Consider the following 72,089-nt stretch of genomic DNA (forward strand, 5'->3'; position numbering starts at 1 on the left):
ACAAGTTGTGAAACTTCAGACTTATGACTTCAGTTTCACAGACGTGCCGTGAATTGTCTATCGGGATTTTTTCAAAATAGTCACGTATTGTATGTACTACTGGCCCCGTTTTCGCGTTCGGTGTGAATTTTAATATTCAGTGTTGGAAATGTTTGATAGCTCTGGTTTGAAAATGTCAGCGTTGGATGTCATGGTCTATGAAAATTCTTTTTATCTATTTACTATTGTTTCTCTATACCAATATATAATAACCCCATTTTAAAACTATTCAGTCTTCCCCCCTTTTGAGAATGAATGTCCAAATCAATATCTGATATCTCTGAGTGACGGCAATTTGTAATTCAAAGTTTTCAGTGGTACTGTATTGCTTCTATTTATGGGTGGACTTGGCTTATACCATCTGTTGCTCATTCGCGATTTTGTTATAAAAAATCTATTCATCCATATCTACTTTGTCACGTTAAATAACCCGAATATATTACCGTCGTCTCGACCACTATTTATTTAACAAAGACTACAGTAGCGGCAGACTTCTTAAACTTCTGTCATTACTAAAGGAATTCGCGGAAAATTTGCTAAATTATTTACAATGCAAAGAGAAACTAGCTTGAGATAAAACTTGCGGTGTAGATCGACATAAAGTTCTTAAAGGAATTTGTAACAATGAATTTTGATTTAAATGTCTTTGAATTAACTTATCTTGAAGTTTGGTAGTTTGCCGAAAGTGTTATTACAATATTTTTTTAATGTAAATGGAATTCCTCCTACATTAGAATGTATGCCTACGTCATGTCTTCATGGTATACTTATATATATATAGTACTTCGCGAACCAGAGGTGCTCGTGAGCTGCTCCTAGAATACCCTAAACCAATTCCATCACCAGAAGGCAAATATGACTTTAAATCTGCGTAAATCTTTGACAGGTTCATCAGGTTATTAGTTATTTTTTGACAAAAATTAATTAATATAGTGAATACTATTTTATTTTTTATAATTTGTACCCGCTTATTTCGTTTTCTGTTTTAATATACCTACACTTCTTAGCAGTCGCTTAGTGTAAGTATCCCTTAGTGCTAAAGGATTTCATGATCTTACAGCCATTTACATTCGATCGATGATTACATATAATGATTTCAACAATGGACCGTCTCAAGATGTCGTTAGCTTAAATGTAAAACTGATCTCAAGACATAAACAGTTTAAGAGGCCACCATTAAGACCATTTCGACGATCAATGGACTCAGAATAGATAATACAGGGCAATAACATTTAACTATTGATCATTATGATACCGTTCAAAGTTGTAAGCACTAGGATTACCGTATCAAAATTATGTAAATTCCATCAGAACCATTGGAGCCTTCCATGAAATAGAATTTCACGTTTAATAAAATGTTTATCGAGTTTAATAATGAAATGTTTTAATCAATAGATGATTGTTTTACTTGTATAGGAAGTAACGTTTTAATTTAACTTTGTAATAAGTTTAGTGACAGTTGATATAATTATATTTACAACGGGCATGAACAATATATGTCAACCAGGTTAAAGTTCCACAGAGAGTAATAATTATTATATTAAACTCCAAATATGTATATAATAATATAGATATAACTTTATTTTTTTAAGTTGATTAATGAATACGCTAACAGGAACCATTTTACAGATAGGTATATTTTTTTATACAAAGAGGGCGGTTTGGGCCTTTTAATATTTTTTATAATATGCAATATATCGATTTTGATGAGTTTTTGTTATATATAGCCTATTTATTCAATCATGATCTATACTTTATAGCATACTAGCTTTTGCTCGCGGCTTTGCCCATGTGAAGGACTTTTCCACTATAAAAACCCCGCTGAGTATTTTTCTGGGATAGAAATTAGCCTATATCCTTTCCAGAGTCTTAAACTATCTCCATACCAAATTTCCTTAAAACCCGTTCTGTAGATTTTGAGAAATTTGATAACTTACAAACAAGCAGAAAAAGGGACTTTGTTTCATAATATGTATACATTTTATACAATGCATAACAAAATGTAAATGTCACAGTAAAATGGTTCACAACATAAATCAGAGGCATTCACTCGACGCCAAACTTGATGTAAATCAAGACAACGGTACACCCCTCGATCAGTTTTATTATTATAAATTGCATAATTTTTAAATTTCGTGTTACAGTCGCCGCTCCCCTATTTAGCTTCTTGAGTGATAGCCACTGAAATCTCCCTTTAATATCCATGAATAATGACATCGTCCACGCGACCATTACAGCGCGTTTTACAACAAAAAAAAGGAATTGCGTGATATAAATGCGGCTAATGACCCACCCATTTATTCTTAAACATAGACAAGGCATCGCCACAAATAAAACAAGATATTTAACAAATTTTATTTTAAAAAAATATCAAAAAATTTACATTTAATGTGTACTTTTTTCGTTGTAATAAATCTAGTGAAGCGTATGTATAATACAAATAATTAATAAATATAATAGAACAATAGTGTATGCATTAAATCACAGATGATATCATGAATGCAAGGTGCGGAATATCTACGATATGCAAATGTAATAGGTTCACATATATTGTGCAGACGTCATTTGTGGTGACAAACATTAAATAGATTACTAAAGATAATATTATCAAATGATTTATTAATGAAATTAATGTAAAGATCCCGAGTATTTTATACACGTTTCTACTTTTCACATCACGAATCAGTTTTACAACAATTCTTATTATCTGTCTGAGCTTCACAAGTCGAATTTGTTTCGTGTGTTTATGTAACGCATTAAAAACAGTATGTTCTAGTAGCGTCATTGTCTCCTTGTTGTCAGCCATAGTAAAAATTTGAATTTGAATATGATGCTAAACTCTTTGGACTCATCATCATGTCAGTCGATTGTTCTTCTTTACTTCTACTTCTCGTAAATCTTGTTGGAATGTCTCTGGTCTGTGATGGCACATAGTCTACGTTTCCGTACATACTAGCTCCGGCGATTGGATAAATCGTTGACAATGGTTTCATAGCACGAAGAGTGCCTCTGCTGCCCGGCACATCTTTGAAGAGAATCATGTCTGGATGTACTGGATCGTAGAAAGTTCCAGAAATGTGACTGACGTCTACATCATTGTCTATGTCAGATACCGCATCGTTGAAAACGTTTGGTGCTTCTGTAGTGAACATGTCGCCATTCTTAGAATCGCTCTTGGCTTTCTGATCCAGGTAGCAACGAATTCCAATGAATATTGCGGTAAGAATGACAAATACTACTACAGCGATGCCGATGAATATGTATAGCTTGTAAGTTGACGACAACTCTGGGGAAATTAAAAAATTTACAATAAATATGATCTCGAAATGATGTATTTATTAGCATGATTTCATTTCCCTTAGCCTTGAATGAAACAAGGAAGATATTAACAAATATAATAAAAATAAAAACTAATTATTCGAAAAATTTATTTGAAAAGACACGACGATTTTGGTACAACAATGAGATAATTTGAATATGTTTTTCACAAAAAAAACTAATCATAACATATTAAGCCAAAGAAAAATTTTAAAGTAAAATACAATGAATAAATATAACTTTTGTTTGCACCTTTAGTCTTCTCAACATTAGCGTTAGTGTTTGGCGGTGGAGTCACATCTTTGGTCCGCGGTTGTAGTGCTGGATCAGCTAAAGAAGTGAAAATAGTGGTTTCTTCGGTCCTCAGTGGTGGTAAATGCTTTACTGGTGGTTGCCAAACCGAACCAATAGTGGTTGTTCCTGCTTTTATGTCACCCCATTTGTCACCAGCTCTGTCTAACAAAAGTAAACGGAGTTTCAAATTTAGTAGTTCGACTGTATAAACGAAGGCAAAACTAAAATTACCAATATAATTTATCGAAACTTGTGCGGAGATTTCAATATTTAATAGCATTATAGAAACTACTTTTAAGCCATAACTTAAGTTGTATTTAATAATAACGTAAAATGATTTACGTTCTATGCTACCACACTATACTTTTCTACTTAAATATGTAGCTTACTGCCCACCCTCTTGGAAATGGGGGATGTCATATTCTCCAGCTTTACGATCTAGTCCTCGCCTGTGAGACCTGTAGCTCGTGTTCCTAATCAAATTCCCTATACCAGCTCACTCGGGGTGGCTTTTATCAGTATATGCAGTGATTTCGCGTACCCCTTGTTGGCATTTCCAGTTTGTACTCCATCAGCTTTGGTATTTAGAGATCCTCCTCTCTAATGAGTGACTTGAGATTGTCCCGTTTAATGTACACCACTAACTCACTTCTTGATATAAATATTAGTTGTTTCAATTTCGTTATTCTTACCTTCTTTGTCTAAACGATTGTCATTAGATATCTTCAATGTGCTGTCTATTTCTTCCACTTCGGCTGGAGTCTCATAGCGTTCACTTATGATGCCTAGTGGAACTGTGAATAATTGCCAAATATTATTATTATTGCTTACATTCTAGCAAATTTTCATAATACATTGGATTAATCAATCATTTAAAATTCTATAACTTTCAGAAATAATATAGCTTAAGATAAAAATCAAAATGAGAACAGTGGTTCCATCGATTAACTTGTACAAAAATAGATCAATAGAGGTAAATAACACACGTCCCATATACAAGACAATATTAAAATAGAAATCAAATAATAATGATTACTCCCCATTCGAGATAGACATTAACCACTCGACTTATAAAGTATTATCAACCGCTTACTTAATATCATTACATTATGAACCATTATCACCCGCTCACTTAATATCATTACATTATGTACGCTCTAAACGACTAAACGCCACAACCCCCCACAAATCCCGATTGCAGATTTTCCCCCTGGTGATGACTGTGGGGTCTGATCTAATTCTTTCTAAAGACCAACGTGGTTGCTAAGCCGGGGGATCGCTTGTACACCGTTAGCATGGTACGCCTGGTAATAACAATGGCGGTTCAAAAAAAAATGGCTAAACGCGTTTATGGTTAAATAAGGTTAACAGTTATTTGTTTTTATGCCAAATTTTTTGCGATTAACTTATTATAACAGCGAATTCATTTCAATTTATCCTTTCATGACTAAAATCTACATCAGCTTTAGTAAACTTACGCCTCGCAATTTCTTGATTATTAACAATTTTTAATCATAGTTTTTGCAGTATTTGATTAAAATTTAAAAGTATCTAGTAACAGTCAGAAATTACATACTTTTTTATTAATGAAGAAAAATTGGAATGGGAGCTGTAGGTTTAGAGATTATCGCTTTAAAGCGAACTCACATCTTATTATCCCTTGATGATAAGATTGATGTAAATATAATATTAATTAATTAATTTAGCATGCGTCGTCCACTGCTGTACGTAATGAGTACCAAACATAACAACAAAATCTAAAAAGTATAAATACTATAAATATACTACATTTATATCTATACTTATAATAAATCTGTAGAGAGGTCAATTCTGTACATGAAATATATTTCCAAAATAACTATCAGGGGGTGATTAGGGATCGATACTGATGCCAAAAATGCAATTAGTAAAATTTTTGTCTGTCTGTCTGTCTGTATAACCGTTATAGAAACAAAAACTACTCGACGGATTTTAACGAAACTTGGTACAATTATTTGTCATACTCCTGTGCTGGTTATAGTATACTTTTCATCACGCTACAATTAATAGGAGCAGAGCAGTGAAGGGAAATGTTGGGAAAACGGGAGAAGTTACTCCATTTTTAAGCTTCCGTCGCGTGTGCACCCTTAATGGTTAAAGCTACGCAGAAATCATGTATGACGGAATTATTCTCCTTAAAATTATGTAAAAAATATCCCACGACAGCATGTGTCTATCTTTTATGGTTGACTCAGAATAACACGTGTAACTCCCGATAGCTTAACAGTTCGAAGCTTTCTCATTATATTTGTCTACTCTTACGTTTATAACACTCTCAGTCATCCCTAATTTAAATAGTTAACATTATTAAATATTCCATAAAAAAGAATCATAGAAATCGGTATAGAAACACCAAAGTTATACATGAAATAGGTACGCTAATAATAAGTCATCACGCGTGAATACTGAATCATGCTATAAGCTTCCTTCGATTTCACCAGGATCCCATCATCAGACCCTGACCGGACAATCGGACCACCTGCATACCACCATACATTAAAAAACATCCCGACAAATTGAGCACCTCCTCCATTTTTGAAGTCCGAAATCCACGCGGGCGAAGCTGCGAGCGGAAGCTAGTCATACATATAAATATAAAATCAATCTACCTCCTCAGTTCGCAAAGTTTATATTTAAGGCGATACCTCAAGGTCCATTTTCATACATTTTGTTTCACCTTTAATCTGGGTAACTAAACAAGTATTGGCAAGTAAAGAATTTAAATTCACGTCTAGTTAGTGATTAGTTCTCGCAGTTGAAAGAAAAACGTAAAAATAATTAATAATCATGGATATTTCGGCCTTTAAAATTTAATATGACGAAATTCTAAGGGCCGAAATATCTATGATTATTAATTATTTTTACGTTTTTCTTTCAACTGCGAGAACTAATCACTAACTAGACGTGAATTTAAATTCTTTACTTGCCAATACTTGTTTAGTTACCCAGATTAAAGGTGAAACAAAATGTATGAAAATGGACCTTGAGGTATCGCCTTAAGTGAAAACTAAAATCTCTAGGTTCGTGAGAGTCATTTTGGTTTGAGGAAATCCGACTTGGTCACTTTGGAACGGTCTATGGCAGCCAAATATTATTGTTCTAACACGTCTACATTTATTGAATTAACAATACGATAGTTTAGAACCTCTCATCAAATTTTATGTATTACCCAAATGGTGCTCGCGGTCTCACCCGCTTCAAAGACATTTCCTCAGTTTAAAGTCCCCCTTAAAACTGTTTTCGGATAAAAAGTAACCTATATCAAGGATATGGTTTATAAATGTGCCAAATCTATTCATTACTTCGCATGTTTACTTCTAACAAACGTGGAAATATCTTCACAAACTTTCGTATCTATAATATTTTATAGTAAGAGAAGACATATTATAGAACGGTTTTGTAATGGTTGTACATCGTTCTTGATTGTTATAAAGTCTTCACAATTCCCCTTTTGCCCATAAGCTATTACTGGATACTGAGATTTCCTAGAATAACTACAGGGGCCTTATTCTATATCCCGCACGTTATTTTAACAGTGCGTAACAAGCACGTAACACAACGCATCATGTTTAGGACTATAGAAATTTGGCTTACAGAATACCATTCCACGCACATTTCTCGAAGATAACATGACACGGCCGCGTTACGCGTTTACACTATCATACAGAATAAGGGCCCAGTACATTATCTATTAACGATTTAACGTGACATGGAATCTGCGACCTAGAAGGACTTCCTTAAGTAGGGATTCAAGATTGTACAACCTATGTAATAGTTTCCTATCGACTTCAAATTTAAATTATATTTATTATGGTACACAGGTAGGATTAAGGTGTTATACATTTATATTTCAATACAGCTTTGACCCGCTATAATAGCATACAACAATTTAACATTCTAAAGAAGACAGAACACATTCTATACATTAACATCATCAAGATAATCATTCAAACAGTAATAAAATTTGTCATGCAAATTTTTTAATTATTTACTTTGTAGTCACTAATGTCTTTAAAATCTCTTATTGGTTTTGGCAATTTATTATATATGTCAGAAATTAAGTGGAATACACTGTTTTGGAATTATGCAGTTTTGTGTATAAATATCATTTTGTTATAGCGTCTGACACGATTGTTAAATTTAAAAAGGTGGTTATTAATTTTGGCATAACTTACCACAAGCATAGACGATTTTAAGATAGGGTCGTATTTGAGGGCCACAGAAGGACTCGAATGTTCTGCCGCTTGCTAAGACAAGGCACCGACGCTTACCGTGGCACACCTGCATCACCTTCTCCACGGTGTAGGGTGTGGAACATGCTGAAAATATGCTATCAATATTTACCCGTGAAGCATCTCAATGTTTGCCGGCAAACATGACAGCTACATTGACATTTACGTGTGACACGGGAATATAACCTTATATACTACATAATAAGGTTATGTTTTCCGTGACACGCGTAATGTCATGATGTCTTATTTCACCAGCTTTTCGAGCTCAATTGCTCGAGACTTTTGACCTTCTAGATACCCCTTTGATACCTCTTAGACTACCCTGCTCTTAGAGTGTCAAGTCTAAGACCTGTTGCCGAGTGACGGCATGGAACTGGACCCCCCGAATTGTAAGCATGCTATATACTATGACGGAGATTACCTACAATTATTATTATTTAAAATGTTATTCGGTCCATTTATACCCAAAGAGGACAATAATGCTATTTGGATACCTAGTTTTATAACTCATTGCATGAAGTAATACGATTGCGAGTCTATCGCCATTTCGTCAATAAATTCTAAAACCAAGAACCTTAGATGACTTTTTTTCGAAAAAAGAACTCCCTCCGAATCAGGTTGAACCTGTTTTGAATGTAATCTTAAACCTCATACTATTGATAACCCTGGTCTACTACTAAAATATGGCAAATGCAATCACTATTACTCTTTCACCAATAACCCCTGGCCTGACAGTGGAAACCCGGCTTTAATAAAAATAAAAAAGCCTGAGCAGTACGTTCTTTATTAATTCGAATTAAGAAAATATTAAATTTTTTACTATTCCCTACATTATGAAATTCTTTTTTGCTAATGAAAATCTTCTTAATGTCGTTAAATTTAAAATGAGAGCTCGCTAAAAGCCCCAGGAGGTCAGGGTAATTACGCAAAACGAAACTAAAGTAACAAGACACATTAAAACTATCCTGCGCAGTCGTCTGTCTGTTTGGAAGAATGACACGTCCTTTTCACCCGTTCATATTAACATTTTACGTGAGACGTCTCGGCTTATTGCATTTTTGTGTACCCACGGATCACGTATGCTTTGCTAATAAATATTTTTTTTTCATGACACGAGTAACATTTTCACGTCATGGGACGTGATTTGGGGCGTGCAAACTCATTGTGTAATACTTGCTAGGTCAGATTTGTTTCTTTTTTTATAAGAAATTTTGAATTGTATTAAAGTTGTTTTTTTTAATTCCCCTAATGTATGTAGAATGAATTTTATTCGTTACAAAAAAACAAAAAATCTACTCACAATGCGTGAAAGTATACCTTATTGTTTACTACATAATAAGGTTATTTTTCCGTGACACGCGTAATGTCATGTAACTGTCATGTAGCTGTCATGTTTGCCGGCAAACATTCCGATCATAAATGGGTTAATTTACATATTATGGCAGGTTTTTAGTGGGAAGTTTTTCAATTCCATGTTTTTCAAAACTAAACAAATCAAAAGCACAAGACGCCTTTATCCCCAAAGAGGTAAACATAGGTGCAACCCAGGCTCCCGCTTTTCTCCTTGGTTGTTCGGTCCCACGAAGTGATAGGGAGCGAGCCCATCACCATACCGGGCATAATCATCAAAATCCGAGCAGATTCTAAGCAGAGAAACCCAACATCACTTTGTCCAATCCGAGAATCAAACTCGAGACCTTTGGGCGGTAGTCATACCGCGCACGGAATACAACTACGTCACCGAGCAGAATAATCTATAGAAAACATCGAAGACTTTACAGCTGTTAAATATGTAATTATTTAATGCAAACTCGTTGACAGTCAATAACGCACTGACGTCTTTATTGTGACAGGTCTAAACCTGCCAGACACATATATAACATTTCTCCCCCATAACATAAGAATTATTAAGGTACAACTAAACGTGACCATGGATAACAACAGCCTTCATGGTCACGGGGGGGACTGAAGGCTGCAAAGTCTTCGAAACGTCGGGAGAAAAATAAAATACTAATCGCGATAAAATCCGAAAATTAGTTTAATTTCAATGTCTAACATTCGCGTAAACATAAGAAATCATTATCATAGAAAATATATTATAATCTGGTATCCTTTGCAAAAGTCGCTTAGTATGAAATATATATAACTTACATTCAGTAACACCGTGTGCTGGACAAGCGATTTCGTACGCTGTGCGACCGTACTGAGCGTCGAATATTGCGATTCTTGAGTGAGGATTGCAGCTCAGTTCCATCAGTTCATCCTCGCAGACCGTCTCACTTATAAAGTCATCTGTTGAACAGAAAATATCATTACATACTTTAGTATAAATTACTTGCAAATTCATCAGGATAGAAAACATTATACACTTTTATGGGATAAACGCCTAGGTCATCAAGGACTTGATTTTTGTGTGCATCAAAATGTATTTCTGGAAGTGGTTCTTTCGATTTCTTCTTATACTTCTTAATATCTGGAAATTCACATCAAACATCTTCACAAACGCTCACATAAACAACGCCATCAACAGGATTTATTTATATCAAACACAATGGTAAGCTCTTGTTCTACCGTAAGATCAAAGCGGAGTGGGTGGGTGAAGTGACCTTTGTGTACCTTGTGATTTACCCCTGACTGTTCTCAGGCACTATTTACATAGTATACTGTCAACAATTTTGTCTTGACTCACATAATTTAAATATCCCCAATTCATATGTACTTATCACGTTTTTTTCAGCGATAGAGGAGCAGTCACCTACAACCGTCCAGCTTGGAGATGTATACTAATATGTAAAACTGAACAGTTCGTTTGTTTAAACGCGCTTATCTCAGGAACTACTTTGATTTTTTTCACTTATATGAAGCTATATTACTCCTGAGTTCCATAGGTTGTTGTTTTTTATCCAGAGGACTTAGAGAACGGGACTTATTCCATACAGACTTTAGGCGTGCGGATCCGCAGCAAGGGCTAGTATCATATAAAAGATGGTGAAGCAATTGCTATCAGGGCACAATTCCAGGCTTTGGTCTTCCACACCTGATATAGGCATTAGGTACTGCCAGGTACATTTTTTTTACAGGCGACATAATAATATGATGTATTATTTCTTCATGTTTGAATGGAATTTGGAATTTAAATACAGTAAAGACAATTTCTCTTATCAATAAATGTAGGTGTATGTGTCTACTCTTTAAACAGTAAAAGACCAGGTGAATCATTTCTTCGCTTGTTTATATTGTTATAAATTATAACAAATTCCTTATGCAATAAGTAAATAAAGGTGAATGTAGACAACTGCGCACATAGACTAACGGCCCGTCGCGTCGGTTGGTTTTTCCACTAGTATAAATAACTATAATCATGACATAAGTTATATAACAAATATAGGCATCTAGTAAATTAAAGGAAGCCAGCACGAGCACATTTGATTGCCTGATAACGAAGGTTAGATTTAATACGCTAACAAGATTTGGATATAGAGAGTCAGAGGTTCGAAAACTTTTTTTCTCATAGACCACTTTCAAAATTTTTCTTGTTTCGGTGGACCTATTTTTTTTATTTCGCGGAAAAAATGCATCACTACTACCACCCAGTTTTCGTAGACGACTGGACAGTTATGTTTGGGTCACCGTGCCTTACGAGCTCTATCAATATTTTCTGCCTACATTGATAGGTGAAGTCAAGCTAACATTTTAGTTCTTTACTATCAAACCAGATAAATTTTCGTGGACCCCGCTTACAAATTGTGAACCCCTATTTCTTGAACCCACCAACATAGTCCCCCGTCAAGTTTGTCAAGTCTCCCGTGGCCCTTGGGGGTTCTGGACTACTTTGGGAATCAATATACCTAATAATATTTGCCATTAATCTTTCCCTCTGGTTTGAATTGAACGGTCTCGTCTCACTGTCGCCTCTAATTTTATATAAGATCATATTAGATTGTAATTGAGTGATTTCTCGAAGTTTTCGTGCGACTTGCCAGGCTGAGTGACTAAAGATGTTTCTGGTGAGTTGTACAACCGTATTAAATTCTTACATTGTTTTATTGGAGCTCGTCAAAGTGTCCTTCCATAATTTTAGTTAGTTTCGTAAGATTATACTGGTATGTTATAAAAAAATGTCTAGAACACGTAGAAAAAAAAATATTTAGAATCGAAAATTTCAGGTCATTTAACTTTTCTGCAAATTTCATAAAAATATGTATTCTGGAGATATAAACCTGTAATTATCTCCCAGTTCAATCGTTTCGTTATCTATTAATTTTAAATTCGGTATCTGATTTTAGATTTGAGGAAGAAATTCGAATATAAACAATGAATATATTTTCTCTGAAACAAAATGTTCAACATTTCAATAGGGATATTGATAATGAGCAGATAAATACATCAAACATTTTAATGGAAAATAATAATTTTACTGTAGGCTTTTCCAATTGTCAGGTATTCATAAAATAAAATATATACATGCAGTTGTATCAATAAAATCTATATATATAAAAGAAAGTGGTGTTAGTTACACTATTTATAACTCAAGAACGGATGATTTGGCTGAAAATTGGGGGATAGGTAGCTTAAAACCAGGAGACGGACATAGGATACTTTTATCCCGTTCCCACGGGAAAGGGGCGTGAAATAAGACGTGGTATAAGAAAGCAAAATTTGGTATGGAGATAGTGTAAGACCATGAGAAGGATATAGGCTACTATCTCGGGAAAATATATATTGGGACTCGTATCCCGGAAAACTCCTTCACGCGGGCGAAGCCGCGAGCAAAAGCTAATAGTTTATATAGTCAAGTTATAATTTACTAGCGTTTGCTCGCGGTTGCGCCGGCGTCATATAATATTTCCGGGATAAAAGTCCCGCTATATATTTTCCAAGTATAAAACAGGAGTTATATAGCTTCCTTAAGTGAACCTTTCAAAATCAGTTTGATAATTTCTCAGATTAGCGCGTTCCAACTCTTCAGCTTTATAATACTAGTATAGATTTGCTGAATAACTTATCTAACAATCTAAACCCTGTACCATATCACTATTTGACATAGCTTCTTCCGAAAGGGTACAAGATTAAATCTGATTAAGTTCGGTCACATAAATGTCAATGATTGGCGAATTGATCGAATCAGCGGTCAATTACGAGTCCACAGTCAACAGCAACCTTAATTAGGATCGGGAAGGTAAAAAGGTTTCATTCGAATGATTGCAATTCTAGGTATTTGGGATGGCTGATTAGTATTTAGACATTACAATTGTTAGATAGATAATTCTTTATTGAAAACGACATAAGTAAAAGAAAAAAACACATATACAAATTAAGTATAGCTAGTGCAACAATAGGCGGTCTTATCGCTAAGAGCGATCTCTTGCAGACAACCGTACCATTGTTGTTAATGCTTTTATTTAGGAATTCGAATGGTGACCACCGTATTGTGTTTCTACTAGTAAATAGCAGTGTGCCACGGCTAGATGGTAAATTAGTCAATTTAAACGTTAGTCTAGTCAAAATTTCCCATTACTTCGTTGAGGTCATGCAATAGTTTATCGCACATATTTCTTCCAACATAATTTGTTTATTTTGTACGAAAACGCCACCTTCAGACATCAATCCAAAGTTTTACCAGACATAGAAATCTAACCCAAGACCTCTCAGTCCACAGTCCAAATAGTCTGCCACCAAACAGGAAGACGAGTTTAATCGTACGTCACACACTAGTGTATTCGTAACACAAACACCAACTCAACATAGTAACCCCAATCTCATTCCCGCAATATTGGATTCTCTAAATACTACACGCAAAAGGAACTGAATAAATCCAGGTGATTAATTAGTCACATATAAATACAAACGAAAGGCGCGACCATCCCTCGAACACAATGGAATGTAAACACGTTAACCCTTTCGCATCCATTAGTATGTAATCCAAAACCGGCAGTACGATAAAAGCGTAGGCTTGAGTTCGTTTATCAATTAGAAGTCCGAGTGTTTTATACTTAGCGTGAGGGTATCGGCTGGCTTTAGTAATATTAATGGCGCATTGTAGATCGGCGTGGAGGGTTGCCTTTTTGAATTTCGAACGTTTTCTTTTTCTTAGCAATGACGCGGCATGACATGAGGTTTTATGTGTCTTTTACTACTGGTCATTTGTCCGATATAAACTGAGCTCGGACCCTTTTTGGTTTTTCTACGCGGCGAATGACGATTTTAAGTAGTTATTTTTTTTAATCTTATTTTTTCTAAATTATTTTATGATTTTATTGATAAATTTGTTTAGTGTGATTATTGTGCAATACCTTACCATTTTTTTCTTAATCATTATATATATTTTCCTAAATACGTTATGATGCCAAATAGTTAACATTTCAACACTTTATGTATAGCGCTACAATCGAACAATCGAGAAGAACAATATAATAGTCCGATCAACTCTATTTAAAATACATTGGGTTTTGTTTCAAATTTGTTTTATACAAATACAACTGTTGTAAATCCACAAACATGGCACTCAATCAGGAACACCGAAAAACGGTCAAACTCTACTAGCAGAATTATTTACAACATATTTTTACCATTAAAGTTGAACCAATAAAATTATTTGGAATTTCATTTCCCTTTGACACTGTTCATTTACCAAAATTACAATAAAATAGTAGCATTTAGTCTGTATATTTCAAGAAAAGTAATATATAAGAAAAGGTATGACTAAAGAAGAAAAATAGGACACGTTATCTTTTAAAATTATGTTCTGTCTGATTTTCTCATTATTTGTTAGCGCTCATTTCCGAAACTACTAAACAAATTTTCACGAAATTTTCATAAGTGTACAGAGTGTTGTTCGAGAATTTAGCTTTGTTATATTCAAACCGGATCATATTAAAAGTAGATTTAATCAAACCTAACGCAAAAACAAACCAAAACAATTTCAAGAAAGCATAATTCACAATTTCGTTTACTTGGACGACTCACTTATTCCTATTATATATTCAATAAAATATTCTATGGGAACTATCTGGAACTATATTCTATCAAATAAAAAATGAATTTTCCAAATAGATTAATAAATGACTGAGTTCTAAGGTAACATTTCGAATTAACAACCTCCTCCTTTTATGAATTGATTTAAATATTTGATTTTACAAAACCCTTTCTCTGCCATGCATTTTCTTCACTAAATCATAACGTATATGAATGCATACATATAGATGCATTTTCTATTCAAATTAAACTCGATCGAAAACTTAATACCAAGTGAGGTATATACCGCAGTGTGGCATCGTACTCGTCCGATAATGAGTGCGGGCCGCACCTCGGGCACTCCTGTACTACCACGCCCGGCAGGGCAGCGACCTTTATTTATTAACTGGACGTAAATCACAATACACGGGCCCTCATAAAAACCATTGCGTCACGCGATTTCCTAGTCCTTTAGTAGCCCTTGTTTTGTTGTGTCTTGTAAAATAAGATTTAGAGGGAACTGTTACTTTAATCGTGTTTTATTAATTATACTTTCGACAAAGATTTTAATTCTTTGTTAACTATCGTCAATTCTATAAAAATAGTCGAAATGAAGATAGATAAACATTTTATCATAGGAAGGGTACGACACTGCTAGAAGCATAATTAAACCCTGCCTTTTCTATATTTACAAATATCTCTTTCCGAAGGTGGAATTAAAAATTCTTCTGGCAGTTTACGTCGGCGTTACCTTAATTTGCTTACTTACCAGTCTAAATTCTACAAATACATTTACGTTGTTACACCACAATAGAACAGTGAAAGGATCCACGCTCAGATTATTTCCAAATCTGTGAATGCACATAAACGCGAATATTACGATGGACACAATGCATAAGTCAAATGATGTTTCATTGAAACGCGGTCGATGGGGAGCTGCGAACCAATAAATAATATTACTATGAATATTGGACACGACACAAGGGTTGAGTATCGTGTAACACAAAGGAAAAAGACGGTTACTAAAGAAATATGGAAGGGTAGAAACACTATTTTGTAACACCATAATTATTTGCGAGTAGGTATACTTGTTACTCGACTGGATACGAACATTTTATACCTACATGACTTAAGACGCAGTTGCTGGAAAACCTAATAAATAAATAAGCTGATCACTTATTTAAGCCGGTCACGCTCTATAGTCAACTTGTATAATACAACTATCATAAACACTAGCATAATACTAACAACCGACGAGCGATGTAACATCTCTTGTTGTAACGATTTCTTATGTTTTCGCGAATGTTAGCTAACAATGACTATAGTCATTGAAATAGAACTATTTCGCGGATTTTATCGCGGTTTTAAGAGTTCACACTTTATTGCACCACGTGACCACAAAGGCTGCAATCTGAAACGTCGGAACAAAATGTTATAATAAACTAATAGTAATAAACATTTACAATTCCTGGGTTATATCACAGAGCACGAATCAAGCATAATAATATGTCATTTGGTTGCGTCCATACATTACGCATGGCCATAATGTAATTACCAAAGGCTAATAAGCAGACAACATGCCTGACTGTCGATGTAAATAGGCTATGTGCATTATGTATATAAGTAAGTGGAATTACAGTAAATGCTTAGCTGAACATTGGCATGAGTCATTGAATTATTTGTATAGTATAAGATTTGATAAATAAAATAAAAAAGATGTAATGTACGTTTGATGACAAAAAAGTAAGCCAGGAGTATTTTTCTGCCTTCCTTCTTTAGGCAGTCCTCTGTTAGGTAGCTAGTGAAAGGCTGATAAGTTATGGCCTACAGTCCCCATCGATAATTATTTAAATTATACAATATTGGTTGGAAACTTACACAAGCCTGGGGCCTTATTCAACATTACTCAAATCGGAACTCAATAATCGACGGCCAGACTTTGAAGCCACTGTCGTAAAAAAAATATAATTGCAAAATGTAAATAAATATTGTAACTTAGACTTTTCCGACGACCAACATCTCACTCCGCCCCGTCACCATGTCGGCTTCAAAGTTCTCGAAACGTCGGGAAAAAACCATAATATAAAAAACCTTGATGACATCCGAAAAAACGTTTTATTTCAATGACTAACATTCGCATAAACATAAGAAATTATTATATCTTATACTCTTGCCGAGCGTAAAAAGAAATATAGCACTCCAAAACATTTCCAGCTAATGTTTGTATCCCATGGGTTTTCATACTTTCCTGCCCTAACACCCACCACTAAAACTCCTGTACTCCAGGATTAGCAGTGGCACGCATTTTATGATACCGAGCGATGGAAGTTAACGAGTCTCGAGGAACACTAATTTGTAATCCCACGGGTATATTGTCATTTACAAGGTACGATTTTAACCTCTGAACTTATACTGAGCAGAAGAACATATCGCAATCCGACCTGGGAATTGAACCCGGTATTTCAGCGGAACAGTCACGCACGCAATACAACTTCCTCCGAATCAACAAATCTACAAATACGTTATTTTTTTTTATAAAGGCAATGTGGCCCCGCTGTTACCAAATGGTAAGGGGAATAGGACCCAAAGATCGTCTTGACTGACGAGAGTTGATTACCCCACGCCAGTTGACACAATTATGCCGGCCGTTTCTAAACCGGATTAACACAAACTGATCCCGGAACGCACATTACGTATGCCATTGGCGAGTTTTATTCTATCCCTTTATTAAAGAGCATAATTATATAATGGCTCCATTTAACCGTAATTTAATTAGGAAAGTCCGACACTGATTGCAAGAGAACGGAGTTAATATGCTATAGACATCGCATGGCGCATTGAACCGTCCAAGGCCTGGAGCGTCAGTGTAAAACCTCTTTTTACCCGGCTCTTGGAGTACATGTTGCTCTTTTAGTCTTTTCTATTCATCGTGTAGAAATAAAACAAGAAAAGAGTTTAATGAAAGCGATGCTATGGATATTTTGTGAGGAAAATTGTGTTGCAGTGTCAGATTATTAATTTAAGTTGGTATGTTCTGGTTTTCTTCTGGTAATTGGGGTAAAATATTATAACATTTTGTGCCATCAGTTGTAAATAATATATATTGTGAGATCATTTATCGATGTAAGTATCACTTGATCTCAAGTTACCGATTTTCTCGTTCTTCAACCTCTGTATACTTTAAAAAGAATACAATATAAATTTCCAAAAAACGAATAACTTCTTTATCATTAGACGGTCTGTTCTTTTACGTAATGAATAGTCAGTTTATAAACAAGAATACCTTGTAAAATTAATGTAATAATAATTTCTATTATCAGTAATAAAATTAACAAATTGTTGACAAAATAGTTTCCAAGTTAATACTAGAAATTATAATTAATTTGATAGGAATTTTGTCGTCGAATTAGGTTTTTCTAAGGTCTCATTGGAAAAAAAATCACATTGCTAATTTCTACATACCGCTACCACGTACCTAAAAAACGGAACATAACTGTACTGGGAAAAATCCACATTGCTAATTTCTCCATACCGCTACCCTATACTAAGAGAACAGAACTTACCTGTTCAACAAAATATACCTATAGCAAAAAAATCCTATCTCTCTTCAGTCGACATTCTATTTACATCCCACTCCACTCAGGTGCAATGAACAGTAATCAATTCAAATTAAAAAAAATCGTCAATATCCTAAACATTCACGTATTAAATACTAGTTTTTGCTCGCGGCTTCGCCTGCGTATTGAGCCTTTCCCAGTACAAAGTCCTTAAAACACTGTAGTAATTCATAGCGCCAATTTTACGACACCAGCGCCATCTATTCGAAAAACTATATAAAAAATCCATTATTTTCCATTGGAGAAGATTACCGGGATAAAAATTAGCCTATAACTTAATCCAGGTTATGGTCTACATGTGTGGTAAGTTTCACCCAAATCTGTTCAACTGTTTCTGTGTTTACATTTAACAAACAGCCAAACATTTGCTCAATCTTTCACATTTATATCATTTACAAGGTCATTTTGACATAGCGTTATTAAATGAAACCACATACTTATCTACTTGGAAATAACACTTTATAATAAGTTACTTGAGCCATAGATATAAAATAAAAAGTGTAAGTTTCGAACAAAATAAATATTAATAAAAAAGTCATTTTAATTTTATACGCTCTAAAGACACTGCTACTACTCTAAGAGAATTCGTTGCAGTGGCAACATCATACTTTCAGTCAGAAATACATCCACGCACTATTCGCATTAAACTAGAAAAAGAACAAAAAATCGGAAAACTAAAGCCAGGATTTTCCGCGAAAATATTAGTTATTAATGGATAACTTGGCACAATGTCAGCAAAAGTAAGACGAGTATGTGGTTTCATTTAATAACACAATGTCAAAATGACCCTGTATATCAGATAATATTAACGCAAATTCAAAGCATATAACCTAAAACAAAATACAACAAGATTAATACTTAACGCGCGAAAAAGAAAAGCCAGCAGATAAGTAAAACAAGGGAAACCAATAACTTGCCCTTAATGGCCACAACGACTAAAGCTATACGAATAAAAGAAAAATATCATCGCAGTTATTCAATGTAATGTTTTTCTTTGGTGTGTTACAGCGGTATCGACAATTGAAATAGATTATTACACTTGTAAACGAACGTTAAGCGTATGCTGCTTTCACACGTATTTGTTGATAGAATGATTTTGTTATGAAAATGTTCTTTCGTATTTCTAGATACGGCTGTAGATTTTTTGTAACTTTTGTGCCGTTTATTTGCGCTTTAAGTTTTACATTGCTTAGTACCTCTTTAAAATATAACATGCCATTTAAATTATGAAATCATCAGTCTAGTCAAGGAGGATTCGTGGGCCGATCGACAAATTTCGAACTGTATAACACAATCTCCGTATAATGAATGCTACATCTCTAAAGTAATACTTTGACTAAGGATTTGACCACTGTAAAAATTTGCGAAAAGAGCGGACCCGCCTATGTTTCGTCACATACACACTCACGCCTTTTATCCCCGAAGGAGTAGGGTGAGGTGCAACTGGTGCACCCCCTTTCTGCCATGTGTATTCCGTCCCATGAGGTGATACGAGGCGAACTATATCGGGCACAAATTCTACACTCCGGGCTGATAGATTAGAAAAACCCAATATCCCTTTGCCCGACCAGGGAATCGAACCCGAAACCTCCGCACTACAGTCGTACCCTAATATAACTACGGCACCGAGACAGTCGTGTTTCGACAAATTTAAAGATTTTTTTTGCCATTTTTGTATAAAGCATGAATGAGCCTCGAAAGGATGGTAACACTAACAGGAAACCAACATAAGCTGAAAAAAGAAGAATACAACTCTTGTTGGTGAAAATTTTTCTTGGACTCTACTTCATACCTCAAGTCAGTCAACACTCTATTTGATCGCCAATCCAGATACTACTAGATGCAGTAGGGCCATTTTTCCGGTGCCCGTACAAAAAATTACATCAGTTGCAATGACTTTTTGACTACAATTGAGCGTGCTAAAATAACAAAAAATATACTCACGAGGTCTACATTTGTATGAAACTTCGATGTATTTCCTAGTGAAAGGGCAGGGGTCTACAATGCCAGGTCTCGGAGTGGTGCTAAAGGTGCATTGTTGCTTCTTCTGACACGCTTCCACCACGGTCTGCAGCAGGTCATACTGGAAGAAAAGCCAGGTTTTAAAACGTTTGCTATGTCGCCTCTGTTTCTGGATTTTTAAGTGACGTTCTTGGCTCGCTATTACAAGGTTCTAGGATATATTTTTTTACACAAATTTAATTTTAATGTCTCATAAATCTAAATATTTTTCAGTAAACAAATCCAAAAATCTCGAAGGATATATCAAAGGGTAACCATACAATCTTGTCTTTTCAAATTTTACTGACATGAAAGATCAAAATTATTTTTTTCCAAGATACGTAAAATTTAACATGGAACCTTCTAATTGTGAGCCAAAGACATAACGTATATTAAAGGCAATAATTTTAAATATTTCACTAAATTTCTTGACTAAGCACTTGTAAATGTGTTTTGTACGATGTCACATTTAAGCATCAAAAGCATTTATTTTTCGTTATTTACAGAAGTCCTATATATTATCCTGAAATGAAGGTAGCCTGTTCTCCGCAAAGTCTCAAATCACAATACTAAATTACATTGAAATCCGTTCAATAGTTTTGAGTTTATCGCCATCAGACATAAGCGGTGAGGACTTTATTTTATAATCAGGGGCCTTATTCTCTATGCCACACGTTATTTTGACAGTTCGTAACAAACACGTAACGCACCGCGTCGCGTTTAATTCAATAGTAATTGACATATAGAATATCATTTCACGCAAATTTCACGAAGATAACATAACACGACTGCGTTACGAGTTTACATTGTCATAGAGAATAAAGGCCTAGTAGTGAGTAAATACGTGTACAAGTATATTTCCCTATCAACTTGTCTAATGGCAGGGCCCGGCAACTACAATCCCAAGGGCGGTCGCGGGCAAGCAAGTGCCGGTCATAAAAACAATAAATCAAACCTCACTCAATGGAAATATTGCAGGAAAGAAAAAAGGCTAGTATCAAAATAACTATGATATAATATGTAGCAAGAACCTACTCAACGTAAAGGTGAATATTATTCGCCAGTTATTAGACAGCTAATGTAAATAGTAGATATTTGATTATCACGAAGTTTTTTTTTTCAAATTAGTCAATGCAAGTTATATGTGGAACCTGCTACTGACTGAAGCTCAATGTTTATTTAAAAACAAATCAATGTTTGCTTTATTTAAAGGCAAATTCAAATAATAACCACTGCTTTATCCGTAGATTTCTTCTCATCTTACCTGCATCGCATTTGGTCTCTTACAATTCTCTCTTTCTTGTTCGTCTGAACTGCCAGAAGAAACATGGGCACATGCAGAGTTCTCAAGACTTGCTTTTCCGTACTGTGCGACCAGGATACTGATGGCGGTTCCTTTTGGACACTCTATGAATACCATTTCATCGTCACACACCGCTCTTTGCGTTGTCTTCAATGTATTGAGAAGAAGAGCTGTAAGAAAAAATATAATATTTAGTACTAGCGACCCGCCCCGGCTTCGCACGGGTGCAATATTTCTCCACTATTTAAAGGATGTTATTATACATATAAACCTTCCTCTTGAATCACTCTATCTATTAAAAAAAAACGCATCAAAATCCGTTGCGTAGTTTTAAAGATTTAAGCACACATAGGGACAGAGAAAGCGACTTTGTTTTATACTATGTAGTGATAACATACTTTTATAAAATTTTAAATAATCTGTGGACTTCATTATGACGGACTTCTATCGGAAAATAAGGTCATTTTGCAACACAACTTCTTACATAATGCAACCGTTAGATTGCCGCAGGACCCAATCAATGTTTAATCGGGTTTGCTAAAACCTTGAACGAACCCCACAAGACATTATTAACCTCATTCATAATTCAAATGGGACTGCAATAAAACCATGGCGTGGAATCGGCATGGTACAACCTAATTTTATCTCTTTTGGTCACATGTGTTTATATTTCAGAAAATGGAACATCAGTAATAAAACTTATGGCAATTTAAAAACAGAACGTTTTCCAGAGATATCAACTAATAAGACCAAATTAAAGTAGTGAACAGGATGCCACTAAAAATGTTATGAGGCCGGGTATTATACGCTCATTCTAGCATTGTCTGAGTATTCCATAACATTATTGTGAATTGGAAAAAGTTGATTGAGTCAATCTAAGTCCAATAGAGTTGGTAGACTGTACGTCCAGAACAGTAGACCAGAATTCAATAAAATTTCATTTTAATTGCATTCTATCAACTTTAATATCGTCTCGTCCATCGCAAGACGACTGCAATTACATAAGATTATTCTAGATTGGATAATCGTGCAGTGGCTCGCCCAAAATGGCAAAAAAACAACATAATAAATACCACATAAACTAACAACCCATTGAACAAAATATGAACTTTAAAACTCAAATCTCCGTGTAGAAAAAACGTCGGTTTAATCAAATGAAATTCACATTTCGCTTGAAGTTAAAACTATGACGTCAGAAGTTATGTTACAACCGCATTTGCGTATTTGCTGCAATGCATTAGATTCGTTTTTGAGCGTCAGAGGGAACTTTCAGCATTAAACACTCTCGTAATCTGCGCCGTAGTTGGAAGATGGATTTACGGAGACACTGCGACGCATTAGGGACAGCGCAGCGTCAGATTATTTCACTGGATTTTAGCAACATTTTCTGGAAATTTCGTTTCTTTTCCAAGAATCACTAAGCGCGTTCAGTGGTTGAACACTATGTACAATAGGACGAGTATTAAAGACTATTTTGATGGATAAAAATCATAAACCTATTTAATTTAAAAGCAAATTAATCGTTAATAATCGATATCGTAAAATTGAAAAATCATTTGTGTATCACCGTAGATGAATACTAAATACACTACAATACATAACGAATTAAATACTACACTTCCACTATCTTACACCTTATAAAAAACAGATGAAGTGACTTCACTTCTAAATTAATGGCAGTCAAGAACATTTTAATGTCCCCAAAAATTCCATGACATTCCATTTTATCAGCTGTCTTTCCATAATCTCCTTCTAAATGTTTTCTAGCTGTTTTTTTTTTTTATTTATGGCATAAAACTGAACACAATCAAACATATTTTTAAAAGATTTTCAAATGTTCTGATTTAGATTCTCTTTCTTAATTATATGCCCTAAATAATTTTACTGCGGACAGTTATAAAGAAGGAAATTAAACTATACATAACTAGTGTACAACTTGGTTATAAATAAATATGCTATCCACACATCGTATGCGTTTCGCCAAAAACAATATGTGGGTAGATACGGTTACTTTGACTTTTCGGATGACCAACAACTCATACCTAGTGACCATGAAGGTTGTAAAGTTTTCGAAACACGGGGAGGAAATTATAATATAAAAAACCGTGATAAAATTCGTTAAATATATTTCATTAAAAAAATACTAAACGTTAACTAATTATAATCCACTTAACAGTTAATACATAATCTCCTTTACTTTAATTCTCCACAAGAAAGGTCTCGACTTGAAATTAATTGTAACAACGAAAATTTTTAGTGTCAATTTGTTGTTAACGAACTACCACGGCGAGTCTTCATTCCATTGCCTTTGTACGAACGGTCAAAGCCCGTATCATTTATTGAACTCACACTCCGCAAATCTAATTGACTTTTTGTATAACAAAGCGCGTACGTAGAACGGGGTAACAAAGACAAGGCATGGTATTGAATATGTCCTCGTGAGGGAAATCGGGTGAAACAATACTCCTTCGAACAATGCGAATGAAAGGTGTTTTTAGGTAACCATGGAGGGACGATAAAGGGATTCGTGTGCCATTGTTGTAGTAACTTATCCCCTCGGCGAATGATTGGTTTCTTGTTACTAATACGTTGCTTTGACGAGTAAGTGTGTACGAAATAATACGTCATTTTGCTCTTTTAAATGGCTTATACCTTGTTTGGTAGAAGGTATCCATCAATAACTCGAAATAATGACAGTTTACAAATAACATACATACTCACGATTTTATTCCCAAAGGGGTAGGCAGAGGCGCAAATTGTCCACCAATTTTCTGGCGTGCGTATTCCATTCTTTGATGAAATAGGGGGGGAGCCTATCGCCGTAACTTGCAAAAATGCCAGACTACGGGCTGATTCTGAGTAGAGAGACCCAATAGCACTTTGCCCGACCCGGGGATCGAATCCGAGACCTCAGTACAGGAGTCGTACCGCTCAACTACGCTCTCGAGGTAGGTTACCAATTCATTAGAAAAATATTAAATTGTTCGATTAATTTATCAATATTTCACTAAAGTCTTAAAATTCTAGAAGGTAAGGTCTAGAATTATATTATTAAGAATATCTGATGTTATTTATACAATTTGAAAATTCAATTATGAACTTTAATTATGAGTACATGATTATTATCACTAGCAGTTATCATCTACGTGAAATTTCCGAAGTAAAAGTGATTAAATCGGAATCAATATTATTACATTATTTTTTAGAATCTGTTGAATAATTCCAGAATCTAACTAACAAACATGCAACTATCCATCTCCATAAAAACAATGAACATGTTACCTCATAAATAGTTGGTATTTACACAAAACGAAAAACATTATACCAAAAATATTTAGTAGGTGCTATTCCATTTCAATAATATAACAATGAATCTCGCAGACTGCGTTTCATCCGTTAGACGTTTTAATAATCTCTTTGTCCGAATAATAGGTAGAAATATGAGGAGTATTTTCATTTGAATGGGAGCTTTAAAACTCAATTCCATTCCGACGATACAAGGCCGACAATATTTTGGCATTATTAATTCATAAAACAAACGTTATGTTTACCGATGTCGGGGTTGTGCTTTATCCGGACCCTTGGAGATCTTAGGACGATGTTCATAACTCTTTAATGTTTCGCTTTGATACATGGCCGAGTGTTTCGAAATTATTCATTAGTATTGTTCTGTTAAACAGCTTTGTTGGGCAATTTTAAATTTTATTACTATAGGTTTAAACTCCGTTGTCGTTCGTAAGCTATTTTTTAATAAAAATAATTTGTGTTTGATACTCGTCTACATTATTTTTCTATTACATTATTTGTATCAATTACAAAAAATAGAAAACAATAACTTACCGCTTTGTTTACAATAAAAAAAATATGATCCCTTTCAAATATATTTAGAATACTTTTATATTGCTATTTTCACTTACGAGACGATATTCTATTTTTGATCTACAAAACTCACTCATTCTCAAAACTTTAATTGATAAATTGTGAGACAACTAATTTGATTGGCCTCAAACGGTTTCATTCAGTTGAATGAAATTTTAAAACTATTGTGTGAAAATGCAACGGAAGGCTAGTTTGTTTAAGAACTTCGTATTGTTCAATACGTTAAGTCCATGTTGTTTCAACCGTGGTTGAGTAAAGTTAACAGTCTTATTATACTGGACGGACGCATAGTGACTACGCCTCGCTATGAACTCGCTAGTGAGATAAAAGCCTTAAGGCCTACGCACACCAGGATAAAATGGCAGAGGATTTAAATTTTTACCAGAGTACATTCAAGCTATCTAGTAGGAATACGACATAAATTCTAATGTTTGAAATTGATTCAGTGGCATCGAAAGGGATTTCTGGCCACGGCATTGGAGTGCGCGCTAAGGGATACCGCAGCACACTGCGGTATGCAAAGGGAAGCCGAAAGCCGAGAGGGTAAATCCTCACCATATTGGCGCCCGCGCCGACTAACGCAAAAACTACCAAGATCTACCGAGCCACTGCACGTCGCGGAATATCTTGGTAGGCCGCCGGAATGCTGTGGTAAGTATATAAGCGGCTAGTGTGCGCTGCTGGTGACAAAATCCTCGGCCATTTCGTCCCCGAGTGCGTAGGCCTTTAAATGCACCTGATCACAGATGAAACAACACAGCTTTACTCCCTTGATTGTCATATAATAGGATTCCTTGATTATAGTCTTTAAAGTCTGAAATTGGATTAAGAAATTATCTTTTTTTTTCAAAATATGAAAGAAGTCCGCGAAGTAAAGCTGATGAACAATTAATTTAAAGATTTATAAATACTTCTGTTGTATTAATTGGGGTGTATTTTTCAGGGATGTTGCCTGTTTAAGAAATAAACGATTTCCGCTGGAGATATTCTACTTTAAACACGTATAAAGCACAAACGAAACGCTTTTCCGACTCCAAAGGGTTATTTAAAGTGCATATAAACATAATACCACAAATGGCAGAGCAGATTCCACTGCTCATGTTTTAATAACGTCTAATTATCATGTATACTACAAAGTTATATGATTGTAGTGATTTTTTAAGTCGGTTTGTTTTTTGTTAGAAACTTCGATATTGTTGCTATTTTCTTATTAAACATTAAATTAAATAAACCCAAATAACACAATTAAAAAAAACATTAAAATAATATTTGATCTTAGAGAGTCGTCTACTGCATCTTCAAAGTGTACTAAAATGAAAATGGCGCTGTTCCGAAGAAATACGAAGTTCAACGCAAAACGTACCATTTGAATCGGCCAAGGGGGCTTAAATATTATTTATAGACGTAATATATTTTTTTGTATTAAGAAATGATTAATATCCTTTCGAAGTCGTTTAAAAAGCATGGTGCCACGGCACATACTGCCAGCGCGACTATGGATAGTAAATAAATACTTGCTTTTGGCACACGGGTAGATGATCACCTAGGCCACTTTTTATCCAGGTAATTTGCGCCCATGGAAAATAATGTAAATTTTAATCATTCTTTTGAAATAGGTGGCGCTGGTGACGTTCATTGTCTTATTGACTTTTGTAGTGGAAAAGCCCTTTCACGCAGTCGAAGCCGCGAGCGACAGCTAGCAGTGGCGGAAGGTCCACATAACCCGATTACTACCGGCTTCCCTTTCGTAATTTATGCAAAATCTAATTACAATTAGGACAATTTACAGATCGCATTTATGCATTTCAGTAAGTACTTACCTATGAGTTATGTCGGGTTACCTTTCAGATAATTTTACTCTTTGCCACTATATATTTATAGTGTATATATATATAACTATATAGTGTGTGTCATCCTGCGCTTATCTATTGCTAGTTTGTACGATGAGCGCAGGATGTCATGATAATTTTATTCATGTCATATTATTTAGTATTGGTTATCAACGTTGTACTTACTTTTTTTTAGGTTAACATAAACTGTGTTTTTTGCAGACATTTAATCCATTAACATACTAAAATCACTTGTTACACAGTTGTTACATTACTTACCTTACATCTTATTATTGAATATAGCTTTTACCCACAGCTTCAACCACGTTGACATCCATTCCCCGGACATAAAGTAGGCTATAGCATTTAAAAACAAAATCCGATCAGTAATTTCATCGATAACCCCTATATACAAACAATCTCTTCAATATTAGTATAGACAAGTTGCGAAACAGGCTCTGGGGATCGTATATCCACGGGACATAAGTTCTAAGGCCTGTTGTACATTGATGCAAGTTATAATCCCAGATTTAGAGCTACAACGCTCGTCCAATATCCAGAGTAGCTCTTTACCAACGAGGACACGTCCATTATGCACTCCAATATGGACAAATATATAGAAACTAACTGATATTGACACAGATTAAATAATACTGTACGTTTGTACATAGGTAATACTGATAGTGTAACCTAGAGATTTTAGAATATAGATCTACGATCTTTTGTGAACTTAATGGTATAGCGTAGGTTTTGCAGCCTGAACCCAAAATTTGCTACTAGGCGTGAGAGCAAAAACGGAAATGACCCGCCTCCCACTGGCTACTGATACATGCGACAAAATACGAAAATACAAAGTTTCAGTTTTTAAAAGCTTTTAATTTGAACACTGACGTACTCCAAAAAGTGAGGCCGCTATCGCCCCCTTACGCTTCGCGACTGAATACGCTATGATTACTTTAAATTAGCTTACTTTCATTATATTTTAATAACGAAATGAACAGCACAAGATTTTTTTAAGGCAGAGCAAAGTGAGCCCTAATGCACCCGACGGTGAGCGGACTGGGGCCCCAGATAGAATATCAGCTGACGAGAGATCCCTTGCGAGCCAACATAGTATGCCAGCCTACTTGTAACCGGATGTACAGAGGCTGATCTTGAAACGCGATACACTTACGTAGACACCTATATGCTTGTATATAAATGTCCAACCACAAACAATTTATTAAATTATTGATATTAGTCTAAGTACTGAAGTAGAAAAATTATTGGTCAAAGAACTGTACTAGAACTCAGTTTCTCGTTTAGCTGCTCTTTTATGCTGTATTTATTACTATAAACGGACATAAAACAATATACTTATTTGAGGATTCTAAATTGTGTATTTTAAACCGATTAAATATTGACCACAGCACTAAAACTCTATTATGTGGTGGGACTGATACTCAACATGCTACTTATGAACGTATTATGAATTAATTTTGAACAATTATAATTTAATAATGGCTTTACTTTCATTAATTATACCTATTTAATTGACACCTATCTACTCGAACTTTTAATTATATATTCTCTACATATCTTGTTGATCCATATTAATATGTACTTGGGTATGTATGTTTGTCTTAGGAAATGAATATTTCCTTGTCTATTGCTCTCTTTATCTTTCTTTTTATCTTGTTTTCCTTTTGTCTCATAAATATTGCTCTTAGTTCCTGATTAGAGTTTCGTCAAATAACCTAACAAAGTTTGAATGATCTAGTGTAACTCATATTTGTGATATGTCTGTCCTTGAGTTATTTTTAACGTGTTTAATTGACTAGACGTCTCAATACGTCCTTAATTATTCGCGCGAGAGCAACATTCTAAAGCAATTCTATTGCTGGAAATACGCATTTAGTTTCGAATAATATTAGAGTAATAATCATTTCAGAGCACTTATTTCCAATATTGGCAGTCAGTTTGCTGCTGCCTAAGTCTAGTGGGAATATATGCTGGATTCTAATTTGGGTTCTTTTTTTGGGTTAATTTAACATGATGTTCCCAAAACCATTTTCCCCGGTGGGAGTTGATTTGCAAAGCGGTTGTAAAATCTAAGCCTAAATCGTATTTATAACATGTTATGAACAGTTTCTTCTGTCAACCCCTCATGTTCCCCCAGAGGCAATTCTCGTGCGCTCGGTCTTCACACCGAATGTATGCCCATACACGGGGGGACATTTATCGCGGCCCTAGGCACATAGTTAAATGTGTATACCTAATGGTTACCAATTCACATTCCGGCCTATAAGGGCTCACGAACATTTTCTAGCCTTCTCCCCTCCTCCGATCCTAAGTGGTTTCCTTCTCCTTCCTCAACACTTCCTTCCTAGCTATTCCCTCCCAACTTTCCTCCGCGGCCCTGCAGTCGCTAAGCAGATGGTTCCAGTATCACGGTCGCAGGTTTTCCCTGGTGACATCTGAAGGATCCGATACACAAAAAAAACCGCACATGTTGAAGAACCATTCAGGTTTCTATAACCCGTGGTACAGTCAGAAGATCCCCGTTTTCTATTACATCAAAATATGCTTCCACGAAAATTACATTGTTCGTGGAATGGTCGACGGAGCTATTTATTTGATGAACGAGCCGGCGACGGATTAGTCATTTGTTACTCAAAAAAAAGGAAAGTATAAGCTATCGTTTTCGTTTTTAAATTATTATAGGTACTTTACTTTGACGACCTCGGTGGCTTAGTTGTATGGCGTGCGTGATACAACACCGCTCTGAGATCCTGGGTTCGAATCCCAAGTAGGGCAGTGATATTGGGTTTTAATGATATCAGCATGGAGACTGGAATTTGTGACCATTATGGCGATAAACTCGCCCCTATCACATGATCGGACGGAATACACTAAAAAAACTGTGGATAACGTCGTGGGCTATACACTTATGATAATATTGATACAGTATCAACCGTTTGTAAATTTCGGAGTGCAGCTGTTTGTTATCCTAAAAAAAATACACAATCGAAAAGTGGGTACTCTGGTTACACCTGTGCCTATCCCTTCGGGAATAAAGACGTGCTGTGTGTGTATGAGTGTGTATAAGCACTTTATTATCAAAGGAAAATAAGCTCTCAAGGACACAGAAGAAACGAAAATTGTAAATCATATTGCGTGACTTCGCATAGCATCTAATTAAGTGACAACTCGCTGGCTCACTATTACAAGGTTCTATCTTATATTTTATATGCAAATTGAATTATATATATATATATATATATATATTACATCATTCTATGTATTGCTCAGTGAAAATGTCCAATAATCCCGAAATATATTAAGGGGGAATCATCAGTTATTCTCTTTTAATATCTACTAACATGAAAAAATCTAATCTCATTTTTATAGGAGCCTACAGTGGCGTATGATGAAATTTTCCAAAAGGGAACCCGACACAACATATATGTAAGTACTAATCAGCACATGTACGGTCAGCAAATCTTTCTAATTATTATATTATGAAAAGCGATTAGCTGGTAGGAACATATATATATGGAACCTTCGGCACTAGAACCTTGTAATAGTAGGCAAGCTAACTATAACTGTATAATACATCACCTTTTATATTCTGCTACACGTAGTTACAGCGTGATTAGAAGACTACAGATGTTAAAAATATGTATCCATAAATATTATTTAAATTTCGAAACACAATATTGTAATTAGGGTCATTATACGAATGTCAATAATGCGAATGGGCGATAATACTAAAATCAAATAAATAACATGCTAAAGTTGTTTGATAATATTTTTTATATGAAAAGTAATTATCCAGATAATAACACGTGGCAAATAACTTCACTACATTTGGGTAGTCTCACGTCGTAGGCGGACAATTTATTGTGTTGTGTTTTTTGTGACGATTAATTTACTTTCTCCTCACGTTAAGTATTTAGGTAACATTATTCTTTTCCTATTTCCAGTAATAAATGTGATAAATACGCGCAAATGACTTATTCGCAGATAGTACCGCACAAAGGTTATCTCTTGTGTTTTTACTGGATTATTGCTATTAATTAGATGGTAATTACTTTGTCCGTTTGATTTACAAACATGTTTACTGGTGGTAGGTCTTATATGTGAGAGTCCGCCGGATTAGGTACCACCGCAATGTATACTTCTGCTGCCAAGCAACAGTGTGTAGTCACTGTTGTGTTCCGGTTTGGTGGCGACCGCAGTGGAATACCAAACAATACTTTATAATTCAAGGTGTTGGCTGGTGTTTCTACTGTTTATGAGCGGTTGTATCGCTTACCATCGGGCGAACGGCAAGCTCGTCTCATCATTCAAAGTACTAAAAAAAATTATTTATCTTAAATGTTTATCTAATAAGATATATTTTAATATAATATTCTACGCATTCAATTATTAGTATTTCTAAAAATTTAAATTTCTCTCTTACTAATATCGAGCTTTGAATAAATTTCTAACTAAAAAATACTGACCACGCCGAACCAACACGCCACAGATTTTTTTACAATTTTTTTGAAATATTTATATTTTTCATTTACTGCAACGATCACAGTAGATAATATTAAGTGGCATAGATTTTACACGCTATAGATTAATTCATTCGTGCCATGTTAACTTAAATATCATTGAACGATCATCACATCACAAGAGAGGCTCCGAAACGCAGCGGGCGATAAATAAAGAAATATAGCAGTCCCCAATTTTGGACCGGGGTAAATATACGAGCGATATGACAGCTATTGTTTTCAAAGACTAAAGAGTGACAGAGGGCGTAGAGGTAACGTAACTCAGCGCACCAAAAATATTGAGGTTTACCTGTATGTATTTTCTATATTACAATTCACTGCTATTAAATGAAAACCATAGAAAACTACCATCAACAAGGTACATTGTAACCCTTGCTTGATACAATGATGTCAACCTAATTGTTGCGTCGCATGCCTTTAAGGACCTTAAGGCTTAAAGGGCATTATATAAAGAATGTACTCTGCCCAAGTCGCAAAAGACAATTTATATTAAAATCAATATGTTCACTAATAAGCATGACGTGGTAAATCCAAGCAGCCGCCCGCTACTTGGCTCTAACGTCACGTATAACAAGATTGCCGTAGATTCGCTCATTCTGTATGCAATCAAACCTCAGGTACGCATCCTCGGCATTGCAATTTCACAGAGTTCACGTGTTAATGCTGTCACGTAGTTTGAAAGTGCACGGTAAATAAATTAAATTGCTAACTCGTCGATTTGTTACGAATGGGAAACATTTTGTTATGTTTACTCACAAGTATCGCTTCAAGTGTTCTGGAAATTATTTTCTGTTACATATTTGATACAGGGTTTTGCTTTATCTTATTTTTTTGAGGATAAGGCCTAAATATCAATCTAGGATTCGGTCTATCTGTATAGTCGATGCCTTCAAAATTTATTCAGTGGTTAATACGCTTGCTGCTAACATTCATACATGTTACATACACATGTTTCCACGAACTTTCACATGAATTGTAAAATTTTATCCAATACCGATCATTCTATTAAAATTGTCTTAAAAGAATTAAGTTCTTCATCACTATTTAATTGGCTTTGTGACAGCATAGTACACAATGATGAAGGGTCATATAACCGGATTCCTTCCCTTTTGTAATTTATGTAATATCTTATTATTAGAATGTTTTGCGGCCCGCATTGGTGCAATACCTATATGTTGTGTCTGGTTACCTTTCGGAAAATTTCACCCTGCGCTGCTGATAGTAGATCGACTGATTCACATAACAAAAAAGATATTGAACGGTGAACCATGGATGCAGATTAGTTGACCTCTGCCTCTCCTCATGTACTATATATTATAAGTGAACGATATGGCAGTATGTGGTCATTTCACAGAATACCGGCTAAGGTCAGAGGCCATGCTGCCAAATAGTAATTTAAAAGAGATCTAAAGTAATATTAAACCCTTTAAATTTTACACGTAATATCGAAAAGTCAAAATTATTTCATATACAAGAGCAATAACATAACAATGTAAATCGTGTTAGTGCTCAAACTATTTCTAATACACAAAATTTTACTTACAGCAAATCGTCTAGCGACACCTTTTGAAGTATTATAAGTGTCCAATGAAAGCATTTTGCAATATTTATAGATGATGCGTGAAAAGGCCGCAATTAACACGTTTATAGCACCCTACAGCTGGGTAATGGAGCGTGTGTAATAACTAGGTCACCTTAATAACACTCACCTGCCGCACGTTGTTACTGTACAGACGTATGTAACATGATATAATGTCGTACAAACATCGATTGTCATTAATTAAAACCTCAATGGTGGTGTACGGGTATGTTGTCAAACTATTGGTGAGCGCCATATTGAATTTTATTTTTTTTAAATTTAGAACAGTATTTCGGCCTGTGATATCTAGTTTACAAAGTTTATATAGCATGCATTTTTAAATATTGTAGTAATATAGAGCTATCTTCTTTAGTGTCTGCACCATCTATAGGTTCAATGATAGAAAATACCTTCGGCATTAAGTCTGCCTTTAGACTTTTTATACATAAATAAACAATAATTCGTCTTATGCCAGCATGTTGGACAAATAGCCTAATCTCTAGCCTAACCCCAATATTGACACCGGCTTTACAAAATACTGTTTAAAAGGGTTTTTAAAACTTCTTATTGGCAACATTTTAGATAACTTCAATATAAAACCGATAATTTTAGTTGTGAACATCTGGGCCTGATAAATCTATCATCGTAAAGAGAGAAGATTTTCCACCTGCCGGAACCCAAGATTGGACTGAAAAGGGGTGAAACCCATAAATTCGGCCCATGAAATATTTCTCCCGAGAAGGTAAAATATAACTTAGTTTTTATTAACGTTAAAGCTTGTAAATCTTGAACGGGGTAATAAAAATTTCTTGAACTAATTATATTATTGTACGCGAGCTTCGCATCTGTAAATTTCGAGGCAACTAATTGAAATTTAAACACATTTTATTTTACGATCTACTCTGATATTAATAGTGCAACATTTTATTGTTCTTCAATGTAAAAATATTATTATCTGTAACTGTATATTTGTATAATAAATAATATTGAATACAATAAAGTATTTTAGCAGTAATCATGACAAAAAAGAAAAAAGCGGCGATAGTCTAGTTGGTTGTAGAATGGACTACTGAGACAAATGTCCGCAAGTTCGAATCCCAAGGGCACACACCTCTGACTTTTCTAAAATTATGTATACATTCTTTGTGAATTATTACTCGCTTTGACGGTGAAGGAACCAGAAAATATTGTGAGAAAACCTGCATACCTGAGAAATTCTCTATATAAATTTTGAGAGTGTGTGAAGTCTACCAATCTGCACTAAGCCAGCGTGGTGGACTAAGGCGTAATCCCTCTCAGTAATAGAGGAGACCCGTGCTCAATAGTGAATGCAGGGCTGACATTATTATTGTTATAATCATGAAAAACCATTTTATAACCTAAGTGAAGCCAAATTACTCTTCCTAATTAAATTAATAACTTGTTAGACCATAATGAGGTGAAAATTTAAAGACGTAATTATTATGTTTTTGAATATTCCACGGTATCTTTTTATGGTTGAAAGCTTTACAACCACATAATTGGTTTCGTCTGAGTATATTGTTTTAGATTATCCGCCTTTATTTTTTATGTGAAGGGTTTCGCAATTTTGGTGAAGATTTATTGCAGTTTGTGACAATGTCACATATGCACTAATTTTACAGTCAGCCACAATTATAGCTGAACAAATTAAAAATTTCCAATCGCCTTTAAACTTTTGTGTCCATATCAAATATCGCTTATTCTTCACTAAAATAAATTTTACAGTGTTAACTATATTTTAGATGAAGAAAAAAAAATTTGTTCTTTTTATTGCTTTGAATGACGTGACGAGCTTGCCGTTCGCCTGATGGTAAGCGATACGAGCGCCCATAATCAGTAGAAACACCATCCTACACCTTGAATTATGAAGTATTCTTTTGGTATTCCACTGCGCTCGCCATCCTGAGACATGAGATGTTAAGTCTCATTATATCCAGTAGTTACACTGGCTACAATGTTCTTCAAACCGGAACACAACTGTAACTACACACATCTGCATGGCGTACCTACCCAGGCGGGCTCTCACATATGAGAGACCTACCACCACATCTTTCATGAGCCGTAAAGTAGAAGTTACACTTATTATAAGCCTTAAAAATCACCACCACACAAACTTCATAATTAAGATAAAAGTAACAGTAACTTTTACTGTTACTGCCAATGAACAAAGTAATTCAACACGTCCAATATCCGCGCTATACGTTTGATAAAGATATATAAAGTTTGATAAAGATTCGCACAGAAAAAGCCAGCTAAAGTAAATGTGTCGCGTTCTAGGATCACCCTGTATATCCGGTTTAACTGGCCGGCATGATGGTGTCGTCTGGCGTTGAGTAATCTTCATTTGGACCCTAATCCACTTACCATCAGGCACAGTGGGGTCACTTTATCGTGCCTGTAAAAATGTACATACCGATCGCCACCACACCTTTTGACCTCACCTTTAGGTATTCTGCAATCTAATTTGCATAAAAACAAAGGCCACATAATACACAATATGTTTGATGTATTTCACACGAAATTACAAAAAGCTACGTGCGTGACACCACACCCGCACTATATTAATTAAAAACGTGACGACTGCGAATTTAGCCCTTTGATGCCGAGACTATGTTGAATAGAGCGTAAGTATTGTATTAAATGTAATTCGTAACGTAGGTTTTTTAAATCTAGATATTTGGTGGCAATGGCCTATAATCCTGGGTCTATCGGCGTAGGGTAAAGAAGCGTTTTAGTAGGCTGACATGATTGTGTCGAATGGCATGAGATAACAATCTGTTTCCATTCGATGCTCTATCTAGATGGCCTCATGCTTACCACCAAGTGCATGGAGTCGCTTTGTCTTGCCAGGAAATAAAAATTTTCAATAAAGAAAAGTAAAAAAAATGTTATCGAACAATATTTTGGTAACGAAACAAACTTGTCGCCTCAGCCTTGGACAATCTAGAAAAGACGCGCCATTTCCTTATTACCGCGAAGAGAATTATCACTACATAGAAAAACCCACATACTATTACGTTAAATCATTATGAACGCACACATGAATAAATCTTAAACATGTGCTTATCTTTAAATGTGTGCACGAGCATTGCTCTTATATTTTAGTACAAAAGAATCATACAAGTTTTATACTTTATCAAAGGCCTCAACTAACATTCAGTTCAACTAAGCTATGCTCATTTTCCAATAACAATAAATATTTTTCACCCAGAGTTCTAATATTATATAGACTTTGGGAAAATTTTCATATAAAAATATTGTGATTATGAGATGATTACTCAATTTACTCTAAAATAACAAAACATCAACGTCAAATACTTCATATTTTTCCATAACACGTTTTGCAGATTTTTAATGAGTATATTAGCGTATTTTCTGTACTATTATATTAGTATTAATATCTAAGGACGCTGTAACATCTTGTCACACGGAGATTTCAAATAAGACAACGATATTACCGATTAGTAATAACTTTTGTAGCAAATATATGGCCCTCATATCCGGTCTATAACTAACTATATAGATGTATTTGTTTTCACCACACAATTCTGAATAAAAATGGCGTTCGACACCATTGACTTGTTTCATAGAGCAATTCAAATAGAATATATCACGAGTCGGTCAACTTAAAATGCGAACGGAACATCCTCGCCTGAATCACTGTCAAAAGCCATTTGATTTATAACACTACAGTAATTTTAGTATAGTTCGGATTGCGGTCTATACTCTAAAGGCAATGACGCACCTGTTTTGCTACATAAAGGATGAAATTCAGCCGCATTTAAATGTTAATGATGTACAGTCAACCACAGAAGTGGCTGAACAAATTCAAAACTACAAATCACCTGAACAAGTCCAGTCTAGTTAAAACTTTTTTTGTACAGTATATTCATTATATATTTTTTCTTTTTTAAGAAAAAATGTTGGTAGAACACAAAAGTAAAGGCCATGGTAGTTTTGAATTTGTTCAGCTACTTGTGTGGGTGGTTGGTACGAACACAAAAGTGTATAGGCGATTGGAAATTTTAAGTTAGTTCAGCTACTTATATCGGTGACTGTACAAGGCTCGCTGGCTAGCTGACTAGGTCTACAATTACAAGGGTTGCTCTCTAATTAAGATCACAATAGACGTAAATAACCGTTTTATACCGGCACAAAACAGTGGCATTACGTATAAGTGGTTTGCCGGTCGTTTTTACTATCGCGTGTTTGTGGTCATTTATTTTCACGTCAGTTTCGATGTATGGAAAGATGGGTGTGTGTATGAGTAGCTTTTCCTAGAAGGTTTTGCCTGTATTTTATATCAATGTTTTGTACTTGACTGAGCTAAACATTTCAATACAAGTACATAAACCAATATCCAAAATGAAGTTGTTTAAACGTATCTAAAATAAGAGCAATATATAAAAACGCAAATGACAATATAAATTAAATACTTAAAAATTCCATATTAAATAACCACCTTCAGAAACTAAGTATAACATTCATAATTTTAGCAGAACATTTAACTCCAGTAGAATTAATAACGGCTACTCAATTCGTAAGCCGACATAAATATATACAAATATTTTTTTACCTCTCGCCAAATTCTGATAAAACTGCGTTAGTTTTACCATTACATTTGTAATATGGAATTAAGATTAATAAACTAATCAATAAAATTGTGTAAAATATTCCGTTTACGAGGGCATATGATTCTTTATGCAATTAGGCGCGTTCTAATCAAAACAGCTTTGATAGCCGTATAGGTGAATAAAGGATTTTTCACTCTCTTACCTATACGGCTATCAAAGGTATTCTTTATCTAGACCGCTTGTAATTGCTAAAAGACGAAACAGGGCCCCTTAACTATATATCTAATAATATTTAAAAAAAATATGTACCTATATCATATCTATGTGGATAGATTGTTTATTTGACAGAGGTATTTCTATTATGTTGATATTTTGAGTAATGCTCTTTTTAATAGAATTTGTCAACGATGTAAACAAAATGATGAGTTATTATTGTGATCTGATTTGATTTTATAAAAAAAAATCAAGATTAGAGAGCAATTCATATAAAATTTTATTTAGATAAAAATGGTTTAAAGTTTGTTTTGATTTTATATATATTATACAATCTTCTTTTAAATATTGATTTATTAACAATAAGTATTTGGTTCCATTGTAGTCAAATTTTTTAAAAATGAAATATAGAAGTTAAAATGAATCACAGCCAAATATTTTAATATCGAGCTCATTCTGCGTAGATCGGACCGTCAACAGATAAAAAATTTAAAAAGTTGTATATTTGAAAAATGTAGGTAGATATTGTAACTTTGACTTTACGGATGAACAACACCTCAGTCCCCCCCGTGACCATGAAGGCTGCAAAGTCTTCGAAATGTCGGGAGAAAATAATAATATAAAAAACCGCGATAAAATCCGTTTAAATAGTTTTTAGTTTTTATTTAAATGTCTAACATTCGCGTAAACATAAGAAATCATTATCGATATTGGTTATTAATGTATATTTTATTTATATAAATGATCTGCTGATCTATCAACAAGAGAGAAACGGATCGACCGTATTTTTTCACAGTTTTTGCGAGAAATGAAAGCCGCTATTCATTCTCGAAATAGTCCATAAAACATGTATTACCGGACGTTCACACAGACAGAACCGCGAGCAAAAGCCAGTTATCAATAAACTGCAAACTTAGTTAGGTTAAACTTGTTGCTTCAGGTTGGCTTCGACAAACGTCTAGTGTGGCGCAGGTCGTTTTGCGTGCTAACTAACTGACTAGCATCTGAACTTTCATACAACTTCGGCCAAACTATTTGAAGTATGTCTTTCAATATAATATTAAATTTCCGGTTTGCAGGAGCTAGGGTGAGAGATATTGGATGAAACCTCGTGTTGAGACATATGTTTATGTGATTCACAACTATTTGTGAAATTTAATTATCCTTAATTTTAATTATTGCTTTGGCATAGCTTTTTCTTCGCGTGAGACGATTGTATGACTATAGGCGGTATTTGTATCACATATAGCAAATAAGTGGGTCATTTGATAAGTGGTTTTAACCCATAAATGTACGCAGATATAAAAATCATGGATTCGCTGTCGACTGTATAGGATTAGGAAAGGCGTAAGTGTTCAAAGAATGATTACCATCTGATCGCCGTGGCCAAACAAACCGCGACAGTAAGCTGACACTTAACATCAGTTTTCTGTAGACGGTAGTGGTACATCCCGGTCAGGTCGAACCCAATTATGTTGTAGACAAAATATGTCTACAGAATGGCTTAATCGTTTTTATTTTCTTTTTATTTTAATATGAAGCAAAACATTTCTAAAAATAATTTTACTTTGATAAAACGAGCGGTGTCACACATTTGTTACAGACTTCAAAGATTTAAGATAATGTGATGTCCAAAAGAACAGTTTAACCCCACAGAGATACCGATACAAAGAAAGCCTTTCAAAAACTAAGCCATACGGGATTATTCGAAGTGAGACGGCTAGACCAGATCCACTTTCGGCGACTGTGAATCGTTCAGACGACTTTTTTTAAACAAATCCTAGTAATATAAATGTGAAAGTTTGTGAAAAAGTTTAGACATTTGAACATAAACATATAAACCGTTGAATAAATTTGGAACATATTTGAATAAAAATAAACGCTAAGATTGTGTAGATTTGGAACAAATTTGATTAAATCCCAAATTACAGATGTTTTTATTCCGTAAAAACTACAGCCAGACTTTTAAATCCAGAATATATTTTCACACGAGCCACGAGCATAAGCTGATTTAAGTATATTTTGTGAAACAATATAGGTAATAGTGTCTAGAATAATTGTATAACTTGACCTAAATATCGTCCCAAGGTTTTATTTATACCCATTTCAAGTTGTCATTGTAATTGACGGCTTTACTGTTACGATATTTTTAACCTGACATTTTGCATTTAGAACTTGAATCTTTATTAATTTCTCAATGGAATAAACACCTAAAACCTTCTTAATCACGCACATCATTTATCTAACCACTTTTTAAATTATTTATTTTTATGTTCTTTCTTATTTACCTACTAAGTTTTAGGTATGTAATTTATTTTAAAATAACACTGTTATATCTCTAGTGATACAAAATGTTAACCTTTGAACCCCTTTTTATCGATGGATGTCTTCTGCTCACATATAAGTAATTGATAAGATCCAAATGGTACAAGCAAATCTATTCCTTATTACTAAGCGCAACAGCCAATTGAAGCAAAATCCCTCAACACCATTAAAGGAATTTCCTCCAAAGCGATATACAAATAAGTACCGCTTTTAGACGTATTTATATCGTCCACGATTAAAATATTGTAGCATCAAAAGACTATATTGTAAGCTTAGTGGAATGTGAATGAAGTAAGCAACAAAGAGAGTAAGCACGATTGTTCAGTGCGACGGAGATTAAAGATTTAACGGACGGTGCGCTTCAACGCAGCGGGCGTAGTTTAATGCAATATAAATGTAACGTGCTCTTTATCCTACACCCGATAGATACTGTTTCTTACTCTTTCTATGAAGAAAATGAAATAACTTTGTTATAATACTTATTTTTTAAAAATGTTTATGTAATGGAAAATAAAATAAGAAATACGTAGCCGTTGTATTCAGGGCCTTTTTTAAGAAATCGATAATAAAATGAAACCTAAAATAAAATTATTACATTCATTTTTATATCGATACAAATGTATAATATATATTTTTTTAAAGAATATTAATAAAAAAAATGTATTAAATCATTTATGTAGCAGACTTTTGTTACAAGCCGCGATTTTCTGAAGTCTGTTGCGCTCAGAGAATTCTAGCGTACATTTTGGTTGAACGCAATCACACATTCCAATTTGCTTGACAGTGCGTCGTCAGTGTTGATACATAATAACGCGTAAGGACTAGCGCACGTATGGCGGAGCGTAACGTAGAGAACTTTTTACTGTCAAAATATTATCAACATTGTCTTGATTGAAATAATATTCAAAATCCATTAACACAAAAATCTAATGCAAGTTATTTTTCAATTCAATTAAATTTATATTTTAGGGTAATTGGCTTTTTTATAAATTTTATAATATATGTACGTCATATACATTCTAAAATAGAAGAAATCATTGAAGTCTCATGAATAATCCACAAGTTATAAGCCATTAAAGTTTAGTAGTAGGGGTAAATGTCAAAAAACAGAAAAGAGACGAAATAGTTGCATGTGACGTCAGTGGGCATTACAGTGCGTGTGAAAGAAATAGATTGAGCGATATCCCCACTCTTGCACGTAGCAATATTTAAAATTTGAATTACTGACTCATTTCTTATTGGATTTTAATGCTGTATTCACAGAAAGATTTCCTTTTTGCTGTTACATATTAAAAATACATAAAATCAAACATAGGTATATGCGTCATCCCGTAAAACTGACAGCGCACGGCAACGCACGCATACGGAACAGCTGTTAGATCAATATTTTACTTTTATACAGGTCAACACTATCTAAGGGCTTGTATTATAAATTGAGTCTTAGAAGCCACGTTTTAACACAATAATTTAAAAATAGCTTTAGAGTTTGATCTTCATTTTATGCAATATGCAAGAATATTACAATACGCGGAAAGCGTTGCTATTTATTTATTTATTCACATACAACATACATTACAACATTGTGTCCAATAAGAATAAAAATATTATACTTAACCCCAGCATTACAAAGTCAAGAGACTACGTGGAAACACCTTTAATATATCTTTATACTTATTAAACAAGCCTTAACCGTTCCACGAAAACTAAATACACAAGTACTTATAAAATTAAAAAAAACTGTAACTAAAGCAACTTTGATTAACATCGTCTGGATGGTACGGGATTTTAACTTGGCCCCTCCGCAGTAGGTGTTCTCATACATGCCGGAGTCCAACTTTAAATGGTTTTTCCATCCCGACGAGCTTCCATGCAGACGTTGTAAACTAGTTCCAATATTATACAAACTTCTCCCCTATGTTCGTATTCTAAGAGAAAATGGCTCGCGTTAATCAATGCACATACAGTTTCTATATGAACGGACATAAAGGGAACAATGTAAAATTTATTCACGTTCCATTCATCTTTAACAGAAAAAAATGAGGATTGATCTTATCAATGTGATTTAAAAAAAAAACTTGTTCTTATAGCTGTTTTTTTTTTTGTATAAAAGAATGTTTCGTTTAAAAAGATACTTGATCTTATTACTGTGATTTAAAAAAATATATATATTTATTAAAAATATAACTGTTTTTTTTTTTGTTTAACAACAAATAATGTTTCATATAAAAATATACTTGATCTTATTATTGTTATTTAAAAAACTTATTCCTATACTTAACTGTTTTTTTTTTATAAAAAAAAATAATATTTCGTATAAAAATATACTTGATCTTATAACTATGATTAAAAAAAAATGAGTCACATTGCTATTGAAGTTGAGTCTCCCGTTCTCGGAAAATATTGTAAAATTATTCCCGTTTAAATTTTTACTGGCTTTAATGCGCATTCAATTTTAATGTCGACGGTACTCTTAATTGTAAATAAATTAACCATATCCAATACCGGAAAGTTCGCAAACTTTTCTCGGCGCGTACACGAAATCACCGGGAAAATAGTTACATTTTAACACGGGAAGCCGATCATTGGCCGGTTAAATGAAAAGTTTACCGTGAATAAACACAATCACGCGCGAAACCGCGGCTTACAATGGCCCGTATATTCATATAGCATTCCGGTTTGTTTACATTACCCATATTTAACACTTTATAAATTAAATTAAGTTTCACACTTCATTCTTATTTTGCATCGGCTTTACGATATTCCGATAGTATATCGTTTAAGCCGGTATTCATCGACTTGCTGGTTGCAATTTTTATGCCGGTCTGTAAATATAATTATTGTAAATACCAAGTAATATACGGGATTACTAGCTATAAGGTTATCGTGAGGGAACTTAGGGAACTGCAAGGTCATCATGTTGTGTGATTGTCACGTACTTTGATAATTTATTTAAAATAATGTAAATAAACATGTAATAAACCATTTATCACCTATTACATAATAAATCGTAAAAACCCAACGGAAACGTATTTCAGCTGCTGGAATTGTTCTTACTTTCGTAATAATATAATATTTGAAGTACATATGAGTGAAACATATTATATATTATAAAGTAGACTATGTATTGGTTTTTGCGAAGATTATTTTTGAATACATTTTTGAACACTTTAATAAGTATATTATTATTGTTATATCATAATTATAAAGTTTAAAAAATACTCCAACAAGGCAATGACTACCAATAATTAAATAAATGACTTTCCAATACTTCAGTTATCATAAAGCATAGTGCTAGTTTAAAATCTATAAAAGCCGACATTCCATAAATCTAAAAAGGAAAAACATGGAACCAAATCACAACACAACATAATATTGTCATACATGCCTTAAAGAAAAACAAATACTCTCCGAAGTTTCTGCCATGAAATATCATGTACTAAAATATCGGAACTACAAGTAGAGTAGTTTACAAACAATACGAAAGTAAAGCACGGTCTAATCTCATGACGAAAAGTTACTACATTTATTGAATCTGCGAACAAATATCAACATATCCTCTTATAACATATATACAACTTGTTCAAACTAATATACCATTCACTACAATAATATATCAACAACGCATTAACTACACATTAGAAACGGAACATTGGGTAATTACATTAGCAATAAATCACAGACCTAAGTTATCTGAGTTGGTACAGGAAGGCCCCGGAAGCAACAGGAACCCGACAACCACAAACACACAATACATGTCTCATAAACAAACAATTAAACACTTTGAAAAAAGTTTGGCGCACAAATTAAGCGCGAGCGTGACAGGTGACGTCACGCCACGTGGTCAACCGCGTGACAGGACGTGTCCGTAATCAACAAACGTGTGGCCACACTCAGTACGGACGTCCGACTGACTGACGCTCGGCGATACAAACGCCCTGCGACTATTGGACACGGCTCACGGCTGGCCCATCAATTTGGCTTGACGTTTCAATGAGAACCCTTCCTTATTTTCCCTGGAGGGAAATTAGGGTGTTCCAGGCCGGTTATAATTAAAAAACGCGTATCGATTAACGAAGGTTTAAGTTGAATTTTAGAAGCGGATGAAGAAAGTTGTTATGTAAACTTTCTTATTATTCAAATGGGACCCTTGAAGGATTAACTTAAACGTGAAGTAATTATATGAAATTTAATTACAAATTTTTCTTTCGTTTTGATCGTTTTTGATATCAAACTTAATTTATATTTAACACTTTTAATTTATGCTACGGATATGGATCTGTGTTTATGTGCCCAGATTTATATAAATACATATTCAAACACATCATTGTAGGGACTTCGCTAACCGCCAGCGAGTGAATCGGTTTTCTGAATGCAGCGGAAATATTTATGAGCCGTTACTGCTTAAACATTGAAAGATACTAAATCAAATATATTTACCACTGGTTCTGACAAACATTACAAACAAGATATTAAACTTGAAATCAAAATTGCTTATCACGAACCCATCAATTTTGTAATCCCCAATAACTAAGCATCAATAATACCTCAGATTAAGTCTAGGTATACATTTTTTTCTAACAAAATGGTACCTGCAGGATAATTTGTCATCCATACGACCGGAATCGATAGCAAAAGGTATAGCGGGTAAAAAATATTATTTGTTACCGACGTTAGGGCTAGAATACTAAAATTGTTATGGCTTTCTTCAATCCTGGCGTGATAAATAGGAAATTTATCGGGACCCGCGTCACAATACGTCCGTGTTTTATGGCATATTTTTTATTATAACCGTAATGAAAGTATTATATTATTTATGTCGACGTGAATAAAATATAGCTATTCTAAAGTAATCCTTAAATGTTATAGAGCAAAGTCCTCCACGTCTACCTATCTGTCTGAACGCGATAAACTACTGCGTTTTATAGTGAACAACGCATGTGGCGTCTATATAAAAAAAATCTATTGTATCCCATAGAATTAAATTACCGGAACAAAAAGCCTGTGTTAATCTAGGATATGAGCTATCTGTGTGCCAATTTCATCTAAATCAGTTCAGCTGTTTCTGTGTTTATTTCTAACAAATATACAAACAAATTTTACAAACTCGCTTTTATAATACTAGCTTTTGCCCGCGACTCCACCCGCGTGAAAATCTTTTACCAGGATACAATTTTCCGTTACAAATTGAAGCTATATTTTCCCGGGATGGAAAGTAGCCCATGTTCTTCCCAGGGTCTCAAACTATCTCCATAGCAAGTCTCATCCAAATCCGTTGGGTAGTTTTTGAATTTATCGCGTTCAGACACGCAGACAAATGCGGCGAGGGACTTTATTTTTATAATTTTTTTAGAACTATATAAGAGGAACACTTCCGTCATACATATTGGTTAACTTTAACCATTTACTTAACGTACGCAACGAAAGCTCTCAAGAGAAATAAACTTCCCCCTTATTTATAAGATGTTTTATTGATGCTCCGCTCCTATTTGTCATAGCGTGATATTATATAGCCTCGATAAGTGACCTACCCAACATTAAAAAAAAAACAGTGCGAACCAGTAGTTCCTTATATTAACGCGATCAAACAAACTCTTCAGCTTTATATAATAGTATAGAGTTTAGTTAGTATCGAAATCCAATAGTAATTGAAACGTTTCAGTTAATTCGTTAGCGTCTGTGGCGCGAAAGGTGAATCGTCTATGAAACAAAAGCTGTGGGTTCGATTCCCACAGCTGTCTATGCAATGGAAGCCGCAAGTCAATCACGGTACAGAGGCAAATTTTAGTTCTACGCATATTTGCTACAGATCTCGATGTTTAGTATCAAACGTATCTCATTGCTTTAGATGCAGGTGACCCAATATGTCATGACAAAGAGATGTCATATTTTTCATGTTTGGTTGACTAAGGCTAACTAGTGTCTAAAATAAAATTATTTTTCGGTTTTTATCGCGTTTTTTATATGTTATAATTTTTTCTCGACTTTTCGAAGAATGTGCAATTTTATGGTCATGGGCCCGGACGGGAAAAATTGTTTTATTTCAATGTTTAAATTCGCGTAAACATAAAAAAAATAACTGGTGTTTTTTAATTTCTTTTTATTAACTAAGTACCTGTTTTCTCGTTCATAATAATTACCATTATTTATCAAATGTCATCATCACCATCATGATCGGCCTTTAACAGCCTACTGCTGGACATAGGTATCCTACAATATTCGCCGTGTTTCCCTGTCTTCGGCTTATCGCATCCAGTTTCTGCCAGCGGCTTTGCAAGCCGTCACTCCACTTTGCTGTTATGTAATAGTCAGGATATACCATCGATTAAGGCATTGATTATAAAAACGACTTGTGATATTTGCGTATTTTCACAAAGATTCTATGCATTTTTTTTTTCATGAATTAACTTTTGTTCGCAACTTTTTTATACTTTTCCAACGAAAAATCGAAGTGAATAAATAAATATAATAAATCATAAAATATAATACCTATTTTATCCATACTTTGAAAACTTCGTGCCAAATATAAAATATAAGCAAAATTTATATACAAGGCGATATATTTTTATTCGAAAACGAAAAAAAAAATGTAATTACTTTCATACAGCTTGCAACGTAAAACCGTATTCAAGCGTATATTTTGTGAAATATGGTTAAAAATTGTGTTTTTTAGTAAATTAATTTTTATTCCTTCTTTTTTCTTCTGTATTCATATACATCGTGATTAGTTTTTAACTATTGCCTCTAGTTAGTCTATCTGCCTTATGTCTATTAACAAGATTTTGCTCGTCTCTACCACACTTCCTCTTCAGACTAATTAAAATTACATTATTATATTACATTATAATTATTATTGTACATGTTTTAAAATAATAAGTAACGGTTAAGACGACTTACATATACTTTTTTAATTTATTTAGGATAACAAACGGTTACACATTATAAAATCTAAAAAATAAAATAAAAACGAATATATAAGCGGCGATAGTCTAGTTGGTTGTGGAACGGAATGGCGAGACGAATGTCCGCAGGTTCAAAACCCAAGGGCACACACCTCTGACTTTTCTAAAAAAATATTTGTGTATTCTTTGTGAATTATCGCTTGCTTTATCGGTGAAGGAAAACATCGTGAGGAAACCTGCACACCTTGTGAAGTTCTCTATAGGAATTTTGCAGGTGTGTGAAGTCTACCAATCCGCACTAGGCCAGCGTGGTGGACTAAGGCCTAATCCCTCTCAGTAAAAGAGGAGGCTCGTGCCCAACAGTGGGACAGTATATAATACAGCGCTGATATTATTATTATATAAATGCGCAACCAGCATCGTTATCCACAGCATATAATAACGCAATGTCTAAACGACCCTGTATAGGTCACGTTTAATCCCGGTACAGCGCTGCAGTGCGATTGTGTAGAAAGATTAACATGGAAAGACGGAGTCGGAAGCAAGAGCTGGTACAAAACTTAAATGTGTAATCTATATATATAAAAATGAATCCCTATTTTCCTTGGTCACGCCATCACGCGTGAACGGCTGGATCAATTTCACTATTTTTTTTTGTCGTGTTTGTTATTGTCAGGAGAAGGTTCTTATGAAAGAAAAAAATCAAAATATTGCACGGAAAATTAGAAAATTTAAGAAAACTTAACGACAATATTAATTTTACATAACTGTAAGTGGTTTGAAATAACTGTCAGCGATCGACAGAATGCGCGCGTGCATACATAGTTAAAACATGACAACATCTGTCAGGTCAACTAGTATAAAATATTTTATAAGTACAGGTTCACCACAATATTTTTTATGTACCTACATAAAGCATGAAGGCATGAAGTCTTTTTTTCCTCTCAAGAGAATTTCAACTACTATGTTAGGTCCAATAATAGGAGGCGGGTCTATTATCATTTATCATTTGTAACCTATCACCTACCCTATCCTATTTTATCTTATTATTATCCTCACATTCAGACGATAAGCTAATATTGGGTAGAAATAATTAGCACCCGACCCTGGAACCTGAGACCTCAGTTCGGCAGTCGAATGCAATACAATTACACTACCGGACAGTCCAAATATTTGTGAATTTTCTATTTGATAAAAAGGCCAACCTTGCTGGTTGCCATGGTTGAAATGTACAGTCAGCAACAAAAACGTTTGTGTACTTACCAAACAAATATTTATTTACTATAACAAACTAAAAATGTCTTTTTTTATTTTACATAAGAAATTATTCTTTCAAACCTGTCATACCTACTATGAAGTTTTGAATTTGTTTACCAATTTTGTTGACGCTACGTTCCTGAAACCGTGCGATCGGACAAATATTTCGATACAAAAGACCTTCCACTTTTACATCTCAAGAAACATTGTGAGATCTGCCCGTTTAGATATTTGACAGAGCCCTTTGGACGCATTCCCAGAAAAAGGATCTTGGACCGCTTTGTCTGGGAATGTATAGCGCATGATTGGTGGCAAAAATGAAATACATTTGGATCATACGACCCGTTGTTTAGTTCTGGGAAGAGTGTGGTCAAAACTGCCCTTTTACATAATTCCATACGCTCTCCCATTTTATTACAAAGGGCATACGTGCAATAGGATAATAATACAATTGGTGCGTAGAATTTTAAAAGAAACCGAGTTACTAGTGGTAGTTCTCTCATATGTGAGAGTCCGCCTGGGTAGATACCAATGCAATGTCTACTTCTACGACTAAGCAGCACTGTGTTGTCGCTGTTGTGGTCCGGTTTGAAAGACATTTTAGCTAGTGTAAGTACTGGATATACTGGACGTATTCAACGTTCTATTTTGTACTTTAATTGAAAATCATCCAGTTCTCTATAATTATAATAGACCAAAGTAGTGCAATAACCCTCTGTATATTAGTGAGATACACCAATGCTAACACATCTTCATCGTCTGAAGAAGATATGTTATCGTGTCAAAGTCGGACAGCTGAAAACCGTCATTTCTCGCGGCGCCCAGCGTCACGTCCGTGTCTCGTCTTCTATATGTTTTAAAAAATTGCGACGGCACCCCGACCGTGCCTGGTCTGCGCCTCACGTCTTCTCAGTGTGTCCCGCCCCTTAAGAATAAAATTTCAAAGAACTTCAGCGTTGTTCCCTAAGGTTGTATAGTGTTCCAAACCAGTTAGGGACAAAATTTTAGAAACCAATGACAAAATAAGCCAACCGTTCTGATTATAGCTCTGAGAAATATTAACCATTTGTAAATTCTTGTGTTTAACTGTAACCATAAAACTTCCGGTCGCGTGAGAAGTTTGAATCTGCAGAAACGAGACCATTGTACGTTGATCCGTCTAGTATATGATATAACATACTACAGAGAGGTCAAGCTGTTTCTATGTTTGTATGAAACCAACTTTCAAGTTTACCGCAGTGACTTCAAACTGCACACTTTTAGACTGCGATAGTGATGTTAAAATTGATGTAGTTATATAGTATTACTTCCAGCTACCCTATAAAATAATAGAAAATTTGTTACTCTTTTTTAAGTCTCAGTAGGAAAAAGCCTCAGGCGTTGTTAAAAAAAAATACATATTTTTTTATTGGCATCGTCGTTTGATACACGAAGTAGTCGTTTTGTAATATGGTATAAAAAATAATGACCTCAGTTATGAACTGATGAACTACAACATTTTATAAGGTATTTATTGTAAAAACAAAAGTTAATTGACCGGTAAGTAGTGTTTCTATGTTACCTGGCGATTATGGCCCTGGTCAACGGCAACTGATTCAATTGCCACTCTACCGACCCTTTCTGGTATGCAGGTGTGAATAAACTAAATACAAATGCAATTGTTTTCTTATGTTCCCGCAAATACTATACATTGAAAACTATTTTTAAAATTTTATCGCGGATTTTTATATTACTCCCAAAGAGAAAATTATAATATAGAATCCACGAAAAAATCCGTAAAATATTTTGTTTCAACAAATACCTTTTTTTTTAAATACTTAATGAGATTTAAATATTATGTTATTATTAATTCGTGAATATGTATCTCGATTGATAAACAAACTGACTTACTAAATATTCACACCGCATCATATATGAGACCTAAAAATCAGCGGCAAATATTCTGACCCGCCCTTTCATATCGTTTTTATGGCTAACAGCGCGCAACCAGGAAGAACGTAATTGTAATCATAGAAAAATGATTCATATTCCTAACTAGCATAAAAGCGACACGCGATATACCGCCTAACAAATTCCATTATTTAATATAATTGAACATGACATTAGTTCACCCATTATACGGCAAAGTTACCCCATCATTGACATGCGATGAACCCTGCTATGGGGCAGGGGCGTTTTCCATACAACCATAATTTTAACAGTTGAATTTGTAGAGCTGTCGATATTATGTTCTACAACATGAATGGCTACATAGTACACGAGACTTTCCCGCCCTCACACCCACCACTACAACTCCTGTAAGCCAGGATCAACAGTGGCATTTATGACACCGAGCAGTGAAGCTCGGCGAGTCTCAGGGAAAACTAATGTCATTATCCCGCAACGGAATTAATCTAATAGAAAGATAGGGAGGAGTTGGAAATATTAATTGTCCACTTCCCTCCATAGCAAAAGTACATTACAACTGTCTTTTTTATTGCTTTTAATCGACCCGGGGATTGAACCCGAACCTAAGCATTCCAGTCATACCGTAATACAAGCCAAGGCTTTTTTTTTATTGCTTTGAATGACGAGACGAGCTTGCCGATCGCCTGATGGTAAGCTATACAACCGCCCATAAACAGTAGAAACATCATCCAACACCTTGAATTACAAAGTATTGTTTGGTATTCTACAGCGCTCGCCATCTTGAGACATGAGGTGTTAAATCTTATTATGTCCAGTAGTTACACTGGCTACAATGTCAATGTGCTTCAAACCGGAACACAACAGTGACTACACACTGCTGCTTGGCGGCAGAAATAAACATCGCGGTGGTACCTACCCAGGGGAACTTTCACATATGAGAGACCTACCACTAGTAAAGCATGTCTCATAAAAAATTGAAATGGAATGATAGTTTGCCTTTGCGTTTTATATGGTGAATAAAGTTTCTGAAATCGTAAAAATCTATTTTTTTAACATAATGCCTATCCGATTTTCCTTTTCGTATTTTTTATTACCAATAATAATACTTTATTGAGAGAGGATGATTTGATTCCAGCATTAATTCATGATAACTGAAAATACTACAATACAAAATTGTAGTTAATTACCCACACACGTCGCATTTTTGCCCCGCTTTATGCTACTCAAATGGAATTACTAGTACAATCAGATAAAATTTATTCGTCAGATAAAATACACCACAAACGAGTTAAAAATAACAGTTGTATATATATAAAACTACCAATTTGTCTCACTTTTATATTTAGTCAGGTATTAATTACTTTGACGGATAACTCTTATCTGATGATTAAAAAATCAGCCCGTAAACAAATTTCTTCCTTTTTCAATCATCTCTTTGTATTGGATGTAATTGATAAAAGTGAACAAAATATTTATATGAAAAGAATTCTTTGTTTACTTGCAAAGACGAACATTAAGAATCTGTCATACAAAAAATTTGCGCTCATGCGATGGTTACTCAATCTACTGTGAAATAACAAAACACCAAAAAATACTTCATATTTTTTCCCTATCGTGACATGCAAATATCTTAAGACGCAGTGGAATCTTGTCACACAGACATTTCAAATAAGACAACGATTATTACAATGGTAATAACTTTCGGAGCACAAATTAGGTCCTAATGTCCAGTGTATAACTTCTATACCGTTTAATGTCTTTGTTTACATATCATATTTCCTTTTCATGTGAAATAGTTATTATTTATATTTCCTAAAACCCTTCCCGAGCATCAAATACACGTGTATGTCAGGTAAAAACAGAATTTGTTTTGCTCTTATAGTAGCTATTGTTCGAGACTTCAATCGCGAAATCCCGTTGCTATGGATTTATGTAGACAAATAGAATAAAAACTAACACATGCTATTCCTCGGCTTCCGTTTGGTAGCCAGTATTATTTTCCGATGAAGGACCTCGAGCTCCATGGTGATGATATGTCACAATTTTGAGTACCCAAACCGTAAAAATATTTCAGAATTTTTTTAGAACCGTTTTTTATCTTGGCTTGTTCCTCGATGTGTTTCTATGGATAATGCTGCCCTTGCAGAAAGGTAATGACTACTAAATAACCTCTTCTCTATAGATCGAGATTGCTAATAAAATTTATATTTTTATATGTAAACCTATTAACGACGGTTTTCGATATCTTTCATACGCGCAGCCCGCACTTTTTTTTTTTTTTCTAAACATAAATATCGCAATTCGAATATGGAATTTTGTATTCAGCCAGCGGCCAGATATTGCTGAGTTAGATTATATTTTTGAACACGTTTAAAATTCAGAATGAACGTACAGAGTAAACATTATAATAGTGCCAGACGGGTTAGCGAATTTCGTTTAAAAACCTCATACATGAGAAATATTTTAATTTCACCTAAAGTCAAACCCCTCTTAACAAACCTGTCACGTGCAAATCGTGTAAAAAAACTACGCCAAAAATTCCGCACCCAGAAATCGAAACCAGTACATCTCGAACAGCCTTTAAACCCTAATAACCTAGAAGACGACAACCAATGTCTTTATTTTACAGACGTCCCTTTGCCAAACTATAAAAAAAAATCAAAAGTATTTCCAACAGTAGCACAGATAGAAACATCAACGTTCCTTTTCTATGTAAAATTCAAATTCCATTCGGAAAATCAGTTCGCAGCGACTTTTAACATTGAATTTCTTTGTGCGCAGCGCGCCACCAATCTTGTGCATTTGGAGTTGTCGTCAGTGTAGGAAATTGCTGCATCGCATTGTGTAGCTGACGGCTGATATCCTATCAGGGTGTCGGACGCCACGTGCAGGGATTTACTGCGCGTTTGATGTTTCCTTTATGCATTTAATTTGATTTATTGCTAAGTGAAATGGGAAAAAATGTGGAAAATGGCTTTTTAAAATTACAGATGATTTATTTCTCTGAGGGCCTGTTTACAAATGTCTGAAATTGCTAATTGCTTATTTTTTTTTTTGTATACGTGGACGGGAATGTGACCGGTGTCTTTACGCCTGATGGTAAGTGGAAGAGGGTTCAATAGAATTTCGACTGACGAGAGATGATTACCCCTTGACAGCCGACATAATTATGCCGGCCTGTTGGAATCGGATATACACAGGCTGATCCCAGAACGCAATACAATTACGTGGGCCAATATGTCGGGTTTTAACACGTTAGTGGTCGCTATCCTGGCGGATATAAAATATGTATATCCTACCACAAACAAATATAGGGCGACTAAATACAAAAGTCATGATCGCAAATAAATGGTAAACTAAATAGTACTGCTATAAATAACACGTTGACTAACGAATAACATTTATTTGAATATTATGAAAAAGAACCTAAGTATCTGAAATAATAGCCTTGAACAGTAAACATAAAGAAATCCCGTGAGACAAGTTATTACATTTTAAACTATTATACAAATAAATTTAAGGATCATTTTATAATATGAATACAATTTTATCTGTGAACTAAATGGGCTGGCTTAACAGGGCTACCTCCCTGTCTTATATAAAAACAGTTTTGTGCAGGTGTCAGTGAGATTTGAGGAAGGCCAATGTATAAGTACTTTCGTGCTTCATAATCCCTATTTCTCCTCTTTAAATATGGACATCATGACCACGTATTTTCTGGTAGTGTGAATTATCTTGGACGGTATCTTGTAAGAGCGGTAATTGTTATATGGTGTACTCTGTTTTATTATATTTTTATGTAAAACATACAAAAATATCCCTTCTATTTTACATAGAAGTATTATTTTAAAGATAATGTATAATTTATCGTTTTGTGTAATAGACGTCTGCGGTGTTTTGCGTTATTTTAAATATTCATTTTATAAATGCGAAATAATTTTGTTACGCTTTTATAGCCAAACCGCTGAATCTATTATAATGCGGAGTGTAATTAAAAGTACGGACATAAACTATTATTTATCCCGGATGAGAACATTCTTCTTCTTCTTTGTCAGTCTCACTCTTGACAGAGTAGGTGTGGTCCACAATTCTGGTGTTGGTGGCAAGCTTCACAACACGCCACCACTCTTCTCTGATGGCAGCGTTCCTCGTGCATTCATGTTGTGATAATGAGTCATTTACTGCCACTTTTATCTGGTCAGTCCACCTCATAGGCGCTCTTCCTCACGGCCTGATACCCTCAACCTTTCCCTGGACCACAAGCTGTTCAATAGCCTCCTCATAAGAAAAGAACATAGTTGTACTTTCGGGAACTTTTTCACACGGACGGAGCCGCAAGCGAAAACTAGAATTTATTAACAAAAAAATGACAACAGCATCCTTGACCAATAGAGGCCTGATTTTTAACCTACCATTAACAAGAAGATATCGTACATTTTCGCGGAACTTCCCAATTATTCAGTGTAAATAGCGTCAGGTGAACACCTAGATTAAAGTTAGCCAGCGCTAGGCCATTAACTCGTCTGGGGTTGACGTAATAAAGTGGGGTGACAACTTTTAAGTAGCTTACTCTCGCTTGACCTTAATGTCTTCTACGAAGCTTGAGAAGTTTTTGGAAAATATTCTCTTTTGTGTTTGCATTTTAATATTACATAGTGTTTATTTGATAATGTCTGAATAAACTCAAATCGTCTAATATAATATAATGCGACTCAATATAAAAGTCAAATTCCCCAACAAAAGTTAATCAAAAAAGTACATTAACTATATGACATCTTAACCGACGAATAACATATACTTCGAATTGTGAAATTGACCCTTAATATGCGCGATTTAGACTAAAATGTGAGCTAAAACAACGCAAACGTTCGGCTGCAATACGGTAATCAAAACATTTGAAAATGAACCAACCTACTTGTAAATACTGTCCATAATGATTTATTGTGTTTACGCGAATGTTAGACATCGAAATTAAACTAATTTGCGTATATTATTGCGGCTTTTATTTTCCACATTTATTCTTACAAATAAAATTCTCAGCTCCACAATCATTTTTAGATTACTGTTTTAGCTGCCACGAAACTTAGCTAGGATTGATGCAACTTTCTTACGATAAACTAAACTATAATATCAACACGAGCGTTAGCAAACATTGATGAGCCACTACATTATTATATTACTAATGTCGTCCCATTTTTTATTTATTTATTTATTTACATATCAACACACAGCCATTACAGGTTACACCCAATTCGACTGGCGGAACTATAAAAACATAATAACTTACAACTATATTCTATAAATATTTATAAAAAATAAATAACAAAAAATAAAATTAAAGCTCAGCATAAGAAATTACATGCAACAAAATATGTATGGGCCCACTCCAGTAACATGTCAAAATATCTGCAATAGAGAGGGACCTATACTCCTCCAGATCCCATCAGGACTGATATGAGTAGAAATAGCACTTTACCCGACCCGGGTATCGAACCCGAGTGGTAACGCAATACAAATACGCCACAGAGCCAATCTATATATCTCTTCGTTCAGTAACAAACAAACTGTATGAAAATGCGTGTGAATATTGTCGTGACAGTGTTTTTAATAACGTTTCGTGGTTTTGACGCGCCGTCAGACCTTTTGTTTTGAGAGAAGTGACTAGACGCGACAAACCTAAACAAACAAATGTTCCAATAAACTGTACCGTATTGATTAGGTGACTATACATTTTCTGTATTATGGAACTACGCGTATCGAGTCTTGTTTTGTATTATCAGCTATACTATTATAGAAAGCTGAAGAGTTTGTTTGTTTGAACGCGCTAATCTCAGAATCTACTGGTTTTAATAAAAAAGAAATTTTAGTTTTGGATAGCCCATTTATCTAGAAAGACTATAGGTATCATCACACTATGAACAATAGGAGCGCGCAATACAAATCTTGATCAACTCAAGTATCAGTAATTGTTTTGACACTATATATATAAGACCCTTCAATATTAAAGAAATCATAATGAATAGTTGCATGCTGTTAAATATTAATAAGCACGGCGGATATTACTAGTTCCTAATAATAATTAAGTGATCAATTTAGACGCCATCTTGCAATTTAAATCTCAATGTATTTGTGAAATCAGACAAACTCCATAAAAAGAATGAAACTAGATCACCTATTTATATCAAAAGTCCCAGTTCATTACTTATTTGCGCCTCACATGTCGCGTTCCATATTCCGTCAGACTCCGGCCGCGATCGAATCACCGGAGAGGTTCGTTAATTAAGTGTATCATTAATATTATGGGATTCTGACGTAGAAGCAAGATGTAATACACGTACCAATCAAGCAAGGAATCTAAAAACTTTTAATTGCATTATAAGGATGCAATAGGGGACCGGCCTCATTTTTGTTCTTAATTATTATCAAATATTTACGTTATATAAATTATAACACAGAAAGAATTATTTAAATCCGGTAAAAAATCAACAAGTTCTAAGTCTTTCAATTTCGGTAGAAGGGGTAAGTAACAAGAAACAGAAAAGGGGCGCAATACCCACGTGTGACGTCATCGGGCATTACGACGCGTGCGAAAGAAAGGGATGAAGCGATATCCCCACTTCCCGCCCACTTCGGCACATAGTAATATGTGAAATATGAATTACCGGCTCATTTTTTAACCAATTTTATTGCAGTTTTCGCAGGAGGGTTTCTTTTTCGTATTAATAACCGTTACATATAGAATAATGTACAAATTCAAACACAGGACGGTCCCCTATTGTGCAGAATTATAACGTCATCAAGAGTTACCACATCATTTCTTTGGTCTGGCGACAGGGTATACTGGCTGTGTACTGGGGGAGTCTAGATTGGCTTTCCAGATCGGGCAACACTAGTAAAAAAACTAAAGTAAATGCTTTCTGCTACGTGCTTGAGAAAGGATGCGTCAAGAGCCTAATTAGAAGCCGAAATCCGGCTTTAGATAGGAACGTTCTCTAACCTAATACCAGGCATAATCAGAACTCATATTTTTTAAAATTTATTTAAAACATACATCAATTAAACTTAAAATTATGCAATTAATAAAAATTAAAGTTAGTAGATTGGTAGCTATTTGTAAAAGTTATTTATTATAATTAATATAAGTACTTTAATTGATTAAAAAATAGATTCAATATTAACACACACTCACATCTTGTATTCCCGAAGGGGAAGGCCGAGGCGCAACTGCTGCACCCACTTTCCGCCGTATACATGCTGTTCCCCGATGTGCAAGGAAGCGAGCCTATCGCTAAATCCAGCACAAACTCCAGGTCCCAAGCTGTTAATAATAAATAATAATATCAGCGCTGTATATACTGTATATACTGTCTCACTGCTGGACACCGCCCTCCTCTACTGAGAGGGCTCTAGGTCTCAGTCCACCACGCAGCTCTAGTGCGGGTTGGTAGTCTTCACATACCTTGGAAATTATGATACCAAACTGATACTGAGCACAAAACCCATTATCACTTTGTTCGACCCGGGGATTGAACCCGAGACCTAAGCATTGCAGTCGTACCGTAATACACGCCAAGGCTTTTTTTATCGTTTTGAATGACGAGACGAGCTTGCTATTCGCCCGATACGACAGCCCATAAACAGTAGAAACACCATCCAACACCTTGAATTACAAAGTATTGCTTGGTATTCCAATGCGCTCGCCATCCTGAGACGTGAGATGTTAAGTCTCATTATGATCAGTAGTTACACTGGCTATAATGTCTTTTAAACAGGAACACAACAGTTATTACACAGCTGCTTTACGACAGAAATAGACATTGCGGTGGTAACTACCCAGGCGGACTCACACATATGAGACACCTACCACCAGTAAAAGGCCGTCTTAAAATCAAATAATAAAGTACCTGAGCCCACAACGTCTTCTGTGTGGCCCCAGATCTATCTTAATCTGTTAATGCCCATTCCGTAACACAGAACACGCGCGACGCGTGTGACCCGTCTCTCCAGCGTGTCCACCTGTCCCCGACTTATTCTATATGTTACTAAATAAACCTTCATATAACTCATTCACGTGTTTCCTTCTAAAATATTTAATACACAGGCACGATAAATCTACCTTTTTATTATACATATAAGTAGATAGATAATCAAAGGAACTTGGAAAAACACTGGGGAATTAGATATGAATCTTTGGCGATCACCATCATAAACACATAGTCATTTTGACATTGCGTTGTAAATGTAATCACATGATTGTCTTTGACTCTGTTAACGTTGTGCCAAATATTATGCATGAGTAATAAATATTTGCACCAAAGATCTCTGTTTAATTTTCCCTTTTTTTACCAGTGTACAGTCTAATACGGTATGTTCGTGAGTATATTTCTGGCTGAAAGAGTGATGTTGCCGATGTGACAATTTCTCTTATACCTAGTAGTAATAGCAGCATTAGGACGTATATAATTAAAATTCGTTTTATTGCTGTTCATTTTGTCCGAAACTTCCACTTTTTTATTTGACATGACATTCCGGGTAACTTCTTGTACAGTAATTATATTGAAAAAATAAGCATGTGATTTCGTTTTGTAACGCAATGTCAAATAACGCTATATAGGAAGAAACATCTTACAGTATTAATAAGATTCACGTGCAAAAGTATCCATTGAAGTTGAAACATTCGGAGGTCGTTTGTCTTGCATGCTCATGATCGATGTCAAAGCCGGGGCAAACATGGGTGAGTTTTTGCCATGTCGCCAGGTAATTTGCTGGAATTCCCCCGGGTCAACTGAAAATGTTTTCCCCTTGATTATTTGCACCATCTATCAATCTTATCAAGAAGGTTTACGACATTATAAATATTTGTATCGAAACGTGCAATGAATTGGTTAGTGGAAATGGGCAAAACATTATGTTGTAAACATAATGCGGTTATGTTAATACTAAATGCCTTACTAATTCAATTTATAGGGACAATAAACGGTTACATGTTAAGTTATATTGTACATTAATCTTAATGTATACAATACACTTAGCCCACACCATTCTCCACATATTGGCATAATATAGAATTAAGAATATATTAAAATGAAACTATTTTTCGGATTTTATCACGATATTTTATATACTTATTATAATTTTCTCTCGACACGAAGACTTTGCAGCCTTCATGAACACAGGGGGGCTGATGTGTGGGTCGTTCGAAAAGTCAAAGTTGTAATATCTACCAACCTTTTACAATTAAATAACATTTTTCTTTTTCGAAATGTTACAAAATTTTTCTTCTTCAAGACGTTGAGAGAAAATATGTAATAAAAAACCGCAATAAAATCCGATAACTAATTTTACTTTAATGTCTAACATTCGCGTAAACACAAGAATTCATTATTTATAAAAATTACCCCAGAGCAGTCATAGGTAGGTATACAATGTTGCCTTATATTTCTACCATAAAGTATGCACGATATACAACATTGCAAGACAAATTTACACCTTGTAAAATAGATTGGCTGTCACAGATATATGAAACGTTAATTATTTTATTGCAGTTAATTTCACATAATCAAAGTTATTAATGATGGTTCCATTAAAAAAACATGTACTTCTTTTCTTATTTGTTATCTTACTTATATTAAAAATGCGAAAGGTGTGAAAATGTTGATATATTCGGTAGAAGTAAACGCAACAACAGCTGAACGGATTTGGATGAAAATTTACACACAGGTAGACCATGCCCTGGATTAACACATAGGCTACTTTTTATTCCAGTAATTTTCTCCCTTGACAAATTATGGATTTTTAATCAGATTGTTTTAGTAGATGGCGCTGGCATCGCGCCTGTAGCTCTATGAATCATTACAGTACCTTAATGATTTTTGTAGCGAGAAACACTATATGAGGTAGTACCACGAGCATCACCTCAAGTTAAATAATGTTCCTAAAAAAACGTTTCCTAAAAAATCTTTAAAACTACGCAACGGATTTTGATGCGGTTTTTTTAATAGACAGAGTGATTCAAGAGGAAGGTTTATATGTATAATAATAACATCTATTAAATAGTGGAGAAATACTGTTATTTTGTTATGTTATACCCGTGCGAAGCCAGAGCGGGCCGCTATGTTTTTATGTACAACGTTCACAGTTTTTCTGTAGTGCAGCACCAGCAAAATTCACTATATTACTAATATATTTACAAACTAGTCCAGGTTTGCTTAGGACGAGTAGTTTCTGACGCAGCCCATTTCGGGGGAGCCCATTCACGAAGTTACTTTGTGTATTATCTTAACGATTGTAATGCGGGACCGCTGCGTATTTAGGAGACCACGCTTGGGAATGCGCGCGTTAACATATGGTTTTATAAAACTTTGTAAGAGGGTGTCATATTTTGACTGAGAATTTGTTTTGTGACTCGCCATATTGTTTACAATTTTACTGATTTACTTTCGTCGAACTTATAGCATTATAGTGTTACTTTTTCTATAGCAGGCACATTATCTACTCATAATTAAAAGGGTAGTTGACTGCTTCTTTAAAAATAAATAAAAGAATTTTCAAAATCGTATCATTGATATTTTGTGGATGGGCTGTCAAATAATAGTAATAAGAGATTGACATATTATTTTCTATTACAATTAAAATAATGTACAAAATCAAACATAAGAAACTACCCTATTATAAATAACGACATTTACAAACTATTACATATTAACTAAAAAGATGGGGACTCAGAACGTCCTTGGTCATTGATTGTCATTTGTCCTATATTTTCGATTTTTTTATTTATTTCCTATATCAGATCCTACGGGTTAATGCAGAAGAGCTATGGATACCTACAGGAGGTGGCACGCAATTTAAACCATGCCCCAGGCGACACAGTTTGTAGAAAGGTAATTTCACGCACTGATCTTCTGTTTTAATCGCCTTACATATCCAATAAGGCCATTGGTTTTTACGACAATTTGCACATGCTAATAGCAGTTGGTTGGTAATCGGTTTATTGATTAATCAGCTTCGCAAAACCACGTTTTCCTGATCTTAGTGCCAAGTGACCTTAATTATATAAAAAACAATAGTTTACGATGTTTGTTAGAAATAAACGAACCAATCGCTAAACAGATTATGATGAAATTTGACACACTGATGGAACATAGCCTAGATTATTAATGGCTACTTATTTCATTTTTTACCCTGGATAAGTGTTTATTTATCTGCTTTTTCTCTAATTAAAGGTGTTAATGTTTACTTACACCTTTAATTCGAGAAAGAGCATTCGTGTAGGCGAAACCGCGCTACAACTCAGGTAACAGAACCATTGATGGCCTGCTTAAAAATAAAATCATTCCATGAAAAAAAAATAGAAAAATACTCCAATAAATCACAAGATATCAACTACATGTTATGAAATTAAGTAGGTAATATAAAAAGGGGCCTTTACCCCAAAAAGTATCCCAGAAAACCTTCTTCACGCAGGCGGAGCTGCGAGTGAAGGTTAGTTTCTTACAAAATATTTACCAATTCTCGTTGGCGAAACAGGTGCACGCGATCAAAATACCTATCCACGAAAAGAATATATTCTGCTCAAGTTTGATCCGGATTAATCTTTTGCCAATTATTTGATCCCTTACGCCGCGGCCGTAATCTTGATTCTTTCCAAATCGTGTTAAGAATACGCGCCGATTAACTATCGACAAATTGGTAATGTGATAAATGACTTAAGTTATTGCGATGTAGTGAACATAGGCTGAATAATAGTATGACGAATTACATTCATTGGTATTAATTAGATCATGATTAGATTAGATCATGGTATTAATTAGATCGGTTATTTTTATGCGGACACGACAAAATGACCCCACTGACACCTGATGATAAGTAAAGTGGGGTCCAATAGAATGCCGACTGACGAGAGATGATTACCCTACAGCAGTCGACACAATGATGCCGGCCTGTTAGAACTGGATATACGGCTGATCCCGGAACGCGACACACTTACTTGAGCCACTATGGCGGGTTTTAACACTTGTAAAGTGGTCGCTATCCGGGCGGATATAAAATATATCCTACAACCACCAGGTTAAACACTATGTATAGTTATTATAAAACCTGCCGGGTGGTTTGCTGTTAATATCCGTTATTGATACCTAATTTTATATTCTAGGTTATGATGGATCTTATCAAATTTAAATTTAGAACGAAGACGGTAATAATTGTCTTACTAATCCATAAAAACACCATAAATTCGTCTAATAAATTGCTTAGCACGAAAACATGCGTAATGTATAAACTAAAAGTAATTTCAACAAATTCATATAAACCAAATGATCATAAATTCTCTTAAGTTTAATCAAAAGGAGATGTTAATCTCTGATGCGGCGGTCTTCGAAATGCACTATTGTTCAAGTTCTGTCCTGAGAGACCATTTCCCGAATGGTTTCAATCCACCAAAACGTCAAATTAGCACAAGATTCCGTAGAATCCCTAAGAATTTAATTCAAACTTTGGCACCGGCAAATTGCATTTTGATTTCTATCTTGCCGTTGTAATTTTCAAGATTGTAAGTCTTTGTTTTTTATCTTTGAAATCTATTTGTTACCATTAGTGGCGAAGCGTCCATAAAACTCGATTCCTAACGGCTTCCCTTTTGTAAACTATTAAAATAAATTATAATATTAATAAATAAATAATTAATATTTATTGCACAGTGGGCTAAAATCGAATTATTAATAGTTTATTTTGTTTCGACTTCCCTTTCGGAAATATTCCACTAGTAACCATTATAATACTAAAAAGTGGGAACGTATGGCGCGTTACTGTGCTATATTTAAGATAATTTGTTGAATTATTTTGATATTGTTTCCCATCTTAAGATTAATTCTATAGAGATATTCGATCTTAACTAGAAACTCAACATTGGCATAAAGAAAAAAAAAAACAAAATTACGAAATTTAAAAATAAATTAGCTAACATCAGTTAATTCAAGCGAAAATGTCTTAAAACATTTTTATTTTTTAATTCAGTTAGTCTATACAAGTTGCAGGCTTGGAAAATTCTTACAAACGGACTTATCTGTGTCCGATTTTTATCAAGAAAATTTAATGCTTTAACTTGCCACGTATTGTTCTTGCACAACCTGGATTACGTCAGCCCTTATCACGATACACATAAGTCGATTTCCCTAGTTTGTCAGTACAAGTACTGAATCGCCCAACCGTAAACATTAAACAACTTTTAACTGCGCTTTGAGCCGCTTAACTATGCGTTGAAAACTTTTCACGATTTTAATAACGCTGTAATTTATAAGAGAACTGAAATAAAAGAATTAGGTCGGTGTCTCTTCATTTCTTTGAATGCATTTATGCTTTTTATAACAATTTGTTACAATGAAAACTTTAATGTCGACATAATTTTATAAGTACTTTGGAAAACAAATGGACTAGTCTGCAGTTAAAGTGATCTTTAATTATCTTTCAATTTATTTCAGAAAATTTATTCTAACTTGTTTTAATGGTTTAATACTACGCTTAGGTATTGGGGTGAATAAACTTGTGGTAAACAAGATTATATGAGGAGATGGAGAAATATAATTTATATCCACCCGTATAGCGATCACCGTACACAAGGTTTAAATACCCGCCATAGTGGCCCACGTAAGTGTGTCGCGTTCCAGGATTAGCCTGTGTATATGCCGTTCCTGCAGCCCGGCATAATTGTGTCGACTGTCGCGGGGTAATCATCGGGGTAATCAAGTCCATATTTTAGAATCTATGATACGCATAAATACCTACAATATTAAATCGCTAGCGTTCCAAACATTACAAAATCGTATATACTCATTTAATATAACCTTTAAACCACCCTTTCAAACATAAAAGCCTAATTCACTGAAATCATAAAAAGAAAATAACAGTTTATATTGTAAGAAAAATAAGTCTTTCACATTTTAATATCACATAACGGTTGCTCTAGACATTGTACTTAACTTTATTCAAATATATCGCCAAAAGGTCCATTATTTGAAGTAATCCCATTTGACGCCGCTCAGTGATACATATATCACACATTATGTATATGAACAGTTTATAAAAAATGCAAGGCTATTTTGTGACCATTTATAACAATTTATTTTTCATTTTGATAGAGCACTTTGTCTTTCGTTTATGAAAGGTTTTCTTTTTAAAACACACAACTTATACACCACCAAAACAGAATTTTCTCAATTATTCCTCATAAGTCGGCACTTACTCGTCGACACTATTACGTGAATGGTAACTTTATATATAATACTGCAAATAGTGAAAATTATATTTATCCTCTTACCCTAAATAAATGTACGCATAGAACTAGGAATTGGCTTCGAAACAAAAACTATGATGAAACTGAGCAAATTATTACATAATTCATAAAGTACTATACATACCTGCAGACACACTCACACACATATTAACTCATATGTAAATAAATAGGTACCATGATTCTAATTGTACCGTGGTTATATATAAATGTTTATTTTTATTTTAAAATTATATTTCTCTACCTTAATAACGGCTATTGTAGCACACATGTACTTTTGCGAATAAATGTATTATTAAATTATATTTAACTGCTCAGGGTGAAGGACGCTGACGGCTGTGGCACAGTTAATACTGGTACAGCCGCCAACGACATACTCTAAATAAATAATAATATTGCATAGTAGTTGATCTCTTGAATAATTGTAAGAGTATTTATTTGTTAAATTTTAAATTCTTGTATTAAATAAATAAATAAAAATAAAATTATAATTCTTTACCAAGTGAGTACCTAGTAATTATTGCCTTAGGAGTCTGCCGTGGGGGGGGGGGAGAGGCAGACGCACACCGTCCAACTTGTTCGCCGTTCCTAGTGCGGTGTGTTTTTCGAATCCGCGATATGAAATGATACGAACCTATCGCCAACTCAGGCACAACTACAAATGTCAGGTAACTAACATGTATTTTCCAAATCGATAAATTCACGTTGCACATCCCGGGAATCGAACCTACACTCTTACGATTTACAAGACATACACGATTCTATATACTAAAAAACATATATTCAATTTAGGCGCCACGTAGACATTAGTTCCATAATAGTGCAGTATTTCTGACAACAAGTTGACAGCAACTACGCTTAGAGATTATCCCTCACAAACTTAGAAACTTAACCTCTTTTTAATATTAGAGGAGATTAGGAACATTCTTCATTATCGTTCCGTTCAAATCGTGAGATCTCAAATTGAATTCCCAATTCGGGAATGCTTAAGTGGATTTTCCGTTCGTAAAACATTATCTGCTTAGGATTTGCCTCTGATTTGGCAATGGATTCAGCTCCTGCCATGGAACGAAAAGCGATGAAAGAAATAAACCATAAAATATAGAACCCATCCGAAAAATTAAATAAATAGTAAATGTAATAAAAACTGTGTCTTTTGTATTTTAAAATTACCCTAAAAATTATCAGTGCATGTACGACGGCGGTGCCACGCTGACGACAGTTTTTGAAAATGGAAGGTCGAATGGCGATTTTGTTATTTTTAAAGCCATTTACTACTTACTACCTTTTTTGTTATAAATATACGATATACAATACTGAGGAAACCTGCGTATCTGAGAAGTTCTTTATAGAAACTTTGAGGGGGTATGAAATCTACCAATCTGCAGTAGGCCAGCGTGGTGAACTATGGCCTAACGCCTCTCAGTAGTAAACGAGCCCCGTCCCAGCATTCAGGCAGTATATAGTATAGATTTGATACATATATTATTATTATACTTAAGGCATGTTGACTCCGCACAAACAGCTATGGCAGCAATAACACGAAATACACACAGTTTCAAGATGTTTACCGTCTATGACAATAATTGAAACTCCATATTATATTGGAGGTACTTACAACTGCGTACCGTCGAAGTTGACTAACCAGGCAAGTAGGCTTAAACTCCAAGTCAAATCCTATTTACGACACGTTTGAAAAGTGTAGTCAACCCCACATTGAACTTGGAAAAAATTAGGTATAAAAGTTAAAGTTAACTATGCTTTGATTAATAAATTATTTGATAATAATAAGCTGGTAATATTAAACGTTTTAATAGATCGACTTGTGGTAGTCTCATATGTGAGAGTCCGCCTGGGTAGGTACCACCACAATGTCTATTTCTGCCGCCCAGCAGCAGTGTGTGGTCACTGTTGCGTTCCGTTCTGAAGAACACAGTATCTAAAAACTGGACATAAAACTTAACATCTCATGTCTCGAAATGGCGAGCGCAGTGGAATACCAAACAATACTTTGTAATTCAAGGTGTTGGGTGGTGTTTCTACTGTTTATGGAATTCGTATCGCTAACCAGCGGGGAAGGATTCATGTAACCCGATTCCTGTTCCCTTTCTTAATTTATGTGAACTCTAATGGTCAATTCTCTTTATTTTAAAGGTATTTTATTTACATATTTACATATACATTTAAAAAAAAACATACATATAAAAATATAAAGAAGACTCAAGTACCAGGCCACCGGCGGTTAGAGATTCAAAGTGAGGAATCTCCTCACAATGCGCGCCGTGTCCAGCAATACTGCCTAATTACTGAACTCTAATTATCATTAGAACGATTTTCATACCGCTTTTATGCATATTAGTACCTAAATGTTCGGTCTGGTCCCCTTTCGAAAAATTACGTCCTTGCCACTGTCGCTTACCATCCGACGAACAGCAAGCTCGTCTCATCATTCAAAGCAATAAAAAAACAAAATTTCCGTGATATCGTGTTTAAATATAATTAAATGCAAGTTTTGTGCACACCAGCCCAGACTTTACTCAGGCTGCATAAACATTGTAGTCGCGAACGCTACAATGAAGGCGCGCCAAATTGTACGCTCGGAGCTAGGAATGTTCATATAATATCTATTGTTGCATTGGTGGATATATTTTATATCCGCCCGCATAGCGAGTACGTACACAGGGTGTTAAAACCTGCCATAGAAGCGTAAGTGTGTCGCGCTCCAGGATCAACCAGTGTATATCCGGTTCCAACAGGGCGGCATATTTCTGCCGACTGTTGAGGGGTAATCATCTCTCTTCAGTCGCTACTCTATTGGCGTGCCCGTATAAAAACATCATGTATAGTGAAAACATAAATATAGTATTTTTAATAAATAAATGTCGGATATTAAATACCTAGTGAAACTTTTATTCGGGTGAATTAAAATAAAACAACGTGTTGCCGATGCTAAGACTAGATTTTAATTTAAATTAGTAACATATTACAACAGTGACAATAAACAAATATCAGACCGTATGTAGGCTTATTCCATGAATTGAGACGGTGTCAAAGGCAGCAATCCAGTACAGACGCTTCGGGACATTGAATAACTAAGGATAGTTCGGGACGTTACACAACTACCTTCTCAATGCTGTCACGGACATATGGAAGCTATTTGCCATGCGCTAAAGAATCGTTAAATGTATCGATTAAGTTTATTTGTCAGCTGTTCGAGCCTACAATTGTTTAATTTAAATATAAAAGACTACGATAATCTTAAATTCGACTTAAATTTTTCAAAATAATGTCTTACCCTTGCTCTAATATTACGCACACACACAAACTAGTATGATCGCAGAGGTAATCACAATCACAAACCTAATGACTTTTTCAGGCCAATTGTCATAATACATATTGTATTATCCATAGATGTCTGACTCCGGGACAACATGGGCGTATATTGTGTGCCAAACTTAACGATGCAGTCTCGCGAAGGTGTGTTCCACAGTACCATTAAGTAATTGAACGAACTGTTTCTATACCAATACACAAATGCTTTTTATCATCAACATTTTTTACTATAATTTTAGTAAATTTTACATACAGCGCATTCGTCGTGGCTTCTCTTAAAGTGATACATTTGTAAATGAATTACAATGAAATATTAATACATATAGTGTTATTAAAACAATAATGAACAATAACATAACAGCCAGTTATGTCTACACGATGAATAAGTAAAATGAACCCCAAAGAAACCCTCTACTGTGGGGTTTTTAAATACTTGTTTGAGGTCCAAATAAACGCCATATCTCTAATCCATTTTTCCTATTCAGTTATCAGCAACACACTCATGATTTCTGTGGCGTTGTTGATGTTCTATCCTCATGAATGTTGGATCGGGGGCTCCTTATTCTTGTTCGCTGGTTTATCGCAAAAAAAATGTGATTCGAGGAATATTTGGAGTTGTCTAAATACAAAACTATTATACATCGAAATAAAACTAGTTTTCCAATTCTATCCTGGTTTTTCCGCCCCGTGAAAAAAAATGCTGCAGTCTCCGAAATGTCGGGAAAAAAATATTATATAAAAAACCGCGATAAACTACGAAAATTAATTTTATTTAGACGTTGAACATAAACGTAAACATAAGCAACCATTACAAAACGATTCCATATACTATCTATATGTATAATGCTAAAATTTTTAATATACCTAAACGAATCCAAAAATCCATTTTAAACACGATACAATCAACAAGATAAAATACAATTTCATCGTTTCAAAGTTAAGAACAGAACTAACAGAATTAACAATAAATATTTACAAAAACAAAGTCCATATTTGTCCATGACCGAGCTAAGTACACGGCACAAATTTTAATCACTATACTCAGGCTATGGGTTAATTAATCACACTGGCGTCCCGAGGGAGACGATGCCTACTGCATTTTAAAACTCGAGTTAATTGTAAAAAATGGATAGCTTTAATTAATGCATCCGTGTAAATAATGCTTTAGGGCAATGTTTGATAGTGGATTTACGGGTACTTAGTATAATTTTTCATAGTATTATATTTAATTTTAAGGATTGAAAAATATTTTTTTCGGGTAAAAATATAGGTAATTTTTAAGCACACGGGCAAGCATTCTCACGGGCACAGAATGAGTTTGCTTTTACAGGGTAAGTAATAGGTTTAATAGTGGATTTACGAATACTTAGTAACATTTTTAATAGTATATTAATTTTAAGAATTAGTAATTTTTTTACCGAATTAAAGATAAATTTATTTTTTTTTATTATACGAGTGCAGCACAGTAACTTCGTTATATATTTATTTATTAATAAGACATGGCCACAATGTGAGCACTTACGTTGCAATTAACAATTATATAAACTTACTATGTAAAGTTTATATTTATAACAGACATGCACATTGTACATTGCACCTTTATTTAACCCACAATATAAACATATATGTAAATGTTTGTAAATCTTACAAATTATCAAAATCGCACACATTAAAGTGCCTTCTACTAGTCAAGTCCTGATTACCGTAGAAATTAACTCAGATTCATTCCAACGAAATAACTCAAAATTCGCAATTCCATCGAGGTTCCATAGAAGAATTAAATAACACTTCAAGAAAATCAACGTAATCCGCACATAAATAGCTAACACTATTCCAAGGCGACGGGATTTGGAAATTTCTGGAACGTTACCCCGTGTTCCACAAGGAGCGTAAATCTCGCCGTGTGACAGCGGTTTGTTTCGAATGGGCCCATGATTTGTCACAACAAATTATTCAGACGCCTTGTCGTTTTGAAAAGGGTGTCTTTTTCTGAATGACGACATAATTTCGGTTGTGAATTGGCACTAATAAGACATTTTGTCAGTTTTAGGCATGGGATTTTACGAGTGTTCATCAGACACAGAAATTGTACTATACAGTGGGTATTTATATATTTTTATATGCATATAAAATGAGGTTCAATTGTAAAAAGGGACGTACTGCTTAACTAATAACAACGTTAATAATTTTGATGTCTGATATGCCGACTACACAGAGTCCCATAAAATCAGAATGCTAATAAAATATCTTTTGCATCTCTTTATAAATCCAACCTGTAGTTATGTACAAAAAACAGATTGTCAGAAACAATATTGAGATTGCATTAAAATTAAATAACTCGCCGTTAATTTCCCCCCGGTACATCAACACTTCGCGTAAAGAATATTAAACATTTTCATTAAATGCAAGTTGAAGTAAATAGTGCATAGCGATATTGTTTCACTGAAGAGAAATTACTTCGACGACTTGACTAGTTCAACGTTGCTATACAAGATGGCGCTTTTCCCTGCCAAGTTAGATGAATGAATGTTTGTGCAAGAACTGTATTCCTGTTTAATGATTTTATTGGAAATTATTAACTGGGTATTTTTAAAACTAAACAAGAAATGTCCAGTGTCACGTGCATAAAAAAAATCCTTGAAAAGCTCAAACATGCCCGCAATGGGAACCGCTCAGCCTTGGAGCATAGCTTTCAAGCGAATCTAATAAGAAATTTTTATACAAATAACCTCAAAAAGCCACCTTCTTTTTATCTGCCCTGAAGTCAGTCTAATACAGGGTTGTCATAAAACACTTTTTAAGTATAATAATGCAGAAAGGGTTCGGCTTGGTTTTTAGTCCGGGTCCCTTCTTGATGCCAAGCCTTTCTGAGGAAATTCAATTTTACGCAAATAAAATTAATGAAATACTTATATATAAAATATTGTAAAATCATACCAAATTACGGACTAACTATTTGCGGCTGATTTTAATAAACTTTCGAAACCGTTAAATACATGTAAATTGTAAAAATAATAAAAAAATAACTTATCTGCGAACTTGATTCAATCAAATTTTATCCTTATCGCTCGGCCCCATGTCCATACAACCCGATTCCTACCGGCTTCCCTTTAAGGTTTATTTCCGAACGTCTTCGTTTTTAAAAAATAACTTATCTGCGAACTTGATTCAATCAAATTTTATCCTTATCGCTCGGCCCCATGGCCATACAACCCGATTCCTACCGGCTTCCCTTTAAGGTTTATTCCCGAACGTCTTCGTTTTTGTTTTCTGTTCAATTGGCCGCGATATATTAACTAAGGCAATGTTTATTTGCATCGGGTTACATTTTGAAAATTTTCCCCCGTCGCCACTGCCATGTAGCTGTATTATGATTTAGAATTGACGTCCAACAAGTATTTCCTCTTACATATTGAGCTAATATAAAATATGAATATGGATACAAATTGAAGAAAATTTTCGTCTGTCGTTTCGCGGAGTTTTCATAAATCACAAGTGACAACTCGCGTCTAGACTCAGTAACCCTTTGAAAAGTTTCTTTGAACGTTAGCAAATGGACTTATAAAATACGGTACGTATGTGTTACATAGATATAGACTTTGCTAGTGATTCTGTCCGTTTATCCTTCTCATGTAAATATGGAAGTT

The 72,089-nt window shown here is 34.6% G+C and overlaps 1 protein-coding gene across 1 annotated transcript; it reads right to left on the reverse strand.

Annotated features, from left to right (window-relative positions):
• Positions 1 to 2,380: 2,380 nt before the first annotated feature.
• LOC115440752 lies at positions 2,381 to 44,660 on the reverse strand. Its single transcript, XM_030165190.2, has 8 exons — positions 44,440 to 44,660; positions 21,759 to 21,967; positions 20,438 to 20,576; positions 10,074 to 10,214; positions 7,866 to 8,009; positions 4,344 to 4,445; positions 3,610 to 3,813; positions 2,381 to 3,325 (listed from the first exon to the last, which is right to left on the reverse strand). The coding sequence occupies exons 1-8, from the start codon at positions 44,510 to 44,512 to the stop codon at positions 2,838 to 2,840; spliced, it is 1,500 nt and encodes a 499-aa protein (XP_030021050.1). The 5' UTR covers positions 44,513 to 44,660; the 3' UTR covers positions 2,381 to 2,837.
• Positions 44,661 to 72,089: the final 27,429 nt, after the last annotated feature.

This window comes from Manduca sexta, chromosome 12 (genome assembly GCF_014839805.1).
Source record: "Manduca sexta isolate Smith_Timp_Sample1 chromosome 12, JHU_Msex_v1.0, whole genome shotgun sequence".
In the NCBI taxonomy this organism is placed as follows: domain Eukaryota; kingdom Metazoa; phylum Arthropoda; class Insecta; order Lepidoptera; family Sphingidae; genus Manduca; species Manduca sexta.

Coding starts and splice junctions, on each gene's coding strand:
- LOC115440752 (XM_030165190.2), bottom strand. CDS start 44,512: ATGTATTGTGTGTTTGTGGTTGTCGGGTTCCTGTTGCTTCCGGGGCCT. Junction 20,577..21,758: donor AGAGACCAAATGCGATGCAG/GTAAGATGAGAA, acceptor CTTTTCTTCCAG/TATGACCTGCTGCAGACCGT. Junction 3,326..3,609: donor TAATGTTGAGAAGACTAAAG/GTGCAAACAAAA, acceptor TAATTTCCCCAG/AGTTGTCGTCAACTTACAAG.